Source organism: Mytilus galloprovincialis, chromosome 12 (assembly GCF_965363235.1).
Source record: "Mytilus galloprovincialis chromosome 12, xbMytGall1.hap1.1, whole genome shotgun sequence".
NCBI classification, from domain to species: domain Eukaryota; kingdom Metazoa; phylum Mollusca; class Bivalvia; order Mytilida; family Mytilidae; genus Mytilus; species Mytilus galloprovincialis.
The window spans coordinates 63,048,083-63,120,171 of NC_134849.1; the positions used below are offsets into that span (position 1 = coordinate 63,048,083).

Here is a 72,089-nt window from a genome sequence, read left to right on the forward strand (position 1 = left end):
GCATTAGTAATATATGTAAATGTTTGATCTTCATATCCAAATTTTAGAATATTACTTCTATGTGTTTTAACTAAACACAACATTTTCGATGGTTTACCCTTCTAATCCAGGAAATTTTTCAAATTTTAATTTATAAATCAAAGCTGAGCATTCGTGTTAAACTTTGTATACTCGTCTGACATTTGTCTTTTATAGATATAGAACATTGCCCATGAAAAATTTTAAAATTGTTTGTATATATATTGCACGACAAATATATGTGACGTATACAACTTTCTGACGTCAGACACGCGAATCAAGGAATATGTTTGTAGATAGTTGTTTGTGTGTTCTTTTAAATTTTTCCTCTTAAAATTGTTACACGATGATGACTGCTGTACCCATATTTTTACTATTTTATTTATTATGTCTGTTAAGTTCACGCATCATTGTAACTATAACGGAATTTGATGAGACTGTTATCAAAGTGAGAGGTTTAGCGCTTCAAAACCAGGGTTAATACACAATTTCTTACATTTAAAAATGCATGTACCAAGTCAGGAATTTGACAAGTTTTGTACATTCGTTTTTGATGTGTTTTGTCATTTGATTTTGGCATGTGATTATGGACTTTCCGATTAGATTTTCCTCTGACTTGACTTGACTTGGTCCTTGTTATGCCTTTTGGCACATAGGGCAAGAACAAGTTGCCGCCACTCCTCTCTGTTTTCTTCTTTTTTCTCAATAGTTCCCCCGGTGTAAACTCTCTCTTTCATCTCTGTTTCTATTGTTCTACGCCATGTTGTTTTTGGTCGTCCTCTCTTCCTTTTTCCCTCTGATGTCCATCTTAATGCAACTTTGGTCATATCTCCTTTTGGTTTTCTTAAGACATGACCAAGCCATCTCCATCTTTTCTGTAGCAGAGTGGTTTCGATATCTTGGCTTTTTGTTTTCTTATGAAGATCTTCATTAGTTATTTTGTTTGACCAGTATATCTTCATGATTCTACGTAGGCAGGTGTTATGGAAGCTGGATAACCTGTAAATGTCTTTTTCGGTCATTCTCCAGCATTCAGCTCCATAAAGTAAAACTGATGTTACACAGTATTTTTGTGATTTTACTTTTTCTCTATTAAGTTTTACATATTTAAGCTTGATGGTTACGTTTATCTAATTAAGAAATAATATTTGTCAAATGTCAAAACTGTAAGACGTTGAATCAACACCAGAATAAAAAGTAGATTAGGAGATGAGGTATACTTGCCAATGATGAGCCAGGGTTATGTCTATTTAAGAACGTCAACAAATTTCTTCGGAAGATACCCAGACCTGAATGATGATTAATCCGTATCAAAAGAATAAACGATGGTATTGAAGTATAGATTCTAGGTACTGACGTGGTTTACAATCTTAAATACGTGTTATAGTATTTGTTTTTGTTAATATAAATTCCAGTGTTTAGTCCATTTTTGGTTAAATCCATTTGAAGTGGCTACATACTTATATATCCTTTCATTATGTTATTTAAGGAATGACTGTAATATTTTTTCTGTCTATGAAGAAATAACATAAAAAATTTGGTGCACACTGAATAACGCGCGTAGCGGGTTATCTAACAGTGTGCACCACATTTTTTTTATGTTATTCCGAATAGACAGAAAAAATATTACAGTCATTTCTTATAATTTAATTCTAAATTCCATTTTAAACCGTAGAAAACCATGAAAAAAAAACGTTGATGAAGTCATGGTCAAATGACTAAATTATGTCTATTGGCTGATAACAAAATAACGTCAGCCAATGAGAAGACGCGTTACATCCAAAATTAAATTATTATGCTATGATAAATTTTGCATTCTTTTATTTCTGCTAATCTGATTTGGCTATATGTGTTTTTGCATCATTATTGATTTGACTTACCAAAAATGGTGGACGTAGAAAACTTGTAATCAATTAAATATAAGTTGTCATATTCAACAATACTATAAACAGCTTCTTATCTGCTAATTTATCAATAAAACTGTACCGAATTACAACAAAAACCTTATTTAAGATAATCAATTGTAAACGAAACTCTGCTTATTTTCTAGTGAGATCGCATACTGCAAAGTCTATCAATCCTTTGTTCTAATATTAGACCATTAGCTGTGTATTTATATTTATTGGTATACATTTGTAATTGGGCACAATATAAACAAATGTGATTGTCTGAACACAAGTCTTGAACGAGTAAAAGCGCGGGATTACACATTATGTTACAAAAAATATGTTGTTTTTTTTCATTTTTATCAGTGTATATATACATATCTACTAGTTTAGTGATAATGAACGCCATACTAAACTCCAAATTGTACACAAGAAACTAAAACTAAAAATAATACAAGACTTACAAAGGCCAGAGGCTCCTGATTTGGGAGAAGCGCAAAAATGCCTTAAGTTTAGTTTTTTTCAAAACAGGGGGAATTAGCTGAATATTAATCAGACTTTATTTAGATGGACGTGTCTTAAAAATTGGTACAGTAGAAAAAAGATTTTTTTATGAAATAAAAGATTGGAAAGAGAAACGTATTTTCTGTGTATTTATCATTTTTAATTTAGGTACTATAACATCTTCCTCGGTTCATCTTTCTCTAAGCATATCATCGAGGAAAAGAAATTTAAAAGCAATTACTCTAAACTCAATAACCCTGTCAGTTATGATTTTTCATACATCGATTTGAAGTCCATAATATGTCAAAGTCTTAATCGTCACTAATTAAATAACAAATGGGAATAATTTTAACACAAACGATAACAGAAATCTACCATTAAATCGCAATTTGAGAATAAGTCTAAATATAAAAAAAATCATTAATTTAAAACATGCCGAAGTAGTTTTCTCCCTTTCTTGGATTGTGGAATATCGTCAACATTTCTAAAACGTTCATGTAAATTGATGGCGTCATGTGTTAAAACAGTTATTGGCCAATCAAATCGGTATATAGGATTTAATCTGCACGGCTCGTGTGACCCTTGAGCCTGGACTCGTACGTCGTTCGGGTTAATATACTTCCTTGCTTTGTCAATAACTATATCAAATTGAAAACACTTCTCTGGCTCAGATTATTAAAATTGTTATAGTATATAAGATCTATGTCAACACAAACTCCATACATTGATATATTTGTAAAGCACGAAGGAAACAATGGAAATTCTAACGCAACAACGTTTGTAACTTTCATTTGATTGGATAACGTCACCTTTTACATGGCATCAATTGACAATTGATGCTTTGGGACGTACGCGCAGGCGCAGACTGCATATGACAGATTTTTATTACATGTTTTAACGTTGTTTTCTGACAGTTTCATTAGAATTGTAATAACAATATTGTATGTTAATCTCCGACGGCATCTCTAACGCGTCGCCAGTAAACTTAATTTGCGACCATCAAATCTCCAGTTGATGCCGTCGGAGCTTAAAATACAATACAGTTATCTCCTAAAGATAGTTCAAATTATACTACACCAGTTTATCATTTCTAAAACGTTCATAGGAAAATATGGTTCGTATAACCCAATGAAATAGTTCTGCATAATATGTTTATTGTCCAATGTTTTTGAAATACTAAGGCTTTTCCACCTCAGGCATATAATACCATAGCTGTATAGGAAATGTTGCTCCTATACTTTCTAACTCCGTATTTAGCCTTTTTAGCTTTCTTTTTCGGGCGGCACTAATGAGTCTTTTGTAGACGAAACGTGCGACTGGCGCAAATACAAAATTTCAATCATTGTATCTATGAGTTTATTTAGAAAATGTTCGTACTGTCTTACATATCAATCAACTTTATGTATTTTTCAACATGAAGATGCAGAAGAGCTCCAGTAAGATAGAAAGATAAGAAATGAATGTTTTTACAATTTATTTGGTTATACTCCCTATTATGCATATTCATGTTATGTGTAAAAATAATAAGAAAGTATCGTTCAAGTATTCAATACTTGACCGAAGTGTTCTTTGACATTTTAGTTATCATATTTCGTTCTTAATTTGATAGTTATGTTGGGTCTGATTGGTTTAGCTGTATATTTTAATCACTAGGAAATTTATACAGCAGCCAAACCTTGAAAAGTTTTATGGTATGACTGGATCTTGCAATATAATATGTAAAAGTTTTTTGTACAAAATGAAACAATGTGCTATTTCTTTGGTTTAAGTCGCTAAAGAAGTTACAATAAACTTTGTCCACGACTTATTCATATTTTCTGTTTATGATGTCATCTCGTAAATATTAGCACTGAATCCAGCTTTGTTGACGGAACCGTCCGTTGTCATGATAATAGCGATACAATTTCCGATCGATCGAACTTCTGGTGGTAGTTCCTCACCAGTAAAGCTACCTAAAAGTCTGTCCGAATTGTCACCACATTCATACACCTACAGCAAATAAAAGAATGATAATCTTATGTAATAATACTGGATGCATTTTACTCTTTGTAATAAAACATATCGCTTTCTGTCTTATAACATTTTTGAGTGTGTTTTGGCAAATAAAGCCACTACTAGGATACCTCTGTTCAATAGCCATAAATCAATTTAATTGAAACAAATCCGGATGATAAACTAATCCAAGCGAAGTGCATGAACTTTATCATGTTTATTAGGAAAACATCAGACCAACAAATACACTAAACTGCTTCAAAAACAAATGAGTATACGTTTGTATGAAAGTCTTCGATTATGTTTAGTTAAAGGTTTAGCTATTTTTTGGGAAGGAAGGCTTAGCTGATGTTTGGATGAACGTCTTAGCTTATATTGGATGAACGTCTTAGCTTATGTTTGGATGAAAATCTCATAATGTCTTGACTTTTTCGGCTGATTGTCTGTTTAACCTTGTAATGTTCACTAGGTATAAACACAAGTAACTCAAAGCGGTTCTCTTAACACTTTTCCGTAACCAAAACTTTCTACTCCTTTGAAAACATAGTTTAAGAAGCTCTAGGCTGGTGTGATAAGCTCTTGCAAAATGTTGAGTTTAGCCTTCGTGTTTGAGGTTGAGATTACAGGCAACAAATGTATGAACGACAAGTTCAATTTGAACATGATAATTATCAGCAATTTAATCATCACCAAGTATTTGGTTTTAATTAAGGACGAATTCCTTGGTTGTATCGATTTTATCACGGGACTATAACAAAAATGGCATGGAAGTTTCTTTTTGTATATTGTGTCGTAAGAAGATAAAATTGATACTGGAAATGGGGAATGTGTCGCAGAAGATGACAGCCGAACGCCACCAATAAGTCTAAAAGGCAGCAAGAAAACCTCGTACCCATAGGTGGTCCTCAGTTTGTCCCTTAATAAATTGTATACTTGTTCATGATCAGTGAAAATGGACGACACCCTTAACTCCAAAATAGGTATATAAATGAACTAAAGTAAATATAAATATCATACAAGACTAACAAAAGGCGGAGACCCTTGACTTTTGACAGGCGCAAACATCGGAAGGGGTTAAACATGTTTGGTGAGATCTCAACCCTCTACTTATACATCTAGCCAATGTAGAATAAAGAAACACACATCAATATGAACAGTAAAACTTTATAAGAAGTCATAGTCCGCTGTCAGAATAGGTCTCAAAAGAAACTAACCAAAATGACAATGGTACATTTTGCAATGACAATTTTTATTTTTATACATAAATCAACAAAGAACTGCTTGCAGTTACTAACATGTCAGCTCCAGACCACAATATAATTGATTGAAAGGTTATGTCTTCATCAAATGAAAATGAAGTACAGTTCATACAGTTAGGGATGTTAGTATCATATCATTATAAAATGTATGGGAAGAACATAACCCGTATTATGCCAACCACTGGTTTTCGAACAAATGTAGTACTAGTTTGTCGTGCCTCGCTGTTTAAGAATTTTTGAAATAGCAAGGATGTGTATAATGTTCAAGTTTGAAAGCCACTGTGTTAAAAAAGGGGGGCAAACAATACCATAGGGACACTCAAGCTCATAGATTCAGAATAAACTGATAACGCTAAAAAAAAAAAAAAAAAAAAACAAACCGACAAATAATAGTACACAAAACACAACATAGAAAACTAATGACTACTCAACATGAACCCCACCAGAAACCGGGGGGGGGGGGGGGGTATTAACAATGTTATTAAAGCTTCAGATACGGTTTTGGTTTTTTCCAGTTGTCGTATCATGTTACATTGAGTTACATCACATGCATGTTTATGTAGTTTGTTAATATATTGGCAATCATACGATATATGTTGACATGTCTATTGTTATGATATGGTTGACATCTGTAAAAGATGCGATCTTAATGAAAGTTGCTTTAAAAATGGTATTATGAAGCGTTAAAATATTCGATCCTCAAGGGAAATCTTATGTAGATGAAACGCGCGTAGGCAGGTACAAAATGTAGCTATAATAAGTTCTCATATATGACTTATTTATAAACAGCTTCCCCAGAACAATATTTATACATTCAGACACCGTTAATGTTTCAAAATTAAAGTTTATAATATTTGATTGATCAATTTTTTTGATATAACCTGTTCTTTATTACGTTTACTTATTTATCTCTCAAATTACCACCAATCTCTTATATTGAGAATTCATCGGAATTAATACTGCGCTCGAGTATCTGTAAATTATATTGGCTCAAATTTATTTGCTTTCCATCTTTAATAATAAACCGTTTTCTACGCTCTATATCATCAGCATTCAAACAATTCGTTATAAGTAAGAATAATGTGAAATAGAGAGTCAAGTTTATAATTTGATGTCGTGTTAAGCACTATTCCATCTATATACATATAATTTATAAAAAAATGCTTTGTCAATGCTGTCTGGATATAATTTTAAACTTTCTGTCTATTCAAAATAACATTAAAAAAATGACACACACTTAATAACATGCGTAGCGTGTGCACCAGATTTTTATAAATGTTATTTCGAATAGACTGAATGGACTCAAAAAAAAATAATATAAAAGTCATTCTTTATAATTCAATACTACATATTAAGCCGGAATAACATGAATAAGTCATGACAAAACGTTGATTAAGTCTTAGACTAATGACAAAATGATGTATAAAAGCTGATAAACAACATATGGTTAGCTAATAAGAAGACGCGTTACATTTAAAATCAAATAATTATCAAATAAAATAAATTTGATATCACCTTTACATAGTCACAGCAGGATTCTAAGTCGAAGTGTGTGAATCGTAAGGCGACATTATTACCAATTCCAGCTTTAATCGTCCAAGTCACGTTGAGATTGTATTCATACTTATCTGGGAAACCTGGTGAAGGTATTTTCTCCAGAAATGTTTCTAAAAGTTTATAAAATGAAGTTTAAATACTTTCTGTACATCCTTAAAAAGAAAATCTTAAAAGATGTTTTGAAATAATGATGAAGTTATTATCGGATTATCGCCACAAGTTATAGATTTTGCAAGTTGTGAAATTTTTGTTTTGGTTTCAAAGTTGCATTATCTTCATCCATGATGTAAGACATCTGCGCATGAGTGCAATCAGTGAAATTCTTTTTGAAAGTTTTGGAATTAATTTGAAATCTTTATGACTCTCCTGATGTTATCGTTGTTCTTATATTAAGTTGGTTCATGTTATTATATGAAACTCTGATTTCAAAAATAACAAAAAATAAGACTAATGTAAATGTGGGAAATACCACTCGTCTTCACTTGTCTTTTCATACTTTTGGTTCAAGTAACAAATTTGCACGAAGAAGAAAAGAATATTTGAAAAGTCATATACACTAAAAAACAACTGTTTGTGATTGATTTTATGATATGTTAAGTTTGTTTCTTTACATTATAAAAAATATTTTGAACATGGGGTGTAGAAACTGTTTACCCAACAAGAAAACAAGAACACTTGAGTTTACCTCGGCCATTTATATCGTGTTCATCAAGTGTAGTTGTTACATGAAGTGTTTGCTATGTGCTTGTTGGGTTTTGTAGACGTTTTGTCATGTTTGTGTAATTGTGGTTCTTTCAAAATTGCATATTCGGTTAATTTTCAACTAATGAGCGGTTGGTATTAAAATTAAAAACAAAAAATAAAAGGAAAGAAATTCACCCTTTCAAAAAGCAACACCAAAAGCTCCAACACATCAAACAATTCGCAAACGACTGTTGTATTACTGAATTGATGTTCCTCTGATTTTTTTCCTTGTAAGAAAATAATAAGGAGTTACCAAGATTGAGCGTGGATGCAGTTACAAGCTGTTTTTTTTATCAAATTAAAAAGGGGAAAATCAGTTTTACATGGAAATTCTATAAAATAAAAAATGCAAGAGAAACTTAAAACTCAAAAGCACGTGACCGATATGACCGGTAAAAAGTAATTAATATCGTAATGCACATTGACATACATGTGCTTGTTATATCTTGAAAATAACTTAGAACATAATTATATAGCTCTTTCCTTGAAGTAAAATCTGCTGTTTAGTTTACACTTACATGTCCAAAAAGATCATAATAAATGTTCCCTATTTATTAAAAACAATGCAGATATAAATAGATTTGGTTAGAAAAATTTCAATTATGTTAGTTTTTTATCCTTCATGCATGAATCGTGAATAATTGTTTAAAACTAGAAATGATATAAAAAAACCTAACCGTCGGATAACCTGTGCTTTAGGCAAACATGATCATTTGATTTTGACGGAATACATCTTGTTTTCTCTGAGCAAGGATTGTTTGGCCAGCAACTATCTGCCTTCTGAAAGAGATTGCAAGAGTTGGTTGAACTGAATTTCACATTTAACAAAAAATATTTATGGATATCAGCTTGTGATATAATTTTCTTATAAACATAAACGAAATCCGGATATGTTTTGTTTTTCATTTTTCCAAATCTCATTGTGTTTATAGTTAAATAGTTCCGTTACCGCAGATAGGAGCATGCCAGAAATATCAATAAGTGAATTACCTAGTCCCTGTTGCTCAACCCATATTTTATCACGAAACTTACCAAAGAGGAAATCCTGGATATTCAAATGTCTTTTCTACGTTCCTTTTGAAATTTCAAAAATTAAGACCTTGATCCTCCGTCACTATATTGAATATCTAAACTACATAAGTGTCCTTACGAACAACGGTATATTGCTGGGTCTTCCAAGTACCCCACAATACTTCTTTCTAAATTGTTCACATCTATTTTATCAGCAATCAAAGCCAGGCTTTAAAGTTATAGTGAAACTGGCTTTTCTAGTGGTGGCGTGAATCAGATATGGATACTAAATATTTCTAAAGATCCTTTTAGATCTTTTTCGAGTACATACAATCTAAGACTCTTTCATCTTGCAAAAGTATTAAAACATTTGACTATTCCACACTTTATACAAGTATTCCCCATTTCAAACTAAAAGAGTTGGAATTGCTTTGTTTCTTAAAAAAAATGGACATCATATATACAAGTATCATGTCTTAGGGAGGAATAAATCCTACTGTGTAAAGGATCACACTGATTGAAACAAAAAATCTTCTGAAACTGACATTATCAAGAGGCTTTATTTCTTGATTGACAACATATTTGTGACGTTTGGAGGATGTGTTTTTCTACAGACTGCCGGTATTCCAATGAGAACCAACTGTGCCCTTCTTCTGACTTGTTTCTTTATTATTATGAGGCTGACTTTATGTCCATGTTCTTACGATGAAAAATAAGAAATTAACAATATCCTTTAACTTTACTTTCCGCTATAAAGATGATGTTCTCTCACTAAATAATTCAAAATGTGGTGACTATAACAAACGCATCTATCCCATCGAACTAGAGATAAATAATACAACAGATACAGTTAAGTCTTTCTCATATCTTGACTTATAGAGAAATTGACAATGAGGGTCGGTTGAAAACAAACCTTTAAGACACACGAGATGATTTCAGCTTCCCAATTGTGAATTTTCCATTTCTATGTAGCAACATGCCATCAGCGCCTTCATACGCAGTATGTATCTCCCAATTGAAACGATATTCTCGCGCTTGTATTTCCTATGAAGATTTCCTTAATAGAGGGTTGTTGCTTACTAGAAAACTATTAAACAAAGAGATATAAATGGTAAAGTTGAAATCATTCATTCGTAAAATTTACGAACGCCATCACCAGTTGGTTGACGGTTATGGAATTACCGTTTCACAGATGATATCGGATATGCTCCTTACGTCGTAATTACAATCCCCATTCCCTTTGCATGAATGTGACCTACCGATTTAAACTATTTATCGAATTTGTATAACAAGAGCAACACGACGGTTGACACGTGTGGAACAGGTTCTGCTTACCCTTTTGAAACACCTGAGATCACCCCCAGATTTTTGTGGAGTTCGCGTTGCTCAGTCTTTAGTTTGACATGTTGTTTCTTGTGTACTATTATTTGTCTGTTTGTCTTTTTCATTTTTAGTCATGGCGTGGTTTGTCAGTTTATTTTCGATTTATGAGATTGACTGTTCCTCTAGTATCTTTTGCTTTTCTTAAATTAGTTCATCAAGATTTTTAAACACCATTTTGTCTATTAATAAGATAGAAAAATAATTCTAAATATAAAAGACAACATAATTAAAAGAAAAACATGAATGATACTTGCCATTTTCCAGTCTGAAATGTCCGAATAGCTATACCCTGGCGTACTAACCAACTGACTTTTTAAGTCCGAATTTGATAATAGCTCGCACTTAAGAAAATCCTTTTGAAAGTTTACACCGTTACAATTCTTTTTTCGTAAGCATTCTCGAATACACATTTTGGGACCAATATTATCGCGAGTTAAGATAATGTGGGAGTTCATTTTCTTCTTATTTTGAAAATTTCCACCGATTACAGTATCTTGGAAGCAAAGCCTAATTTTAAGACACAAAATATAAATAAAAATAAAGATTCTCATTTTAGCTGAAAACGAAGCACAGTTATGTTTCATGTATTCTAACTCGTTTTAATTTATCCTTGTCGGTTTACTCAAGTTTTAGTTGAAATCAATTAAATTAAATAGATCAAAACGAGATTGTTAATTCTTTGTTTGAATTAGGAATAAAGCATCTTTTATGCTGTCAATTATCATAACTTATGAATATTGACATGATTATAGAACAATAAAGATATCTGGTGTTATTTAAAAAGATATTAGCAACCAGAGATCAAATAAGCAACTATTAGTTTTCAAATACATGTACCTCTGATTGTTCCAATTCATATTGGCAATCAGCAAGTATAGATTTGTTTCTATATATATATATATATATGTATGACACCCTACCGAGTAATCAAATTGGCTTTCTCTTTTGCTAGACTAGAAAGAACTAAATATGAGTTTATTTATTAATTGCCATTTTTGGTCCTGCATGATATTTATACTTAAAATTTGGTCTTGCGCAAAGACGTTTTGTCTTAGACTAATAATGACGTCGTTACACATGTTACATCTAATACGTTGGAGATATACTGATTGATATGTAAGTTTCGGAGGTCATTGTTTTTTTTTCTTATTTTTAATTGGATTTTAAACTGTATTTCATTGCCTGAAAGTTATATTATATTGTTAATTGATGTTTGATTTTGAAAGTTTTTTTTTATCTTTGTTTGACGTCAATATATGGAATTTTATGCAACTGTCATACAAGTGCGAGATAAAGCTAGCTTTGCAACATGGTTTTATACACCATTTTGTACATGAGAAAACTCATGTGCCAAGACAGGAATATGACAGGAAAATGACAGTTGTTATCCGCTCCTTAGATGTGTTTGTGCTTTTGATTTTGTCATTTGATTAGGAACTTTCCGTTTTGAATATTCCTCGGAGTTCAGTTTTTTTGTTATTTTACTTTTAACACCAGAGACCAAATGATATAGAGGTAAATAACTGTTGTTCAACGTTCGGCCTTCAGCAATGAGCAAAAGCCATACCGCAAAGTCAACTATAAAAGGCCCCAAAAATGACAAATGAACTGGAAAAATAACGACCTGATTAATGTACAAATTATCAAAGATACCAGGATTATAATTTAGTACGCCAGACGCGTGTTTCGTCTACATAAGACTCGTCAGTGACGCTCTTATCAAAATATTTATAAAGACAAACAGTTACAAAATTGAAGAGCATTGAGGATAAAAAATTCCAAAAAAGTTGTGCCGAATACGGCTAAGGTAATATATGCATGGGATAAGAAAATCCTTAGTTTTTCGAAAAATTCAAAGTTTTGTAAACAGGAAATTTCGAAAATTAACCACATTATTGATATTCATGTCAACACCGAAATGTTGACTACTGGGCTGGTGATACCCTCGGGAACGAAACGTCCACCATCAGTGGCATCGACCATAAAGGAAAAAAGACAAGCATGATTAACGACAACCATTGAATTGCAGGCTCTTGACACAGGACAGTTACATACAGTATGTGGCCGGGTTATATTAATATAATCGTCTCTATAACATAATGCTTAGTTATGTGATGCCAATGGATCTAAACGAAGGCCATGAGATAAAGATAATAGTATCATTTTAATTAAGACCGTGTTATTGAGTGTATACATTTATGTAATAAACCTTTAATAGCTCAAATCAATATCCTTTTATACCAAAAGCTACTGAAAGAAGATAATCACTATCGAAGTTTGCACAATGTCGTCATGATCTTCACTTCCTGCATGTGGAGCAGGATCTGCTTACCCTCCGGAGCACCTGAGATCACCCCTAGTTTTTTGGTGGGGTTCGTGTTGTTTATTCTTTAGTTTTCTATGTTGTGTCGTGTGTGCTGTTGTTTGTTTTTCTTTTTCATTCTTAGCCATGGCGTTGTCAGTTTGTTTTAGATTTATGAGTTTGACTGTCCCTTTGGTATCTTTCGTCCCTCTTTTCCAAACTAACAGACGTACTAAACAATCTTATGATCCCTTGAAAACTAATTCAAAGGCATGTATGAAACGTAAACATTACTGAGATCTTTCCGCATGGCGGAAGCCATGAGAGATGCAAACAATGAATCAAAAGAATATTATGTAACATTTATCAATCAACAATAGGAAACTTCAGTTTACTAGATTGCTTTCATATGAAAATATTTATCATGTAGTTTCGAATAATGAGAAAATTAGCAAGCATACATGTACATCAAAGTCATCGCATTTAAGCAACTACATGGTTGCTAAACAAAAACATTCAAAATAATATTAATAACTACATAGTTCGTTCTAAAATAAAAAGCTGACAACATTTCTGTTGAAAATTTTCTTACAACAACCACTTAAGTACATGTACGTGTTCCTGCATTAGAACAGACACATAAAGAAGCAGAGTTAAAAATGTTTTCCAGCGCGTTATTTTTCAATCATATAGGACAGTGGTTTCACAACACATTGGTCAAAAGATAAACATCAAAGTCGAAGGAATTGACTCATCAAATAGAAATCAAACATCAATATAACTTTCAGACAGTGGAATACTGTTAAAAAAACTAAAAAAAAATAACTAAGAAACAATGGCCTCCACAACTTACATATCAATAAGTATATCTTCAAGGTATTAAGAGGCTGTCCATTTGAAAACCAGGCAAGGGATGCATAAATGTTGGCACATTAAATTTTCTTAAAATTAGTTTTCTTGCATTAAATGCCCTTGTTATTAGATGCAACAAATAGTGTGTATTTGTTTTTTGGATGAAAGTTTGATATAGTCTAAAAATTTGGGAGGTTTTAGTACCTTGTTTTCCCCTTTATGTCCATTGTAAAAGTGCAATTTTTAAAATTGTTTTTTTTTTGTTCCACATTTATTTGAAATGTAAAAATTGTTTAAATATTTAGATAGATGTGTAATTAATACTCTTAAGCTAAAAAAATATTGGGATCTACATTATTAGTGCTTATTTCTTTGTTTGAACCATATCATAAAACTAGTATCTGGATTACCTCCCTTTGAATACCAGTGGGAATATTTTCAATGAATATGTTATTTTGTCAATGAAATATTACAATGAATATTCTATCAATGATAATAAATTACAATATTGGGGAAAACACACAAAGACTGTGATAAAACTCTTTTTATTGAAACAATGAATTAAAAAAAATATATTTGCTGCGGATTCATTTACTGCATTTGTATACAAGAAAAATGGAGGGAACAAATGACTTCTGCAGTTTCAGCAGGTTAGGAGACTGTTCTGGCCATATCATCCATTTTCTTGACTGCCAAAAAGATGTTGTTGCCCACCTTAGATATCTCAAAGTGTGCACTACAGGTGCAAATGTAAATGAGCAGGATCTAATATTGTATCGCGCCGGCTTATTTGATGTTGATGCAGCCTGCAGGCAATTACTACTTATTTGCAAAGCCCATAGAGATTCACTTGGGACTTATTGGAAAACAAACAGTTTGAAGTGTGCCTATCCAGTCCATACAACAAAGTGTAAAGGAGATAGGGCTATTGATTTTAAAACATCGAAAGAACTATTTTTCCTTTATCAATCCTTGATACCTGTTGGAAGTGGTAAGTTACATGTAATTCAGATATCAATTCAGGTTGTGCCCTTTCCCTAATATGTGTCCATTACCGGTAGCCTGCCAAGCTTACAGAACAGGTACATGTACACATGTAGTATATATGTTAGACTCAAATCAAAGCCCAATTTAATTTTATATGTCATAATATAAAACAAGCATCCAAATCAACGTCAGATTTTTGGCTCCTCAAGGTGTCAGACCACCAATTACTCCCTCCAATTTAGAACGTATGTAAAAGTAGTCCTACTTTGACACAAAATAGTGCTTTTGATGTCATTGTTTACTTAAACTTACCAACAAATTTGCAGAAATGAAACTTTTGGTGAAAGGGAAATATATTTAGACCATTTTGAGCCAAAATTCACTTGTCTATGAATTTGCATTAAAAATTCAGGATTAATGCGCTACATAGTACACTAATTTAAGATTTCCAGAAAACCGGGAGTTATTTTGGTAGTACCTGTCTTTTCAAAATCAGAAATTTGTTACAAGACTTTAAACATTGGTTGAAAATTGGCATGTAGGAAGGTGATACATGTACAATTCAGGATATACCTGGTTTCCTTGAAGTTAAACTTAAGGTAAAATATTTAGAAAGCTGTGAAAATTGCAAAATTTGGTTGAACAGATAGGGATTTTTAATTGGTGGTCTGACACCTTTAAGGGAAATGCGGTGAAACCCCAAATTCAGAAAACAATTGATTTTTTGTACTTAACTGATCATATGAAGTGATAGTAGTCACATTTCAATCTTTTTGGGGGCAAAAAGTCACATATTGCAAATTTAGAGCCGTAGACCTGAATTTGTGCTATTTTTAGCTTTTCCCACCCTGACAATATGCTTTCACATAAAAAAATGTCCCAAATTGTTATAAATGCACAGCAAGATGTTTCTGTGGTATTAACATTAAAACATGGTTATTTTACCACCAAAAAAAGTTCTTGTCATCAAGATTTAATGAAATTATTTGATTTTTATCCCTTATATCATTGCGTCATAGCATGTATTTGGCAGATAACATAGCCTGATGTAAACATTGCAAAAACTCACAAAAATCCCATTTATTATCTCAAATGAAAGTTTTATGCCTTAAGTTGTATCAACTGATAGAAAATAAAAACAGTGAAATGACCATGACTGCACTTTTGATCATTTAATAGTCCCATTACTTACACCAGGTGTAAAAAAGGGGGGTCAATATTCCTTGACTCTTCAATACCTTGAATTTTTTACTTAACCCATTGTAAAAATTGTGGAAAGTCTTTTAAGAAGTAGAAGAAACAAGAAAAAAATCACCAAAACTGATCTTGATATTGGAAGTTTATGTTCCTGTAGTCCAAAATGTAATTTTCAAGTATTTTCTATCAAAGTCATACATTACAGTCAGTTTAAATTGAGCTGTGAAATTTGTAATATAAGTCACATTATGCTCAGATAGGATTTTTCTGACTTCAAATTGACTAAGGATTCAGAATAAAGCAAAGCAAAGATTTCTGAGCAACTTTTTTGGCTCTTTAGGTGTCAGACCACCAATTACTCCCTCCAATTTAGAACGTATGTAAAAGTAGTCCTACTTTGACACAAAATAGTGCTTTTGATGTCATTGTTTACTTAAACTTACCAACAAATTTGCAGAAATGAAACTTTTGGTGAAAGGGAAATATATTTAGACCATTTTGAGCCAAAATTCACTTGTCTATGAGTTTGCATTAAAAATTCAGGATTAATGCGCTACATAGTACACTAATTTAAGATTTCCAGAAAACCGGGAGTTATTTTGGTAGTACCTGTCTTTTCAAAATCAGAAATTTGTTACAAGACTTTAAACATTGGTTGAAAATTGGCATGTAGGAAGGTGATACATGTACAATTCAGGATATACCTGGTTTCCTTGAAGTTAAACTTAAGGTAAAATATTTAGAAAGCTGTGAAAATTGCAAAATTTGGTTGAACAGATAGGGATTTTTAATTGGTGGTCTGACACCTCAAATCGACGTCCATTTTCGAGGAACTGCTGCATGACATTTTGCAGCCAATGACTTTATTTATGGCTTTTTTGTGTCTTTCGAAATATAAATAAAATACAGAAATAATTGCAGGATAAAGACAATAACTGCTAAAAGCTCGCATACACCTAGTTTCCTAGCATCGTACAAATACAGCTGATTTTTAAAGACACTAAACAGTTATAGTCTATATATTATATGCAGTAAGGGAGCTACCATTTGATTTTTAGGGGGGGGGGGGGGTAGGTTTAGGATGAAAAATTTTGTCCTGCATTTTTGTTTAGTTGTAATCTCAGTCCTGCCTTTTTATTTTTTACTATATTTGCATTGGTCCTGCATTTTTACAAGTTTATCTTAATTTTTTTGCCGCCCAGTTGCTCATCTTGCCTTTTTTTACTCAAAACTCCTGTCCTGTCTGTTTTTACCCAGAATTCCTATCCTACGTGTACCTATAAATGTTTTTGTAGCAAATGTGCAAAGGACAAAATCGCACACAATACATATAAAATATACAAGTTTTCAATCAATAGGGCCTTTATTCCTGTTCTCCATCTTGACATTCACCCCACGGTCTTCAACATTGAAAGAATCATTGTACCCTACAAGATGGCCACTAGAATGAATAGGGTCCGCTGAAACAGTACTATTGATAAACATAACCATGTTCAGGTTCTTGCTCTTTGCCCACTGTGGCGTGCCTACTAGGATGATATGTGTGTACTGCATTTTTCAAGTCAAATGCACCAGGGATACAAGAAAAAATGCAGTGATTTTAAAAGAAATTACCCCAAAAACAAGCTTTGAAGCTACAAATGTTGGAAGCAGTCAATGAATTTCAAAACTTTTAATTACGGGCAGGTTTGCCGATGCCAAATAAAATAATGTGTGTGTTTCCTATTACATCTTTGAAAAAAATAGGGTAGGTACATGTAGGTAGTGATTCTAGGAGGGAAATCCTTACTTTTAAAAACAGCGTTATTGAAAAATGGCAAAACAAACTTTAAGGTACATGTACATGTAGGCTATTTTTAAGCTTAAATATAGGGAAGTAAAAAACACACATATTTTTTATTTGGCCTTACATTTGTACACATACATTGTATTTGTCAATTACAGTCATATATTTCCCAACAAAAGACCAATACATATAAAACGAAACAAAAATGATAGAAGGCACTTAGCACATTGACATATAATATATCAGGCGCGGATCCAGATGGGGGTTCTGGGGGTTGGAACCCCCCCTTTTTTTTGGACGATCAATGCATTTGAATGGGGACATATAGTTGGAATCCCCCCCTTTGTCCTGGGTTAGGAACCCCCCCTTTTTAAAAGGGCTGGATCCGCCCCTGCATATCATTATCTATGATGAGTTTATTATATGTAAAAAATCATAGCAGTTTTAAAATGTACGAAATGACACAAAAAAAAAAAAAAACGATGACTAGGTCAATATTTTGAAGAAATAAAAAAGATACTTAATAGTCGTAGGAGGTCAAATTTGTTTATCAAAGAAAAAATGCACAAGTTGCAGATAAATGAACTCGATCTTTTTGTCTGTTTATGATTATTCCATATTCTGATTACATGAATATCTTGACTGACTTGAAATTTCCCATCTGTCAGACCTGTTTTCTTTCCCTTAAGTAAAATTCCGAATATTTTAATCTGGATTTTACCAGGGCGTTTTTTTTTTTTATTGTATTTACTTCCGATAGAAATTTTTCCTTTGTTTATATTGGCCTTGTAAAATTTGTTTATCTTTTTTAAAAACATTTTGCAGGAATATGTAAGCCATGTAGAACTTCTCACCCTCATGTGATTTCTACAAGGAGTCAAATGTACAGGACAACTTCATGTGGGGATGATACAGAATCAATAGAACTTGCAAATTTAGGTATGATATATATAAGTTGTTGTCTACTCTATATAATTTCTGTTATCCAGTGAACATAGTAAATCTGTAAATTTATGAAAAGCTTTAAGAAAAGCTTATGGTCTACGTCATAATTTCTGTTATCCAGTGGATCTGTAAATTTATGCAATCCTACGTAAATCTTACATTCGAAATTGAAGTCAACTCGAAGTTCAAATCTAAAAGTACAAAGAGCAAAGCTGCGTTATCATCTATCTTTTCTGGTTCTTGCATCCGTCTGTCAGTTTGTCCGTCTGTCCCGGATCAGTTTGAATTATTTAGTCAAGGAAGTTTATTATGAAGTAAAAGTCACACTAACTTGAAACCTAGTCATGCTAGTACACACGTCCCTATAGCTAATGATAAGATTTTTAATCAAAATTTAAAGTTCGGACTAGAAGTTATATGTATTAACTCTACAATAAATTTGAACATTTAGATTAAATTTTGGTCACGCTTTGCTAATCATGCTAATGCAGCTTTCACTTATTTTTTTTTATTTCTGCAGCATGATACTTTTATTTTATGAATTGTTTTGGTGTTTTTTAAGAAACTTTTTTATAATTCACTTTCTTCATGAATAATTTTAATGCCAGTCTTTTTCTTGATTTTTAATTTTAAATTTAAACTAAATATATATATATATTTTTTTTTAACAGATATTTATCATAAAGATGATAAGGATGATTCATGCAATAACCATACAAGTACTCAAGATTATGAATATGCCACAGAAAAAGAGGAAAATTTCATAAGTGCCAGTCAGACTTCTGATTGTGCATGTAAGTAAATTAAGTAATACAGAAAACCAAAAAGTTTGTTTATGAGAAAGTTTGGGGACACAATGAATAAATGATTATGGTCCAAATAGCACAGTATGATACATTTACCGGAGATGAAAATTCCAAGAGACCAAACAGTCCTTTCAAGGGCTACCAAATTGTTTTAAAAAAAAAATCTGATAGTGTTATTTTTAGTCAACATTTTTTTTTAAATATCTTTCTGATTTTAAATTGTTACCTCTCTTCACTGAATTACTAACAAAAGCACTATTGAAACAATTTGTCGGAAGTATATGATAAAGAGATTAATACATGACCTTTTCCATATCAGCCTGGGTATCATCCCTTGACCCATATTGGCACTCAACTAAAGTCTCAGGGTGATATGGGGGTCACTGGATGTTACCATGGCCGTTATAGAAAAGACTATGTATTAATCTATATATAAGAGCTATTGTCCTTAAAAAAGTAAAAAAATGACATTTTCTCTAGATGTTTAGCTAATTATATAATTTGCAGTGTAAATCATAATAGATAATTAAAAACTTTTTGTTTCACTCTTGGGTAAAAAAATGTTAATGAGATTTCTAATTTTTCCAGGTACGCAATTCAGGCATTATAGAGCCTCTATTAATATTGGTGGATCCAGGGGGAGGGTTCTGGGGGTTGGAACCCCCCCTTATTTGGGGGCGATCAATGCATTTAATTGGGGACATATAGTTGGGCCCCCCCTTTGTCCTTGGTTGGGAACCCCCCTTTTTAAAATGACTGGATCTGCCCCTGATTAATATTTATTGCAGAAATAACTGGTAAAATACCCAACAGAATAAAATATTCATATACATGTATTTATTTTTCAGCTTATTTTTTTCCAACTCAAAGTACTGCCACGTTGATCAGCAGCCATGAAGAATGGGAACCTGAAATGTCTTGCTTAGAGAAAGTCAATGCTGTCATCAAACTTGTTTCTGATGGCTCTTTTCCACTATTCATGCTATTGAGGTAATGTTATTTTTTGAAAATTTTTTGGTCGTACATTGGTATCACATCGTCATAGTCGTTGTCTTCTGAAGACATTTCGTTTTCGCATTCTTACTTTTGTAAAAGAAAATAAAAATCTATGAAAAGAAAGGTTGGGATTGATTTTGGGTGTTTTGGTCCCAACAGTTTAGAAATTAGGGGCCAAAAAGGTCCCAAATAAGCAGTTTTCTTTGTTTTCGCACAATAACTTTAGTATAAGTAAACAGAAATCTATAGAATTTTAATACAAGGTCTATGACTACAAAAGGAAGGTTGGGATTGATTTTGGGAGTTTTAGTCCCAACAGTTTAGGAATTAGGGGCCAAAAACATTTCCCAAAGAAGCATTTTTCTTGTTTTTTGCACAATAAATTTAGTATAAGTATATAGAAATCAATGAAATTTTAACACAAGGTTTATGACCACAAAAGGAAGGTTTGGATTGATTTTGGGAGTTTTGGTCCCAATGAATTAGGGGTCAAAATTAAAGGGTCAAAATTAAAGGGTCAACTATTTAATCGCAATCCAAATTCAGAGCTGTATCAAGCTTAAATGTTGTGTCCATACTTGCCCCAACTGTTCAGGGTTCTCCCTCTGCAGTCGTATAAAGCTGCGCCCTGCTGAGCATCTGGTTTTACATGACTGCACTAAAAATGTATTTGTAATTTTATATTGCTATCAGTCTATCATGTTAGTGTCATTGTCAGTAGACATTTGGTTTCTAGACAATAACTTTAGTATTTATAAATGAATCTCTAGATTTAGATTTATGGCCCCTGACCTGACAATGTTAACTGTTCCTGCAGTTTTTGTCAATATTATACATGTATGCTTGAAAATAACAGAAGAATGATGTTTAAGAACAAATTTTTAAACTTTGTAGCTTAGTTCATCATCCAAGATGGCTGCTTATTTTAACTTAGGACCCTATAGGAATTACATACAAATGTCTCCTTTTAGAGAACCACTGAATGGATTAAAACAAAACATGGCATGAATGTTCCTTATGGGGTGCTGACTAAGTATTGTTTATTTTTATCCGATCCATCATCCAATATGGCTGCCAGCAGGGGACTTAGTTTAACATATAGGACCTATAGGAAATACATGCAAATTTCTTCTTTTAGAAAACCACTAAATGGAATGAAACCAAACATGGTATGATTGATCCTTATGAGATGATGACCAAGTGTTGTTACTTTGTAACTTGATTCATCATCTAAGATGGCTACCAGCGGGGGACTTAATTTAACTTAGGACCCTATAGGAAATACATACAAATGTCTTCTTTTAGAAAACCACTTTATCGATTGAAACCAAACATGACACGAGTGTTCCTAATGACTCAGTAATGAGGTGCTGACCAAGTGTTTTTACTGGGTAACTTGTACTTTTTTGTAGCCAAAGTGTGTTTTTCTAACCAAACTAATCCTTTGGCAAATAAAAAAGTTCCAATAAATAGAACCAGATGCTCCGCAGGGCGCAGCTTTATACGACCGCAGAGGTTGAACCCTGAATGGTTGGGGCAAGTATGGACACAACATTCAAGCTGGATTCAGCTCTAAATTTGGATTGTGATTATATAGTTGACACATCATAGGTTTCTGACACAGAATGAATGTGGTCTAATGAACTTAAAATATTTTTTTCATAGGCGGAACAAACTTGAAAACTGGGCCCATAATCAATAATCTAAGTACATGTTTAGATTCAGCATAACAAAGAACCCCAAGGATTCAATTTTTGTTAAAATCAAACTAAGTTTAATTTTGGACCCGTTGGACCTTAATGTAGACCAATTTGAAAATGGGACCAAAACTTAAGAATCTACATACACAGTTAGATTCAGCATATCAAAGAACCCCAATTATTCAATTTTTTATGAAATCAAACAAAGTTCAATTTTGGACCCTTTGAGCCCCTTATTCCTAAACTGTTGGACTCCTCAAATGTACATTTTACATGAATGTTGAACTAAGTAATAATATATAAGCTTTAGAAGTCCAAAGCTTGCTCAAAGATCCTTAAATTACTAAGTTAAATTTTACATGTTTAAAACTCAGTTATGTAAAATCGACTTTCTTATCTGTTATCACCTATATTAATTTTAGATAACAACATTGGAAATATGTGTTTATGATTAGTATATTTTTACAGGAAAGAAATGAAACAGGAGATGCTGAAGACAATATAGAGGAAATAAATGAGCAGAACACAGAAGAAAATGCTGCTAGTCATGACCAGATGAATGAGGTAACAGATACATACAATGTATATTCTTTAATTGTTAACATCACTATCCTTTCATCTTGCAAAAGAAATTAAGGATGGACCAATCTTTCTAGACTTTGACAATATTGTTCATAGATATAAGAAGATGTGATGTGAGTGCCAATGAGACAACTCTCCATCCAAATAACAATTTAAAAAGTAAACCATTATAGGTCAATGTACGGCCTTCAACATGAAGCCTTGGTTCACACCGAACATCAAGTTATAAAGGGCCCCAAAATTACTAGTGTAAAACCATTCAAACTGGAAAACCAAAGGTCTAATGTTTGTTTAGGTTTTATTAGTGTCCTGTGTTGTTAGTGTCTTTATACCCCAAAAAAACCAAGTTTTTAGGGATATATATAGGAATCGCCCTGTCGTCCCTCCATCTGTCTGTCCATCATGTCTCATAAGTGCAACTCTTCCTTAATATTGATGAAACTTCAAACAGTTGTAGTACACAACCAAAGGATGTGGAAAAAGGAAAATATTTCTGGATGGAACTATTTCAAGGGAGATAATTGAATTTACTTAGTTAAATATACATCTAGCAATAAATGGCAACAAGCTTGTTAGCCCAACTACTCCTAAAAAGGTTAATACTGATGAAACTTTACCCAGTTGTTGTACACAACCTGTAGATATGCACGAAGGAGGATATTTCTGGTCTGATTTTTTTCAAGGGAGATGATTGAAATTACTTAAGTTTTAATACCCACAAATTCGTTCACAGTATACATGTATGCATGATATAGTGATTCAATTCTGCTGTTTTTCACTTCTTTTATAGAAATGTAATTTTTCTTTTGCAGACTGATGACTATACTTGTGGTGAATGTGGTCTAACATTTGTTAGTCTACATGAATATAACATTCACCAGGACATTGGAAATCATAATATCAGGCACGCTGATCGAGTAAAAACTTTTTGGAGTAGTAAATGCACTAATATAAAAGAGTCAATGACAAGTGTTTTTTCAAAAGCAACTGATGATGATCAGACACCACAGACTAAAACACAATGTTCACTACATTCAGGATGGTCATTGAAAGGAAGAAGAATGAATAAGAGATTTAGCATAGCTGTAAACGACTATTTACTTAATTTATTTATGGAAGGTGAACAAACTGGCCGAAAATATACTCCAACAGAGGCTTCCAAAAAAATAAGAGCAGTCAGGGATGAAAATGGGAATAGGCTTTTTTCACCAGAAGAATGGCTGAGCTCACAACAAGTACAGGGTTTATTTTCCAGATTTGTCAATCAATCTGGAAAAATTCCTAAAGAGGAATCTGATGATGAATTAAATGATGCTATTATAGAAATTACTCGTCAGGAAAATGAACTTGAACTAATTCATTCCATTTGTCAATGATTTTTTCTTTTATGCTGGAACTAAAATATGTATTGCAATGTTTTGACCAACCTATTGTGATATTCCTTTAGATTTATATTTTGTACCTGCTTCATAATTTTTATCTAGCCATCATAGTACAAGATTAAAAAGTAGGGATGAAGTGTAAATATTCATGACACAAAATTCTAATATATATATATATATATGTATTTGCATGAATCATAGCAATGCATCAGGGTTTTAGCTGAGGTGCTACCAGACTATTGGGGATGGCAGATAGGGGTAAAGGTGTTAAAAATTGTTTTCAAGAAAATAACTCAAAAAGTTTATATCCCTGTCAAACCCTAAGAAATTCTGTTTCTTATGAAGTAAGCAAGCAATGATAGTTAGGGTAAATTTCGTCAAAAGGTCACAGGCACAAAAAATGAAATTACAAGTGGGTTTCAGACTATAAATCTCAAAAACTTTACATTTTATCAAAAGAAACTTGATGATATGGTTAAAATGTCTAGTATGTAAGAATTGTTATAATTTACACTTACTTTGCTTGTTAAAGGTCAAGGTTTCAATTACTAAACATGATAAAAATATTTCAGAAATTAGTTTTTTGAATGGAAGTTTGCTTGTGCACTATGGTACCATTTAGACTTTTATTGCTGTAAATTGAGAAACAAGAAACATGGAATAAATACTTGCACCTGACTGCAAGTTTAAGGAGGTCATGGTTAAATTCTTAGTTTATAGATTTGTAGTGCATGTACATACAATAATCATTGCTAAAGAAAATAGAATTTGTTGCGATTGGTCTTAGAAATGGGTATGCATGTGAAGTTCACCGATACTTTCCTTGCCTATTTTATTCTGTAATTTTTGCAATATTGTGTTTTTTTCAACTTATCTTGAACCTTGTTTAAATATAAGATTGATCTATGGAATAAAAATAAATCTTTGCCATCACTATTTGCTTATTTGTGAGTTTGTGTGTAATTTAAATACATGATCATCTTGTATCGTGATCTTATCCATGGAGAAATTGAGGCTGCACCCATGTTAAAATATATTAAACATGAAAAGCAGTTATTAATTTTTAAGTTACTGATACCCCTTTCATTAAGAATAATGAGATTTGACTTTATTAAAAGAAAAATATGCATGCATGTGTAAAAGTTTGATCTGGCAATAATACAGTTTGAAGCTGTTTTTTGAGCTGAGAGGGCTATGCTGTTCTGGTTTTTTTTAGCCTTACAGGAATGTGATCCCACCAAATTTTTTGTTCTTTTTATTAAAGAATATGATAATCTGTTAGCTCTATATGGTACATTTCCAATATTTACCATGGATGGAATTCCAGAAGACTTCAAAAATGGCTGATTTTGGCAAAATGAACAATTGGCATTTTGGATGTCCTTATTAGGTGTTTTTTTTCCTTTGTCAATATATTGATTATAACAAGTAATTTATGGAATAAAGACACTAAGGTGGATATTATCTTGTATCAATATAGTTAAGCTCTTAAAATTGTGATTAAGAAGAAATGTTGAATTGAAAATGTAGTAAAAATCAGTTTTTCTTGGCTGTTTCAAAGGCCAAAATGATGATGCTCGTGTTGCCATGGCAACCGTGCACAATTTTTTTCCCCGACATTTTTTTTTTTCATTTCATGTCTTTAATAGACTTCATGTAAAGTTTCATCGAAATCTGAGTCCCATGATGTGCCAACCATTGCCTGAGTTTTCCTTGGACAGCCTCTTAAATGTAACGAAGTCATTATTAGTCCAAGACAAAACGTCTTTGCGCAAGATCAAATTTTAAGTGTCATTAGATGCAGGACCATAAATGGCAATTAATAAATACAATTCATATTTAGTTATTTTTAATCTATCAACACAACAATCAAATTTAAGTACCGAAAAGGGTCTCAATTTATAGAAAAAAGTCTTTACTCGATAATTGCCAATATGGATTGGAACATATCACAGGCTTGTGAGAACAAATAGTTGCTAATTTTGTGTCTGGTTGCTAATGATTTAAATCGGAATAACACAATATCTCTTAATGGTTCTATCATTTTGATGTGATCATATCATTTTTGATAGTTGACAATATAAAGGATACAATATTAATAATTCAAACAAAGAATTGACAATCTCGTTTTTGATATAATATTATTCAATTTAATTGATTTCAATTAAAAATTCATTTCAATGACAAAGACAAATTACAACGAGTTAGAAACATAACTGCGTTTCGTTTTCATCTAAAATGGAAACCGTTTTTATTCATATTTATATCTATATTATGTGTCTTGAAATTCAAATCTGCTTCCAAGATACTGTAAACGGTGGAAATTTTCAAAATAACAAGAAAATGACCTCTCACATTATATTAAATCGCGATAATATTGGTCCTAAAATGTGCATTCGAGAATGCTTACGAATGAAGAATTGCAACGGTATAAACTTTCAAAAGGATTTTCTTAAGTGCGAGCTCTTGTCTGATTTGAACGTAACAAGTCAGTTTGTTAGTGCGCCAGGGTATAGCTATTCAGACATTTCAGACTGGAAAATGGTAAGGATCGTTCATGTTTTCTTTTATATTTAGATTAATATTTCTATCAAATAAATAGATAAAATGTTTTATAAAAATATGGATATACTAATTAAATTGTTAAAAAGAGATGGAGTTAGTTGACTATATAGTTACGTGTTTTTATCTTTTTTCATTTCTTGTCATGTGTTTTGAATGCCCTGTTAGCATTTCGAATATTAAAAGAGGAAATAATCTTACCAATGTATTTTTTGCAACCAAATGAATTCAATGTTCAATTTACGGTTTCTGTATTCAATTTCTGAAATGCAATTCAAATTCTTCTGTTATTTCAAATATCGGTTGGACAGTTTCGAACTCTTCTGTTCTTTTAAATAAGGGTTTAACAGCAGGGACTCGGTAATACACTAATTGGTATTACTGACATACCCCTTTCTGCGGTAACGGAACTATTCAACTATAAACATAATAAGAAATTAAAAAAAAAAAAGATCTCTTAGTCGCATTTGGCACATTTATTTGAAATTTTGGGTCATCAATGCTCTTCATCTTTGTTTGGCTTTCGTTTCTTTTTTTACCTGAGCATCACTGATCAGTCTTATGTAGTCGAACCAGGCATCTGGCGTATACAATTATTAGCCTGGTTCATTTTGTAACTATACGCATGTGGTAATGTTCAATTGTGCTGCCTATTCATTATTTTTCGTTGGATATCAATTTACGTGGGTTTCGAGGGTACATTTAAACCACAAATTCAAATGTTAAACGAATTATAAATTATCTATAGGCGTGTATGCAAATATTGGGAAAACCTCAAAATTAAATATCCACGAAAATTCAAATTTTATTCAATTAGCAAAAATTTATATCCTAAAAAATAAATGAATGTACAGTATTGTTTAATTGTTTAATTTCCATTCTCAATTTTATTCTCTGTAGTGTATGTTCTTTCATTTATTTGTATCGCAGTTCTGTCATGTAATGTTGTATATCTAACATAGCCATAAAATCGAGAGGTTTGGCTAGCCACAAAACCTTGGTTCAACCAACCATTTTTCTTAAAATGTCTTGTACCAAGTCAGGAAAATGGCAATCATCATATTATAGTTCGTTTCCGTGCTTGTTGCATTATCGTTTTTTTAGTTATTTTTTTTGTTTTTCGTTAGTGTTTCGATTGTTTCTTTGTTGTCCTCTTATACTTGATGTATTTCTCTCAGTTTTATTTTGTAACCCAGATTTGTTTTTTCTCAATCGATTTTCTACTTTCGAACAGCGGTATATTACTGTGGCTTTTATTCATCCGTATTGCAAAGGAACCTACAGTAATTAATATATATCACAAGCTGATATTCATAGATTTAATTTTTGTTAAATGTGAATTTCAATACAATGTCAATTAACTGTTTACAACTTTTGAATATTTGAAATTCTAAGACTCTTCTACCTCAGGAATATATAACCGTAGCTGTATTTGCCAATTGTGCTCCTTAATGCTCTTCAGCTTCGTACTTTATTTTGCCTTGTAAACGTTTTTCGATTGGAGTGTCATTGATGAGTCTTTTGTAGATGAAACGAGCGTCTGACGTAAATACAAAATGTAATCCTGGTATCCATGATGAGTTTATTTACAACCACTGGGTCGATGTCACTTCTGTTGGAATTTAAGGTTCCAGAGGGTATCACCAGCCAAGTAGTCAGCATTTCTATGCTGACATAAATTATCATCGATATGGTCATATTATTTAATTAACTGTTTACAAACTTTTGATATTTTGAAATACTAAGGCTTTTCTACCTCAGTAATAGATTACCTTAGTTGTATGTGGCAAAACATTTAGGAATGTTGGTCCTCAATGTTCTTCAACTTCGTACTTTATTTGGCTTAGAACTGTTTTGGATTCGAGCATCACTGATGAGTCTTTTGTAGACGAAACGCGCATCTGTCGTAAATACAAAATGTAATCCTGGTATCTACAATGTGCTTATTCAAACCACCTCTTGTAACCTTTTTCAGAAGGAAGATAGTTGCTGGCCAAACAATCCTTGCTCAGAGATAACAAGATGTATTCCGTCAAAATCAAATGATCATGTTTGCTTAAAGTACATTGTGTACGGTAAGTTTTTATGCCCTATTTATGGGCATTATGTTTTCTGGTCTGTGGGTTCGTCTGTTCGTTTGTTCGTCCGTTCATTCGTTCTTTCGTCCGTTTGTCCGACTGTCCCGCTACAGGTTAAAGTTTTTGGTCGAGGTAGTTTTTGATGAAGTTGAAGTCCAATCAACTTAAAACCTAGTACATATGTTACTTATGATATGATCTTTCCAATTTTAATGCAAAATTAGAGATTTTACCCCATTTTCACGGTCCGCTGAATATAAAAAATGATAATCCGTGAATTGTGGGACACATTCTTGTTTTATCAATTTGTTAATTCTGACAATTATTCACGATTCTTTCATAAATTATAAAAACAACCAACATAATTTATTTTTTTCTAATCAAATCTATTTTCATTTGTATTTTGTTCAATGTATTATGATCTTTTGGAGATGCAACTGTCAATTAAACAGGATATTTTATTTTAAGGAACAAACTATATAATTATGTACTAAGTAATTTTGGATTTCAATGCTCTTCAACTTCGTACTTTATTTGGCTTTTTAAAAACGTTTTTGGATTCGACCGTCACTGATGAGTCTTTTGTAGACGAAACGCGCGTCTGGCGTGTATATGAAATTTACTCCTGGTATCTATGATGAGTTTATTTATTTCCAGATCTTACAAGCATGTCCATGTTCATTATGATAATTATTATTTTTCACAGGTCATTTCGGTCATGTTCTTTAAGAAATAAGCTTCTCTTGCATTTCTGTTAGATAGGATTGAAAACTTTTCCAAGTTATACCCATTATCCCCTTTTTAATTTTATAAAATACTCGTGTAACTACATCCACGCTCAATCTTGGTAACTCTTAACTATTTCTTACAAGAATATGACGATAGAAAAAAGTTATCAGAGTAACATCAATTCAGGAATATGACAGTCGTTTGCGAATCGTTTGATATTTTTGAGCTTTTGGTGTTGCTTTTGATAAGGGTGGAATTTTCCTTTAATATTTGTTTAATTTTAAGTCTTACAGCTCTTTAGTTTAAAATTTTAAATCTCAATACGCAATGATAAAAGAAACACAGTTAACACTAACATGATAAAACGACTAAAAAATAAACTAAAAAGCACACAGCAAACATTACATGCAACAACCATATTTGATGAACACGAACTCTATGAAAGTGCCGGGGTAAACTTAACTTTTATTGTTTGGTAAACAGTTTCTGCTTCCCATGTTAAAAATGATTTTTATAATGTAAAGAAAACAATCTTAACATATCATGAAATCAATCACAAATTTAATTATTCTGGAACTTTGTTACTTGAACCACAAGTATGAAAAGACAATTGGTATTTCCAATATTTTCATTAGTCTTATTTTTGTTTTGTTATTTTTGAAATCTGAGTTTCACATAATAACATGAACCAACTTAATATAAGAACAACGATAACATCAGGAGAGTCATAAAGATCTCAAATCAATTCCAAAACTTTCAAAAAGAATTTCACTGATTGCACTCATGCGCAGATGTCATACATCATAGATAAAGATAATGCAACTTTCAAACCAAAAAAAAAAACAACCAAATAATTCACAACTTGCAAAATCTATAACTGTATTATTGCGATAATCCGATAAAAACTTCATCATTATTTCAAAACATTTTTATAAGATATTTTTTCAGGCTGTACAGAAAGTGTCTAAAATTCATTTCGTTTACTTTTAGAAACATTTCTGAAGAATATATCTTCACCAGGTTTCCCAAATAAGTATGAACACAAAATGAACGAAACTTGGAAGATTGAAGCTGGAATTGGTAATAAAGTCGCCTTACGGTTCACACACTTCGACTTAGAATCCTGCTGTGACTATGTAAAGGTGATATCGAATTTATTTTCATTTGATAATAATTTGATTTTGAATGTAACGCGTCTTCTTATTGGCTAACCATATGTTGTTTATCAGCTCAAAAACATCATTTTGTCATGCGACTATGACTTCATCAACGTTTTCTCATGATTTATTCCGGCTTAAAATGGAATTTTGAATTAAATTATAAGGAATGACTGTTATATATTTTTTTGTCTATTCTGTCTATCCGAAATAACATTAAACAAATCTAGTGCACACGCTACGTAGGTTATTAGGTGTGCATCATATTCTTTTTTAATGTTATTTCGAATAGACAGAAAGTCAAAACTTATATCAAGACATTATTGATAAAGCAGTTTTCGTTAATGTTCACGCATTGTAAATCATATGTATAAAGTTGAAATATTCGATAACTTGACTCCCTAATTCACATTAGTCTTACTTATATCGAACTGTTTGAACAATGATGATATGGCGCAAAGAAAACGATTATTTGTTAATTATGATGGAACGCAAATACATGTGAGCCAATATAATTGACAGATACTCGAGCGCTTTATCAATTTCGATGAATTCTTAATATAAGAGATTGGTGGAAATTTGAGATAAATTAGTTCACGTAATAAATAACAGGTTATATTTGATATATTGATCAATCAAAAATTATAAACTTTAATTTTGAAACATTAACGGTGTCTGAATGTTTAATTGTTATTCTGTGGAAGCTGTTTATAAATAAGTCATATATGAAAAATCATTATAGCTACATTTTATTCCTCACTACGCGCGTTAGGTCTACATAAATTTCCCTTGACGATCGAATCAATGGAATATGTATACGCTTAATAATACCATTTCAAAAGCAAACTTTCATTAAAATCGTTTCTTTTAAAGTTGTCAACCATATCATAATAAAAATAGACATGTCGGCATATTGTATGATTGCCAATATATAATCGAACTACCTAAACATGCATGTGATGTAACTAAAGGTAACATCATACGACAACTCAAAAAACCAAAACCGTATTTGAAGCTTTAATAACATTGTTAACATCCCCCGGTTTTTGGTGGGGTTGGTGTATCTTAGTCTTTAGTTTTCTATGTTGTGTTTTGTGTACTATGATTTGTCTGTTTGTCTTTTTTTTTTAGCCATGACGTTTTCAGTTTATTTTCGATCTATGAGCTTGACTGTCCCTCTGGTATTTTGTTGCACCCCTTTTAAACACAGTGTCTTTCAAACTTGAACATAATCTACATCCTTGTTATTAAACAGGTCAGCACGACAAACTAGTACTACATTTGCTCTTAAAACCAGTTGTTGGCATGATACGGATTATGTTCTTCCCATACGATTTATAATGGTATGATACTAATATCCCTAACTGTATGAACTGTAATTGATTTTGATTTGATGAAGACATAATATTTCAATCAGTTATATTGTGGTCTGGAGCAGACATGCTAGCAACTGCACGCAGTTCTTTGCTAATTTATGTATAAAATTAAAAATGGTCATTGTCAAATGTATCATTGTCATTATTTTTGGTTATTTTCTTTTGTTACCTATTCTGACATCGGACTAGGACTTCTTATAAACTAAGTTTTACTGTGCGTATTGATAAGTGTGTCTTTATTCTACATTGGCTAGATGTATAAGGGGAGAGTTGAGATTTCACAAAACATGTTTAACCCCATCCAATGTTTGCGCCTGTACCAAGTCAAGGGTCTCCGCCCTTTGTTAGTCTTGTATGGTATTTAAATTTATTTTAGTTCATTTATATACCTATTTTGGAGTAAAGGGTGACGTCCATTTTCACTGAACTAGTATACAATTTATTAAGGGGCCAGCTGAGGATCACCTCTGGGTACCGGGTTTTTTCCCTACCTTGAAGACTCATTGGTGGCGTTCGGCTGTCATCTGCTCTTTGGTCTGCGACACATTCCCCATTTTCAGTGTCAATTTTATCTTCTCACGACACAATATAAAAAAAAGAAACTTCCATGCCACTTAAGTTATATTCCTGTGATAAAATATGTACAACCCAGGAATTCGTCCTTAACTAAAACCAAGTACATTGCGGTGATGATTAAATTGCTGATAATTATCATGTTCAAATTGTACTTGACGTTCATACATTTGTTGCCTGTAACCTCAACCTCAACCACGAGGGCTAAACACAAAATTTTGCAAGAGCTTATCAGACCAGCCTAGAGCTCATTTAATTATGTTTTTAAAGGATTAGTATTTTTGGTTACGGAAAAAGTGTTAAGAGAAGCGCTTTGAGTTACTTGTGTTCATAACTAGTGAAAATTATAAGGTTAAACAGACAATCAGCCGAAAAAGTAAAGGCTGTCCGGTTCGAAGATTGTTATCCAATATTATGAGACTTTTATCCTAACATAAGCTTAGACCTTCAACTAAACATAAGCTAAGACTTACATACAAACATAAGCTAAGACTTTCACCAAAACATAAGCTAAGACTTTCATCAAAATATAAGCTAAGACGTTTATCCACCCATAAGCAAAGACGTTAATCCAAACATAAGCCAATACTTGCAACCAATCATAAGCTAAGACTTTCAACAACACATAATCTAAGACTACCATTCAAACATACGCAAAGAGTTACAACCAAACATAAACTAGGACCGTGTGTACCAAGTTAGGAATATGGCAGGTGTTATATAATGGTCAATTTCTATATCTGTTCGTTTGTTTTTGAAGCAGTTTAGTTTATATGTTGGTCCATTGTCTTCCCCATAAAGTTGATGTGCTTCACTTGGTTTTGTTTATCATCCAGATTTATTTCAATTAAATAGGTTTATGACTATTGAACAGCGATATACTACTAGTGGCTTTATTTGCCAAAACATACTTAAAAAATGTTATAAGACAGAAAGCGGTGTGTTTTATTATACAGAGTCAAATGCATCCAGTATTATTACATAAGATTACCAAGCTTTTATTTGTTGTAGGTCTATGAATGTGATGTTGACTCGAACAGACTTTTAGGTAGCTTTACTGGTGAGGAACTACCACTAGAAGTTCGATCGATCGGAAATTGTATAGCTATTATCATGACAACGGACGGTTCCGTCTACAAAGCCGGATTCAGTGCTAATATTTACAAGATAACATCCTAAACAGAAATAAGTCGTGGACAAAGTTTATTGTTACAACTTCTTTCGCGACATAAACCAAAGACATAGCACATTGTTTCATTTCCTTTAGCAAACTTTCACATATTATATGTCAAAGTCCTGTCATACCATAAAACTTTTCAAGGTTTGTCTGTTGTATACATTTCCTAGCTGATTGAAATATATAGCCAAACCAAATAGATCCAACATAACGTCGTTAAGAACGAAATATGATGACTAAAATGTCAAAGAACTGTTCGGTCATTTATTGAATACTTGAACAATTCTTTCTTATTATTATTGCATATACAACATGAATACGCTTAATAAGGAGTATACCCACAAATTTGTAAAAACATTAATTCCTCATCTTTCTATCTTGGTTGAGCTCCTCTGCACTCTTCATGTTGAACGATACATAAAGTTGGTTGTTATATTGGTAAGACAGCACTTACATATTCTAAGTAAACTCATCATAGATACAAATATTGAAATTTTGTATTTGCGCCAGTCTTGCGTTTCGTCTACAACGAACTTAATAATGACGCCCGAAAAAAGAACGTTAAAAAGGCCATATACGACGTTTGAGAGTATAGGACAAACATTTCCTAAACAGCTTAGCATTTCAAATTCGCCGTACAACATTGTACAATAAACATATTATGCAAAACTATTCATTGGGTTATACGAAACATATTTTCTGACGGACGTATAATCGCGCGTTTGTCGTAACACAGGTAAAAATAAAATAATTATGTCGTTCAAAGTATGACAGGATGCATAAGTACAGAGTCACGTCAAATGGTATAAACACAGACTTCACAGTAAAAGTTATGTTAACAAAGACAAATAAAAGAAAAATGTAACACGTTATTGAGATGACAACCAACGTCAGTACGCAGAATCCAGACTTCAATATTATCGTGTATCATTTGGGGTTCGTGTTGTTTATTCTTTTATTTCTATGCTGTGTCATGTGTTTTATTGTTTTGTCTGTTACATTTGTAGCCATGGGGTTGTCAGTTTATTTTCGATTTTTGAGTTTGATTGTCACTCAAGTATCATTCGTCCCTCTTTTGTAAAGTTGATACGGAATATTAATCATTAAGGTATTGGTACTTTCCGATGATCTCTTTTAGAAAAAAAAGACAGACATTCTTTGACATACCCTGGTTCAACAACTTTCTGCTTATACAGTGGTGAGAAGGAGCAGTATAGTACAGGACTCCTTAGAAAAAAGTTTGGTTATATATATAATCTCTTACTCGCCGACTCTTCACAAACATTTTGAAGTCATAAATGAATGTAAAAGTATCTTAAGTCAACTTTATTCTGCATGTACCTGTCCCAAGCCATACACCTCTAATTCAGTGGTTGTCATTTGTTGCTGTGTAACATGTTTTTTTTCGATCATTTTTGTACATTAATAAGGCGGTTGTGTCTTTCTTGAATTATTTTACATACAAACTTTGTAATTTCGGGGCCTTTCATGGATGATTATACCAGTATACAGTATTGGGTTTGGAAATTGTTGATCTATATTAAATTTGTTAATTATGGTCTATGGATGAAGATTGTTTCATTGGCAACCATACCATATGCTTCTTATTATAAGATAGACTGGATAACTTCTGCATTGGTGTGTAAAATAGCAGAACACAATAAGTATAGTTTTTTTCAAAGTGCATTGAACGTTTTCCGGCAAGAATACAATCGGTTTAGATCTTTATAGTGTACTGACAGTTTTCAGGCAAAAATACAAAAGGTTAAGATCTGTATAGTGTACTGAAAGTTTTCAGGCAATAATACAATTGGTTTAGATCTTTGGATAACTTTGAATGTTTTCAGGCAATAATACAATTGGTTTAGATCTTTGGATAACTTTGAATGTTTTCAGGCAATAATACAATCGGTTTAGATCTTTATAGTGTACTGAAAGTTTTCAGACAATATTACTATCGGTTTAGATCTTTGGATAACTTTGAATGTTTTCAGGCAATAATACAATCGGTTTAGATCTTTATATTTTGTACTGAAAGTTTTCACACAAATAAAACAATTGGTTTTGATTTTTGGATACCTTTGAATGTTTTCAGAAAGAAGTGTAATAATTCAATGTAAAGGGAGAATACTCTGATTCATTAATTGCATAAAAAAATGTACACTTAGTCTAATTTTCTTTGTACGAGGAAAACGATGAAATGAGTTTGTTTTCTTTTCTTTCTGAAAGCACATTATAAAATGTAAATACTACAAGTACTCTTAGATCTATATAAATAAAAAAAAAACAATCTGCCGCGTCATGGCGTAGTAATATGCTTTTCTGCTTTGCATTGTTCTGTTGAGTACAGCTCTTTTAAACTTGTTTTTATAGTTAATTGTTATATGGTACGGGATTTTCTCATTGTTGAAGGTCATACGCGTCCCTGCATTTGCGCACAAAAACTTCATTTAGAACATGCTTATTAGATCATTAGTTTATTCATAGGCAATAATTCCACGTTTCTTTATTTTCATATTATATTTTGTTTATCTTAAATTCGTTTATGAAAATTTCTGGAAGAATTGCATATTGCAGGATTCCCGGCGTTACTTATGTGTATTGTCTTTGAAAGAAGTTATGATAAAAATCACAATTGGACTTCATAAATTGGTATACACATATGACATGAAATAAAATACGTTGATCTATATCAATTAATACTCTCGTCCCATCTGTCCTACATATTGAATACCACACTAAGGATGGGTTTTACTACCACACATATCACGTTTTGGGTGTTTCAGGTAATGTCACAGGAAAAAGATAGCGAAAAAGATAACTTGTTCACTGCTGGCAATCTTTATTACAATAAGAACAAACAATATATGATCAATTGAGACCAAACCAATCATAAGGAAAATTAATCAAAATGCTACCGTTTTGTATTTGAATTGAATAGTTCGCATTTTACAGATGATCTATTTATATAATCAGAATCAAACTGTATTTAACATTGTAATAATGTTGCTATATATTGTGGAAAAGGACGAAAATTATTTAAGAATCGTCATTTACTTAGTTCATATTGAAAAATTCAGGAGAACTTTTTTTTTTGTAGCTGATTATTTAAACAACATACTTTATACTAATCAATACTATACTTCAGTTTTTTTATCGTTTTACTTGTCAGTGAAAGTTAAATGATGGCAAAAAAAGCTAAATGAAATACATATAAAACAAAATTAAAACCTAGTATCAATTATTCGACAATAAAATCGCTCACTGTAATGTTACTAAACAATATCGAAAATATATATATAGTAAAAAGTGTTTTTTACAACATTCAACTGATTTGGAGTTGTATCTCAGAATGAAACAAAAACATACAAATATGAAAAAGAGATAACATATGTCCGAAAATGTAAAGGGGATTAAAACTTTTAATACTATTGATATCAGCTGACTTTATTAAAGAAGAAAGCCGAAAGATAAAACAGGGTAATTCAAACTCATAAGTCGAAAAAACAACAACACCGGAAAGCGCCGCGCCGCGCTAAGAAATGAAAGGACCAGAGGGAAAACAATCGCCATTTTATAATGATCAGAGGCTGCTTGGATGCCGAAAATAAAAAAAAAGTATTAATTACCTACCGAGCTGCTGCTGATGTTTGCTCTAAATTGGCCATGTTGTTCTTACAAAAACAGAGATTTGTCATAACGTTAAATGATCAATATAGAAAGAAGTTGTGGTATGATTGCAATTAAGACAACACTCTACTATACACAAAAATGAAACAGAAATCAACAGATATACGCCGACGTACGGCAAAAAACATAGCCTGAAAATGCTCACATAACCATTACGTTAGATGCAGTAATAAAACAGATTAGTTAAACGTTAATGCGCAGCACAATAAAACTCAAACTCATCATTATATTGATATTTGTTATTCATTACGCTCAAACATACATCATACTGTGTGTTAAGAACTGTTTAATATCTTAATAAAACATAAACCAACAAAGACCTGACAAGATCTAATATTATCATTTGTCAATAAATGTGACGATACTAAATAACTAGTTCTTGGTCTGAGGCCAACCACAATGAAAGTTTTTTTTCAAAAAAGTTTCTTGTTTTGAATAGACATTAGACCGTTGGTTTTCCCTTTTGTATGGTTTTACATTAGTCTTGTAATTTTTTTGGGCCCTTTATAGCCTACCATTTGTAGACCTATAATGGTTTTTCTATTACAAATTGTGTCTTGGATGGAGAGTTTCACATGTGCCATCCGCCGTGTAGCAAATGTTAGTACACACCCTATAATTAACATTTGGATAACATGTTAACTGATGTGACCACATCACTATTCTGTCAGATACATTGTTCCAGAATTCAACAGACGTAAGGACAGATATGATAATACCACCACTTTATTAGATTTGACTTGGAAAGAATGTTACAAAAAACTACCTATTTTATAAAAAAGAAGATGTGGTATGATTGCCAATGAGACAACTGTCCACAAGACACCAAAATGACACAGACATTAACAACTATAGGTCACCGTACGGCCTTCAACAATGAGCAAAGCCCATACCGCATAGTCAGCTATAAAAGGCCCCGATATGACAATGTAAAACATTTTTTTTTATTTGTAACAGCCGTTAACACATACCTGAACTTCAAATACTTAATTTTATATACACATTAGTATTAAAATATCACTTGATAATTTTAAAGTATATGACAAACTAACATTTACAAGATTCTTAAAATTATACAAATTTTCTTTTTTCTCTTCATCTTTTGAAATCTAAAAAAGAGAGAATATGTGCATTAATTATTGTAATTATTATAATTTACATAGTATTACATAATGTTTGTACAAGTTCTCTGAAACTTGTGAATCTACTAACATGAATGTATTACTCAATTTATTTCACTTGACTGGGCGGAGTTGAACCGTTTCGCTCATAATAAACCATTCCATCTATAGATAGGTGTTTTAGGATAAACTCATCAATAAAGTGTTCAGTTATTCTTTTGTAAATTCCTTTGATGGCACTGATAGGTGATTAGAAATCAGTAATAATTATAACGGCAATCATCCTAATCACACACATCTTCAAATAGAATGTCCTTATGCAAATTAAAACGTAAGCTCAGCCCGATCAGTTGAAATGACATTGGTAATAAAATGCACGAACGAACATATTTGACAGTTTAAGGATGTTGGCTACTCTGTTTCAAAATAGCAAGGTTTTTAAAAGACTGTTATAAATTGATTGTATATAAATAAAGGAACTATAAAAGCAGAAAACTAGAGTCTCTAAAGAGCCTGTGTCGCTCACCTTGGTCAATGTGAATATCAAAGGAAGCAGATGGATTCATGACAAAATTGTGTTTTGGTGATGGTGATGTGTTTGTACATCTTACTTTACTAAACAGTCTTGCTGCTTACAATTATCTCTGTCTATAATGAACTTGGCCCAGTAGTTTCAGTGGAAAATGTTTATAAAAATTTACAAATTTTAGGAAAATTGTTAAAAATTGACTATAAAGGACAATAACTCCTTAGGGGGTCAATTGACCATTTCGGTTATGTTGACTTATTTGTAAATCTTACTTTGCTGAACATTATTGCCGTTTACAGTTTATCTCTATCTATAATAATATTCGAGATAATAACCAAAAACAGCAAAATCTTCTTAAAATTACCGATTCAGGGGCAGCAACCCAACAACGAGTTGTCCGATTCATCTGAAAATTTCAGGGCAGATAGATGTTGAACTGATGAACAATTTAACCCTGTCAGATTTGCTCTAAATGCTTTGGTTTTTGAGTTATAAGCCAAAAACTGCATTTTACCCTTATGTTCTATTTTTAGCCGTGGCGGCCATCTTGATTTGATGACCGGGTCGACGGACACATTTTTAAAACTAGATACCCCAAAGATAATTGTAGTTTCAGAGGAGAAGATTTTTGTAAAAGATAACAACGACGGACGACGACGACGAACGACGGACGACGGAGGATGGACGCAAAGTGATGGGAAAAGCTCACTTGGCCATTCGGGCCAGGTGATGTAAAAATAAGGGTCCGTATGCTTGTTAGTGCGGCTTTTTGTTTAAATGGCACTATATAGACAAAAAAAGATGATTCCGAATATCTGTCAAGAGGAGCGAACATACTTACCACATATCACTGATAGAAAGTTTATATAAGAATACTCAATCATTTTTCTAGACTTAGTATAAGTGACAAAAAAAGAAATATAGACCATTCAAGTGTCCTCATTTTAAATATAGAAAAATATTCAACGAATGACGAAACACATTAGTGCATGAGTTAAATATAAGTTGATTATTTTTTGATAGTTGAATTTTCTATCTTGTTATTTCTTTAATTAAATAGCCAATCAGGTTTTAACTGGAATTGAAGTAGAAAAATTAGGAAGTGTATCTTTTTCTACGCATTCTCAATTTGCTTCCATGTGACGTCGTCGAACACCTATTGTTGTATGACAACAGAGGAGTGAAATACACGGGTGAAATTATTGGTTTTTATTTCACAGGGAAGTCACGACAATTCTTTGCAACCAATTTAATAGAGAAGAAAATAATTGCAAAAACACTGATACATGTAACTGGTACAAATTCACATTATTGTTTTGAACAAAATTCAAACTAAGGTTTATCGAAGCTATATCTTAATTCCATCATATGTAACGAGATTCCTATGTCGCTTGTGTATTTTTCTATTGAAAACTGTCAACAATACTTGTAATAGCATATTTTAAATTTAAATCAATACCACAAACAGCAAGTCCAGTTATGATTCTTGCATGTTCTTCACAGATGAGACGAAGCAATTTTAGCATATTGAATTATTCGACTGTTATTGTTATTCCCAATAACATCTTAATTGTATTTTCTAAATAAGGAAATCTTCATAGTACACTGAAGCCCCACTTGCACTATTATTTTCGTGCTTGATGGACCATGAAATGGGGCTTAATAACTCTAATTTGGCACTACAATTGCAAAGAACATATCAAAGGTAACATGTGTATTAAGTGTCCAGTTGATTTGACTTCATGAAAAACTACCTTGTCAAAAACTTTAACCGAAAAACTTAACCCAAAACGTTTAACCTGAAGCGGGACAGACGGGTGGACGAGAGGACGAACGTACCGAACACGAACACACAGACCGAAAACATAATGCCCATAAATGAGAAATACAAAATAACCAATTAAAAATGTATGTGCAATTGTACGCGCGTATCGTCTACAAAAACTCATCATTGACGCTCGAATCATGAAATGTTAAAAAGGCCGAATAGAGTACGAAGTTGAAGAGCAATGAGGACCAAATATTTTTTTTTCTTTAAATACAGCTAAGGTAATGTATTCCTGAGGTGGAATTAGAACAGAATGAGTAACTACAGAAGTGGCTTTTGTTTATTAACATTTTTAAAATTTAAAAAAAATGGTCGATTGTACTGTTTTAATTAACACAAATACAATCAACAACTAAAAGAGAAGCGGGGTCTTGATTCTAGTGTGGCAACCGTTGATAAACTCAATATCTCATTATAAAAACAAGAAGATGTGACAAAAATCCACGAAGTATACATGAGGTGAATGGCAGCAATTATGAGCAACCATATGGCCATGAATTATAACTATTATTAGTTATAAAAAAACCGACATGAAAATTGTGAAACAATTAAAATAGCTTATGTTTTCATTTACAAAAGGCAAATATGACAGACATTAGTCAACGTCAACCATTGAACGACAGCCTTTCGACTGTCACATAAAGAATATAGTGGGGCTAATAATTTATAGTCAAATTTAATGATAAAGTAATACCAAAATGCCACTGAATGCCATGCGAAAAAAATTCAGTTGATTTAGAAAAAGAGAGAAAATTTTTGAAACCAAAAGTTTATTTATTTTTGTGAACCTTAAACAGAAAACTGAATGCCATGCGAAAAACAATTCAGTTGATTTAGAAAAAGAGGGGAAATTTAGAAACCAAAAGTTAATTTATTTTTGTGAACCTTAAACAGAAAACTGAACGCCATTCGAAAAACAATTCAATTGATTTAGAAAAAGAGGGGAAATTTTTGAAACCAAAAGTCAATTTATTTTTGTGAACCTTAAACAGAAAACTGAATGCCAAGCGAAAAACAATTCAGTTGATTTAGAAAAAAGAGAGGAAATTTTTGAAACCAAAAGTTAATTTATTTTTGTGTACCTTAAACAGAAAACCAGAAGACAAAACTACAAGCAACACTGAAAACGGAAAAGCCATAAAAACTGACAAAAATCAAACACTTTTAATCACGTGACACAACTGCCATGTTCTGTATGGTGTATAGGCATTTTCAAAGGTTAGCACAACATTCAGTGACAATGGTCTGCTGTATTTTTATGATGTTAAAATAATGACGTACCACTTACGACATCAACGACCAGGAGTCAGAATCAGATCATCAATAGCAATGTCACCTCTGAATGAATCGCCTCTGGTTACTTCTATCGTGATCTGAAAAAAAAATATCAAATAGTCTTGCGATACAAAACCACAACCTTATTCTTTACTTTTGACAAAAATATGTTTTTTTTAAATTTTAAATCTATCTTTTAATTTTTGCTTCGCTTCAAGGTTAGTTTCAGTCGACACACACGTCATCTTGAAACATTTACTCATCACATATATATTCTATTTAGTTGCTCTATGATTCGATTGAGATACAGCAACAGCTTTTGGCTTAAATGAGAAACCGAACTACAGATTGTTCTCAAGGATGTACTTAGTCGAGGTTTTGCAATTTGTGTCAAATGTTCGGGTTCCCTGGTGTTTTTCCATACAATACAAGGTAAACTATTTTGCCCAATAACACCCATTTATTTTTGTTCATATAAGACTTAATAGCTCATGAAAGGTCATTTCCAAAATATTTAGCAGATTCTTGATTTTCTTTCTTTTGTTTTGAGACCCAAATAATACCAATGCAAATATAAGGTAAAAGTCCGAGTCAACCTTTTCCCGCCATATTTTAAATTTCAAATATCTCAAAAAGGAGGTCCATGACCTATCTATATTTTTAGCTTATTTTTATCCTTAACGAATGCTTATGGTATCAATTTGAGATTGTTGATTTATTAATTTTTACATACCTTACCTAAGTACATCCTTAAATGATCAACTTATAAGTCTTGTATTTCTAGTGTCAGGATAAGATATCAAATGCCGGAAAATTTACTATATATTTTAGTTCCGAGCAACTGTCATTAATTCACATTCGTTTTATTATGCATATATTGCACACTGAAATTCAAAATTGAAATATCCAGAATCAACATGATTTTTTTTGCCTAGTTCATCTACAATATGCACGATTTATTTTACTAAACGATGTTCCCATACAATGTTTACAAAAATGCATTATCTGTATTTTATAACTTCTGCCAATCCATGCACACATCTAGAGAGGCACACCTCCATATTAGTGTCTATTTATAAATGTTTTAATTTTCAACAAGTAAAGTGAACAAAATTGATTCGTATCTGATATTCTTCCTCAGTCATAAGTAAAATGTTACTGAACAGCCAGTTTAAAAGTTCATCTTAATACTGTATATATACAAAAGTTGATATTTCAAGTCTGAGTCATCAATTTTATATATATATCAATATCTGAAGATATCACATTTCCAATATTGATCAACAACCACATGCACCAATATGATCTAAAAATATAAATCAATTGCTTTAAAAAAGCAATTGTAAACGGTATTTCCCCCCTTTGAAACATGATTGTTTGTTATGTGTGAATGTTTATTTGTTTGTTTGTTTCTGTAAGGGGTCTATATTATTCCGGGAAAGTTTCATGTTTAGTTCGGAAAGTTTTTATTTTATTTCAGGTCCAGCACGCGACTTCTCCCGCCAGATTGAGGCGACATCACGTGACGCGGGTTTATAATAACGAAAACTTAGTATTTTTATTCCTTTTCAGGTGGGGACGTTGAACAGACAACAAGTATAGAGACGGAATGTACACAATGTAATTTCTTTTGTCATTGTAGGAAATTGACATTTTGATCACAGTTCACCAGCAGTGCAGGTTTTGGATATAATTGATCCGGTGTAACTTTAATACACGTTGAATGATTATTTTCTTATAATGTACATTTTTCAGCACCAGTTTGTAACACAGAAAAGTATTTCAATCTAGGAGCGGACATTTTATTGGAGCATTTCACTGAGATTTACGGACCTAGCAAGCGATTTTTACGGCATTGCCATTTCTTTTCTCTAGGAAAATTCTTGAGAGATATCTGCACCACATTGTTTTATGAACTTTTAGTACATGTATGGCCTGCTGACTGCAAATTTTGGGGTCGATTGGACTTGTAGTTGCAGAGTACATGTGGATTATTTTTCAGAGGAGATGTAAGATCAATATTCAAAATCAATTCTTCTTGAATAATTGAGAGTTTTTTCCTTCCTTATTATTTTAAATGTACTGTAATAAATAAACTGTCATACATATTGATTGATTGATTGATTGTTGGTTGGTTGATTAATTGGTTGGTTGGTTGGTTTGTTGGTTGATCAATTAAACACGTGGGATAGGGTCCCTTGAAACAGGCGAAAAAAACCAAAATGAGACCTTGGACCCCGTATTAAACACATGAGACGCAAACATGCACTGATTGATTGATTGATTGATTGATTTATTGATTTATTGGTAGGTTAAACACGTTGATCGGTTGATCAAACACGTTGGTTGATTGGTTAAACACGTTGGATAGGTTTCTTGAAACAAGCGAGAAAGAAACAAATGAGATCTTGGACTCAATATTAAACACATGATTGATTGGTTGATTGATTGGTTGGTTGTTTGGTTAAACATGCTGATTGGTTGATTAAACACGTTGGTTGGTTGGTTAAACACATTGGATAGGGTTTCTTGAAACAAGCGAAAAAGAAACAAATGAGATATTGGACCCCATATTAAACACATGAGACGTATACATGCACTGATTGATTGATTGGTTGGTTGCTTGGTTGATTGGTTAAACATGTTGATTGGTTGATTAAACACGTTGGTTGGTTGTTGGTTGGTTGGTTGGTTAAACACGTTGGATAGGGTTTCTTGAAACAAACGAGAAAGAAACAAATGAGATCTTGGGCCCCATATTAAACACATGAGACGGAAACATGCACTGATTGATTGATTGATTGGTTGATTGATTGATTGATTGGTTAAACACGTCTTGAAACAAGCGGAAAAGAAATAAATGAGATCTTGGACCCCATATTAAACATATGAGACGGAAACATGCATGCACTGATTGATTGATTGATTGATTGATTGATTTGTTGGTTGGTTGGTTGGTTGGTTGAAATTCAAACACACATAAAACTCTTTAAATAGTGCCAAAATCACATAATTTGCCTCTTAGTACATGACCTTGACCTTTGACCTTTCGACATTCGTGAAGGTCATTGCTCCACAATGTCATTGCAAAAGACCCTATGGGTCAAGGACTTTTTGTTTAAGAGTTTTGTCTAATAATGGCTTTTTATAAACCATAAATGGGGGTTATGTCCCTTACATAATGATAAAAGCAATACAGTCATAACGTAAAAAAGTTGCCCCTTGAAGTACCAAGCATTTTTCACTACTTAAATTTTCTGTATCTATAACCATTCCAAAGTTATAGGGAAATCAAAGACAAATAAAAATCTAAAATACGACCTTGACCTTTGATCTTGACCTTATTTTCATTTTTTTTGGACCAAGGATCCCAAATCAAAAGACCCTAGGTCTCTATCACTTATGGTTTTCCAGTTTAAAATACATTTCAAAATTTCAAACACAAAAGGGGAAATAACTCTCATATGGAATCTCTGTACGGCTTCGGTCAAAATAAAACAGCACATCCTGAGGATATAAGGAGCAATTTGGAAAAATAAATTTGTCGGTTTCTTATACGATTGTGTAGATTAAGCGATAACAAGAAAAACAGTGTTCGGGAAGACAACTCTTATATGGGAAAGTATTCGGTTTCGCAGTGTCAGTTTCAAAAGCGCATAAACTGTTCGATATCATATTTCATTTATCTAAGCGACATCTTGAGAAACAAAAAAACAGCAAAGGAAAAAAATTTGGCGGAAGAAAAAAAAATAATAATTAAAAACCAATTGTTCAGAGAACCATTGATGGTCTTTCCACCAGTTAAGACCTTTTTTATATGAAAATATTAAAATTTGATTTTAAATGTCTATTTTAGAGTCAAATGACAGCTTATTGAACGCTTATTCCTAAAATATATGGTTTCTATACAAAAAGATATAAATTAGGGAGACCATTTTTTACTTCCGGTTTAAAATATGTTACTTCCGGTAATTTTTTATTGTTTACTTAGCACTGATTCCAAAAGTATATATGGTTCTATATACTTTTTCATTAATTAAGTATAAAATATAGCTACTTCCGGTTTACAAAAGGTCACTTCCGGTTGTCTTTTTCTAGATCACATTGCTTGCAACCTAATTTAAAAAGTCCCATGTCTTAAACATGTATACATATGAGGTAAAAGCAAAGGTCAAAATCTAGAACGTTACATTTACCTATGACCTTGAGCTCAATTTCGAGGTCATCAACCAAGGACCTCAAATCAAAAGACTCTAGGCTTCTACAATATATTGTTAATGAGTTGTATTACCTAACAACAAATATTAGATATAAAAGGGGTCAAAACTGGCATCAAATGTCTACGTACTCTTTCGACTAAAATTTATGTGTTACAACATGTCGCAACTAACAATTTAGTAAAAATAATTTGTCGATATCTTATAAGGTTAATGAAAATGAGTGAAAATAAGCTAAAATCAAAATTTATAATATGACCTTGACCTTTGACCTTGACCTTATTTTCATTTTTTTGAACCAAGGATCTCAAATCAAAAGACCCTAGGTCTCTATCACTTATGGTTTATCAATTAGAAATGCATATTCTTATATTAAACATAAAAGGGGGGATACCTCTCATATGGAATCTATATACGGCTTCGGTCAAAATAAAACAGAACATCCTCAGGATATAACGAGCAATTTGGAAACATAAATTCATCGGTTTCTTATACGGTTGCGAAGCCTTAGAGATAACAAGGAAAACAATGTTCGGGGAGATAACTCTTATTTGGGAAAGTATTCAGTTAAGCAGAGTTGGTTTCAAAAGCGTATAAACTGTTCGATATCATATTCCAAAAATCTAAGCGACATCTTGTGAAACAAAAAAACAGCGAAGGAAAAAAATTAGGCGGAAGAAAAAAAAAATAATCAGAAGAAATCCAATAGGTCTTTCCACGGAAAAGTGGAAAGACCTAATAATTAAAAACCAATTGTTCAGAGAACCATTGATGGTCTTTCCACCAGTTAAAACCTTTTTTATATTAAAATATTAAAATTTGGTTTAAAATGTCAATTTTAGCGCCAAATGACAGCTTATTGAACGCTTATTCAAAAAATATATGGTTTCTATAAAAAAAATATATCGAAAAGGGAGATAATCTTTTACTTCCGGTTTAAAAAGTTTACTTCCGGTATTGTTGATAGTTTACTTGACACTGATTCCAAAAATATATGGTTCTATATACTTTTACTTTGATTTAGTACAAAAAATAGCTATTTCCGGTTTACAAAAGGTCACTTCCGGTTGTGTTTTTTAAGGTCACATTGCTTACAACTTAATGCAAAAAGTCCCATGGCTTTATCATGTGTACATATGAGCTAAAAGCAAAGGTCAAAATCTAGAACGTTTAATTAGCATATGACCTTGAGCTCAATTTCAAGGTTATAAACCAAGGACCTCAAATCAAAAGACTAGTCCTCTACTTTATATTGTTAATGAGTTATATTACCATACGTATTATATTAGATATAAAAATGGGGAAAACTCGCGTCAAATGTCAACGTACCCTTTCGACTAAAATTTATGTGTTACGACATGTCGTAACTAACAATTGTGTGAAAATATTTTGTCGATATCTTGTATGATTACTGAAAATAAGAGATAACAAGCCAAAATCAAAATTTTAATCATGACCTTGACCTTTGACCTTGACCTCATTTTAATTTTTTTGGACCAAGGACCTCAAATCAAAAGAACCTAGGCCTCTACCACTTATGGTTTTCCAGTTAAAAATGCATATCACTTATATCAAATATAAAAGGGGAAATAACTCTCATATGAAGTCTCCGGATATCTTCGGTCAAAATGAATCAAATCATCCTGAGGATATAACGAGCAATTTGGTAAAATAAATTTGTCGGTTTTTTATACGGTTGCGAAGATTAAGCGATAACAAGAAAAACAGTGTTCGGGAAGATAACTCTTACATGGATAAGATTTTGGTTACGAGCTGTCAGTTTCAAAAGCGTATTAATTGTTCGATATCATATACCATATATCTAAGCGACATCTTGCGAAACAAAAAAACTGCGAAGGAAAGAAAATTAGGCGGAAGAAAAAAAATAATAATAATCAGAAGAAAACCAATAGGTCTTTTCACGGAAAAGTGGAAAGACCTAATAATAATAATCAGAACAAAAGCAATAGGTCTTTCACCCGCAAGGTTGAAAGACCTAATAATAATAATAATAAACAGAAAAAATACAGTAAGGTCTTTCCCTTTTGAAAAAGGAAAGACCTTAATAATAATAATAATAATAATAATAATTATTATAATAATAATAATAATAATAATAATAATAATAATAATAATAATTATAACAATAAACAGAAGAAATACAGTTAGGTCTTTCCCTTTTGAAAAAGGAAAAACCTTAATAATGAAATAAAAAGTCAATTGTTCATGAACAATTGAATGGTCTTTCCTTTTTTCTTTTATTAATTGCCTTCTTAGTTAAAAAATATATGGTTTCTAAGGACTTTTATGTTCATAAGTGGTTGCTTAGGGCAAAAATCATTCCTAAGGATAAATATATTAAAATAAGTTATTAAAAATGTCATATGTACTATTCATAGTATTTAAAGTTAAAAAAATAAGTGATTGCTAAGGACTTGTATGTCGTTGTTAGGGACAAAAATGTCATTTCCAGTAATAAAAATGTCATATTTATATTATTTATAGCCTTCTAAGTTCAAAACTTTATGGTTGCTTTGGTGTTTTATGTAGTTGCAAGGGACTTGACCTCTGACCTTGACCTAATTTTGCAGATCTTATTATGCTGATCATTTTTGCAATTCAAAGTTTCTTTCTATCTCTAACCGCTTTTGAGTTATAAGCAAACAATCATCATTTCGGACCCCAAAACAGTTTTGGTGCCCTAGTTCCATAACAGTTGGTCCAATGATTTTCAACCCCATAACAAATGTAGATCTCGACAAGACACATATTTTCTTCGTTACATTTTATCAGCCATCTTTTACGGTTATTTAGTAAATCCGATAACAAGCTAAGGTCAAAATCTAGGTCATGACCTTGACCTTTGACCTTAGGTCAATTTTCATGTTCATGTAAATTGATGATCATTGGTGATAATCCTAGGCGGCTACAACTTACAGTTTTTGATTTTTAGTGGCAAACCGACATTTGTTAATTTTCAAAAGGGCATAACCCTACCAATGAGTCGTTGAATCTTTTCGATTTAAAGGTAACGAAGCACCAAGGTCTGTTCCTGAACAAATTCCACCCTTTGTTTTTTTTTCTACCTATTATGGTTATGGAGTTAGAATGATAACAATTTTTTCGGTGTTAGGGGAGATAAAACCTATAAAGGAAATGTTACGGGGTCCTGCCCTCACCACAATATAGCTTTTGGTCAACCGATACTAGATACCTAATATCATTTCAACATGTCGAGTACTTTTTTGGGGAAATTTCGTTAAAGTTTGGCGGAAAGAATAATAATAATAAATATAAATCAATTGCTTTAAAAAAGCAATTGTAGGGGGTCTTTCCCCCTGTAAAATTAATTGAATTGGGGGTGTTTGTTTGTTTGTTTGTTTGTTTGTTTCTGTATGGGGTCTATATTATTGTTACCGGAGAAGTTTCATGTTTAGTTTGGAAAGTTTTTCTTTTATTTTAGGTACAGCGCGCGCCACATCACGTGACACGGGTTTATAATAACGAAAAGTCTTTTTATTTCTTTTTAGGTGGGGACGTTAAACAGACAACATCTATAGAGATGGAATGTACACAATGTAATTTCTTTTGTCATTGTAGGAAATTGACATTTTGATGACAGTTCACAAGTAGTGCATGTTTTGGATTTAATTGATCCGGTGTAACTTTAAAACACATTTATTGATTATTTTCTGATAATGTACATTTTTCAGCACCTGTTTGTAACACAGATTAGTATTTCAAACTCGGAGCGGACATTTTATTGTAGGTTTTTACTGAGATTTACGGACCTAGCAAGCTATTTTTACGGCATTGCCATTTCTTTTCTCTAGGAAAAGCTTTGAGAGATATCTGCACCAAGTTTTTTTATAAACGTTTAGTACATGTATGCCCTGCTGACTGCAAATTTTGAGGTCGATTGTACTTGTAGTTTCAGAGAACATGTGGATTTTTTTTTCAGAAGTGACGTAAGAACAATATTAAATTTCAATTTTTCTTGAATAATTGAGAGTTTGTTCCTTCAATAAACTGTCATGATTAAACAGTCATACAGATTGATTGATTGATTGATTGATTGATTGATTGATAAGTTGGTTAGTTGGTTGGTTGGTTGGTTGATTGGTTGGTTGGTTAAACACGTTGGATAGGGTCAATTGAAACACGGAAAAAGAAACAAAGAAGATCTTGGACCCTATATTAAACACATGAGACGGAATATGATTGATTGATCATGACCATGATTGATTGATTAGTTGATTGATTGATTAATTGATTAGTTGGTTGGTTGGTTGGTTAAACACGTTGGATAGGGTCAATTGAAACACGGAAAAAGAAACAAAGAAGATCTTGGACCCTATATTAAACACATGAGACGGAAACATGATTGATTGATCATGATCATGATTGATTGATTGATTGGTTGATTGATTGATTGATTGATTAATTGATTAGTTGGTTGGTTGGTTGGTTGGTTGGTTAAACACGTTGGATAGGGTCAATTGAAACACGGAAAAAGAAACAAAGAAGATCTTGGACCCTATATTAAACACATGAGACGGAAACATGATTGATTGATCATGATCATGATTGATTGATTGATTGATTGATTGATTGATTGATTGATTGATTGATTGATTAGTTGGTTGGTTGGTTGGTTGGTTGGTTAAACACATTGGATAGGGTCAATTGAAACACGGAAAAAGACACAAAGAAGATCTTGGACCCTATATTAAACACATGAGACGGAAACATGATTGATTGATTGATCATGATCATTATTGGTTGATTGATCATGATCATGATTGATTGATTGATTGATTGATTGATTGATTGGTTGGTTGGTTGGTTGGTTGGTTGGTTGGTTGGTATGTTGGTTGGTTGGTTGAAATTCAAACACACATAAAACTGTTTAAATAGTGCCAAAACCACATAATTTGATGACCTTGACCTTTGACCTTGTAACCTTCGACAAGGTCATTGCTCCACAAGGTCATTGCAAAAGACCCTATGGGTCAAGGACCTTTTGTTTAAGAGTTTTGCCTAAAAATGGCCTTTTAAAAACCATCGATGGGAGTTATGTCCCTTACATGATGGTAAAATCAATATAGTCATAATGTAAAAAAAGTTGCCCCTTGAAGTACCAAGCATTTTTCACTGCTTAATTTTTTTGTATCTATAACCGTTCAAGAGTTATAGGGAAATCAAAGACATATGAAAATCTAAAATATGACCTTGACCTTTGACCTTGACCTAATTTTCTAAGTTAGGAATCAGGGGACTCAAATAAAAACATTCCAGGGTTATACGGTTAACGGTTTATGAGTTAAAAAAACATACCGACAAATTTATTCCGAAAAGATAGATAACTCCTATAAAATTTCTTCGAATCGCTTCGATCCAAATACGCCAAAAATTACTGAGGATGTAACGAACAATTTTGTAAAATAAATTTGTCATAATCTTTAACGGTTGCGAAGGAGATGCCATAACAAGGAAAACAGTGTTTGGGGAGATAACTCCTACAAAGAAAAGTATTCGTTTACGCAGGGTAAATTTCAAAAGCGCATAAACTGTTCGATATCATATACAAAATATCTAAGCGACATATTGCGAAACAAATGTTTATCGCAAGAACAAAATTAGGCGGAAGAAAAAAAAAAGAAAAACAATAAGTCTTTCCACAGAAAAGTGGAAAGACCTAATAATAATAATCAGAAGACATACAGTAAGGTCTTTCCTTATAGAAAAAGGAAAGACCTTGATTAATTGGAATAGGGCTGCGCAGTCCATAGCTTTTTTGAAAGCTCAAACTTGTATAATATTAAAACTACAATCAAATGCATGTCCGAGACACGATGTTTTTTTTTTTAGAATTTTGATACTACTCTTATAAGAGTAATTACCGTAATTTATTATTTCATAACTACAGAGTGATTTTCATTAAACACTTGTTGCGTATTTTTTTACACATGCTTTTGTGTCGAACTCAATTACATATACAGGTAAGACTTTGGGGGAGTTGCACTACATACCAATAATTGATCAAGTAATTTTAAATATCAGGCGGATAACGTGTGTATACGCGCATTGGACAGTTAAGTTTGGTAGGTAAATAACAAATTTAGAAGGAATCCTTTACTACTGGATAATCGGAAGGTTACATAACCATTACAGTCATTTATTTCTGAAAACAACACGTTAAATGAATTCAATGCATTAGAAGCGATTTTCTGGATATACATGTACTTACATCAGGAACGCTCAAAGCCGCTGTTTGAAAGCCAAGGATGTATACGGACCGTAAACGTTGAGGGGCTATAAACAAAACAGGACCCAAAAATAGCCAAGTCCATCTAAAGCTGACTTACACGAGGGAGTCGCAACTTTGGTAACTGTTTAATTGCAAAATTTCTAAATGGGCTATTTTAAATAGTTAACTATAAAATCATGTCAGTACCGAATGATTCTATAGATATTTAATTAATTGGTTATAACATTGGGTCTTTTTTAACCCAGTTTTCAGCATCTTTGTATCCTTACAATATCCGGTGCTATTCGAGGTATTGCACGCAATGTAGTCTGCATCTGAACCCATGTCATTGTGTGGTTCACACACATGCATGTGAAAAGTAAAATACAAAAAAAAATGAACCTATAAACAGAAAGTGCCTTAGCAAAAGGCAAAATCTCATACACAACTCTGCAATTTTACGAAATTTAATCGCTTTCCAATTTTTTTTACTCAAGTACCAAGCATAATACAGTGTGTTGGCTATTTCTTGAAAATACAAACTATTGCAAAATATCAAAGAAAAGAAGGCATTAATTCCTGATGAAATAACAACATCCTTACAACAGGGTTATTGAATTGTGGTATTTCTAAAGTAACATTTTTCCATTGGTCTGGATTTGGTTGCACTCCAGATTTCTCCCAGATACTTGTCAAAGAAGATGTTTTGTCTCCAGCAAATACTTTTAATATACCCGGCAGGCCCTTCATATGATACTGGAATGACAGACAAAAACTACTTGCTGAAAAATAAATTAAATTTATACTGTAATGATTTCAAAATAGTACCTTCTTGTTTTATATATCTCGTTACGTGTGTTGTTTCACTTTAACCGATGTTTGTTACATGAAGTTATTTGGTTTTAGGTGTTCGAAATAGACAAATTTAAAAACCGCTATGGCGCTACGGACAAATAAACTTTATAAAGTGTTGTTTCTTTATTATTCAACAAGAGCATGCATACAAGCAACAGTAGTATATCGCTGTTCGAAACTCATAAATCGTTAGAGAAAAAAAAACAAATCCAGGTTACATACTAAAGCTGAAGGAATCGCATCCAATATAAGAGGATACATGTAACAACGACACAACAGAAACACAACATTAAAATGTAACACACACAGAAACAAACTATAATATACCAATGGCCATTTTCCTGACTTGGTACAGGACATTTTAAGAAAAAATTGGTGGGTTGAACATACCCGTTAAGCTAGCAGATTCTGTTGTAAGTACAGCTCTACTCCCATTCGCTATGCTTGACACCTCTGTGTACATGTAGTAACTTCCTTCAGCTGCCTTTGTTGGTCCAGTATTTGAAGAAGGTGTACCACCCTAAAAATCAAGAGTGTTATCTAAATAAATGGTAAGTTTGGTAATACTAAGCTTTGGACATCATCAACAGAAAACATTTTACGGCTCTTCCCTTTTTAAGATTGGGGTAAATCAACTTAAGATGTAAAATGAAATTAAATATTCAATCATTTCAATGTTTGTTAGCTGTATATCATGATATTTTAAAGTGTGAGGAAGAAACCAAAAAAAAAAAAAAAAAAAAAAAAATATAACCTTTATTTGTTTTATGAATTGCTTTACTGCTTAGTTTTTCTATCCAGATGGATGAAACAAAGGCAACATAACTTAACCGTTATTCAATTGTAAAAAATGATGAGGCTAAAACAATTATGGATAACATACAAAAACCGAGGGAAACACATAAAAAAAAACAAAAAACAAAAAACCAACGGAACAACATAAACATTGAACTACAGCAAAATAGAAACGGGCTATTTGACCGCGTACAGGTCATTTAACGAAAAAAATGTTGGAATGAACATTATAATGGATGACAAACCTCCCGTTTATATGGCAATGTTGAGAATAACGCAAACATGACATCGTGAAGTGACAAGAATCCAGTTTAAATAAACACAAGAACACTCAGGAAAAATAAACACGTTTGTATTTTTATATACAATGTTTTCTTCTTATACCTAATCACCCAGTTCATTTGTAAGATCTTGATTTAAAAGCAACTATATCTACACGATTTATTTGTTTTACAGTTTGATTTAAAATAAGTACCGACATCGCTTTATTATACAATTAATTATCTAATTACTCACACAATTCTATATTTATATTCTTGCTATTGTTATAAAATATATAAAAAACATAATTACATTCCTAATCTTTATTTAAATCCAATTTGTAGAAATTCACCTGTGACCTGACTTTTGAGGCGTTGATCCAGTTGTGTGGCGGACAGTTCGTACTTCTATTGTGCTGTTTTTGTGTGCTGTTCTAAATTGTCTTACGTGATCGGTTTTATTCTGAGGTTAGCATTTCAAAATGTACTATGTATTTGTTTATTTGTGTATTTCTCTGTCCTAAATATGTTCTTGTGTTTATTTGTACTGAACTCTGGGATTCTGTCATGTAATGTTATCATTTTAGTGTATTTTTAACATTCCATTAAAGCATGAGGTTTGGCTAGCAACAAATCCAGGTTTAACCCATCATTTTTTCATAAAACGTCCTGTACCTAGTCAGGAAAATGGCAATGATTATCTTATATAGATATTGGAAACTGTGGTATAGTTCGTTTCTGTTTGGGTTGCATTGTAGTTTGTTTTTTGTTGCACTTCAGAATTTCTGCTGTTTCGTTGTTTTTTTCGTATATTTGATGTGTTTCTCTCAGTTTTAGTTTGTAACCCGGATTTGTTTTCTCTCAATCGATTTATGACTTTCGAACAGAGATATACTACTGTTACCTTTATTTATATTTTAATAGGGAGTGTATAGCACTTGTTTCATGATACTTCATTTGTTAATCAAAATAAAAAAGAACCTACTTTGTATTACTTTTTATTATATGGTATGAACCGAGTTTAATCCGAACTACAGCTGGATACAGATCAAGCATTGCATGTAGTTACTAGTTAATAAAATAATGCGGCGTTTACTCGCATGCACTACATAAAAACGTTGTGGTAACTCTTTGTTAACTTGTTAGAGTAGACATCAAAAATTAAGGGATGTTTACATTCACGTTTATCTCCTCGTTAACGCGAAAAAAACGCGTCCTCTAATGTTGTTCATAGTAAACGGGCGGCGTTCACTTATTCATTAACGAGAAAAAGGCACGTCTTCTATTTTTTGTAAAAAAGTTACTGCATGGTTACTACTGCTTGGTGGGTACAGGAGACACATCTACACCCAACTGTAGCGTTAGTGTATCAATATGTTTTTTCACATCTTATATTTCAAAACGAACATCATTCAATGAATGCCACAATGCCATCAATTGTTTTCTTTATCTACATAATTAATACTATACCTCAGTATGTTTTTTCTATATGAAAAATAATGAAATAGTTTTGCTTTTTCATTCCACAGACTATTTGCCAGTCAATAGCTTCAAAGACTATTACACTGGTTAATAGTTTTATAATCATATTTTCCGTACTTTTTCATGCTTATATTTCATTGGACAATAATGACGTCATCAACTATTCTGTTTGAATTTATGTACTTGGCAACGTCAAACTCTAATATCGTGAATAGTATAATGTGTTTGTGTCGATCGTAATTCACTTACAAGAAGCAATTATAAAAGAGAAAGAAAATCTTTGCGATGCATTTTTTAAAGATCTAGAATATAGTATTTAATTATAATATGGGTCTTTCGTCGTCTTCTAAAACTGTATTGCGTTTGGTGTACTATAGCTAAAATTTATACTATGCACAGAAGTTAACACAAGTATTCCTAGTCTTTATTGCAATTAATGAAATATTTCCCAATACAACACGGACTATAAAAAATACGTATAGTTCATCTTGTGCATGACAAGTTTTGTGACATTTTTCTTTTCTTTCAGATGTATATGTACTCTTTTAGAAAGTTAGTTAGTTTGGTATAATAAAACACTGTATGATTGTGTTGTTTAGTATTATAAAACACCTAATGACTGGTTGTGTGGTTAATAGCAAGTCTGTTGTCCCTTCGAATACCAACTATTACCCTCGGCTTCGCCTCGAGCAATAGTTGGTATCTCAGGGACAACACACTTGCTATTACCCTCACACCGAGTCAATATGTGTATACTATCATATGCATAACTTTTTATAGCATAACTCCATGAACCTATGGTTTACAAAGCATTAACAATTAACGTGACAATATGTTTAAGAAATAAAATCTGAGCATTTCAACATCAAAAACATTGATGCATAACGTATTAATTATATCAATTAAGGATATCTATGATATACTCAGGTGAGGTTTAAAACATTTTTCAAACGTTTGGATTTTATTTTACGATACAGGGTAAACTCGATTGCCCCATAACAATCATTTTTTTATTTTGTTAAGGACTTCAATGGCTCATCATAAAATTTAACAAATGTTCAGCAGATTTTAGATTTATTTTCTTTTATTTGAAATTTAAATGATCCCAAAGCAAATATATTGAAAAGGCCGGAGTTAGCCTTTCTCAGCCATATTTAAAACAATTTGTGCATTTTTATTTTTGTATTTGTTATCTGTCTGTACCGTTCCTCTTTTTACATAGTGTGCCAGTGACCTCAACTAATTCGATATATATTGGGTCAGTATATTCCATATGGGGTGAGAGTAAAGTGAAGCTCGAATTTCCTTATGGAATTTACTGACCCGTATATAGCGTATCACTAGATTAATATTTAAAGAATTTATTTTACCGATTATCTTAACATGTGGTATTTAGACTAGTGACCTGTAAAAACTATCAAGACATTAATATCGTAATCAATAAGGACCTACTTCCATTGGTCGATGCTGAAACACCAATGACTTGCTAGCTTTAAGGAGGCTCGAGTGTACAAAATGTTCATGAAAATTTAAAAAAACCCCAACATTATCATTACAAATTTTAAAAATTACACTTATCTACTAGTTTTTACTTTATGATATGGTACAAAAATCAGTTCGTTTTGGTCTCAGGTGACTTTTAAAATGTGTATATCATTGAAAAAGTTCCCAATTATCTGCCTTTTGTAAAAAAAAATGCCATTGTGTTGCATTAAAATCAAAACATCTTTTTTAACTCATCGGTGACCCATATTTTTTAATATTTTTTTTAAATAAGCTGTATTTAAACTAAACTGTTCTTGAATTTAAGCGATTTCTGTAAAAGAGGGACGAAAGATACCAGAGGGACAGTCAAACTCATAGATTGAAAATAAACTGACAACGCCATTGCTAGAAATAAAAAGAAAAACAGACAAATAATAGTACAAAAGACACAACATAGAAAACAAAAGACTAAGCAACACGAACCCCACCAAAAAATTGGGGTGATCTCAGGTGCTCCAGAAGGGTAAGCAGATCCTGCTCCACATGTTACGACCGACGTGTTGCTTATATTATTACAAATACGGTAAATAGTCTATTTCGGTAGATCACATCCGTGAAAAGGAAATGGTATTGTAGTTACGACATGAGGAACATATTCGATATCATCTGTGAAACGGTTATTCCATAACGGTCAACCAACTCGTGATGGCGTCCTTTAAATTTACGAAGGGATGATTTCAACTTCATAATTTGGAACTCTGGGTTTAATAGCTTTCTTGTGAGCAGCAATCTGCTATCAAGGAAATCAAGATTGAAAATACAAGCCCAGGAATAACGTATCAATTGGGAGATATATATAATCTGTATGCAGGCGCTGCTGGAATGTTGCTACATAGAAATGAAAAGTTCACAATTCGGAAGCTGAAATCATCCCTTTTGTCGTAAAGTTTTGTTTTCAAGAGACCCGCTTTGTCCATTTCTAGATGTAATTCAAGATATGAGGCAGACTTAATTGTATCTGTAGTATACTTTATCTCTAGTTCGTTGGGATAAATTCGTTGAATATAGTCACCATTTTTTTTATTTAGCGAGAGAACATTATCTATATAGTGAAATGTAAAGTTAAAAGATATTGCTAACTTCTTAACTTCTTTCCTAAAAAGTTCCTGTATGAAGTCAGCCTCATAATAATTACGAAACTAGTCGGCAAGAAGAGGGACACAATTGGTTCCCATTGGAATTTCGACAGTCTGTTGAAAAACAAATCCTTTAAACCTAACAAATATGTTGTCTATCAAGAAATCAAGCATCTTGACAATGTCAGTTTCAGAGAATTTTTTGTTTGAATCAGAGAGATTCTTCACAAAGTAGGACTGATCCTTCCCCAATACTATATACCAATATCTACGTTCGCCATTCTTTTTAATGAAACAAAGTAATACCAACTCTTTCCATTTGTCTTATAGTTTGAAATTGGGAATACTTCTGTAAAGTGTAGAAAAGTCAAATGTTTTAATACTTTTGCAAGATGAGAGAGTCTTAGATAGTATGTACTCTAAAAGATATTTGGAATTTTTTAGTCTCCACATCTCATTTTACGCCACCTTTAGAACAGTCAGTTTTGCAATAATTGGAGCCCGGCTTTTTTAAGATTTTTTAATTTCGATATTACCTGTTTTTTTCTCTTATTAGTCCAATAGAAAAAAAGTACCGTAACAAAAATGCACGCTTCTTTCGATGGCAGATTGTGAGCTTAAATGAACGGTGACCCCATATTTTTATTTTATTTTTCCATTAAGTGTAGGATAATGTTTATTTATAGAAACAAAATAGCGAAATCCTATATTTATTTTTTTTGGGGAATTATACCCGCGAGCCCCCTTTTTATTAAGGGACATAACACTGTGTATTAAAATAAGCCCCACCTACTGACTTATACGGAATATATATGGTCTCCACGCGGTTGTTCTTCACCGATCATATTCCCATTATAGGAGGTAAGATAAAACTGCATTGGCTTTATGAGAATAAAGAAGATGAGTATCAATTTTAAATTCTACATTTTTTTTAATTTCACCAAAGTACTTTTTTAAATGACACATAGGACACGAATAGATACGTGAGCTTTAAAAATTAAATAAAAATGTTTTTGACGCAAAATTTCCAAATCTATAATTTGGTATAAACACAGTCCACAAATAGTTAAATAAAAAGGATCAGTTAGCGCAAAATAAAACCAGACTTAGTTTTGCAAAAAGCTAAGCGGCATACGCATGTGAATATCAGTCTTTAATTATAAACCAATTCTACATGTTTTAATGGGTCGTATATATATATATATATATAATTATATATATATAACTAAGTCGAACAAATTGTAATGACACCCAACCAATTGTTTTAACTTACAGAATGACGTGTCCAGTCAAAATTATCCTGTAATGAATTCTTGAAAATACATGTACATGATGCATCACTCTCAAATCCACAACTGTAGCGACAGTCTGTCAAAATATAAAACTAATTTGATTTAAAGGGCTATTAAATTTTGAATTAAGTACATGTGTAATATGCATCAGTTTTTTTACAATGTTCAAATTCAGCGACTGTAGTTTAACGGTATCTTACTATCGTTAATCAATTAAACAGAACATCAAGGTACGGAACTAAATATGATGTAATCGAATTAACTCTAATTAAGAGAGATCAGATTCACAGGTAGTGTCCACTAATGCATTTATCACAAGCAACTCAGACCAATATTGCTGAAATCCCTTTAAGTGTGATCATAACAATTTTAATAATCAAATTGAGAAAATTTGCGCAAGATGACACAGAAGGTATATTTCTGCAGAACGAAAATAAATTGGTCAACTTGTAAAGTGAAAAAACTAAAATGACAAACATTCTATACTCCAAAAAATCTGAACGGAATATCCCTAAGAAAATGGCAAAACCAAAAGCTTAAAACACACCAAACAAATGAATTACAAACATCATATTAATATCAGTCTTTAATCAAAAACAAATTCTGCATTTGTTAATGGGTTGTAATTATATATATAACTTAGTCGAACAAATTCTAAAGAAACCCTTGGTTATGGCAAATCCTTGTTTAAATACGACGAATTAAAGATGGTTATAGCCAGCTAAGATTCTCCCTTACATGACAGTCGAAAAAACTTCCGTTATATTGACAATGATTTGTGAACAAAACAAACAGACATATGAGGTGAAAATGTCAAAAATACGAAACAATCATTTTGTCATATATTTCAGTTCGAAGTTGTCCCTGTATGACCCTTTAGGCAAAATAAATCAATATATTAAGCAGACCATTCTATTTTTAGTAATGTCGTTAATATGAATGTCAGGAGATTTAAGCAATGATTGAAATGTGGGTTATAAAGAGTCAATACTTCTATGAAATATTATCATATGGAACGACTTACTGACTGATTGACTAAAATATCTATGACAAACATGAGGAATATAACTTTTTGTACGGCCGACTTCCCTTTATTCTCAGTTGGATGGGATTTACATATGTCAGATAATACGTTTCACGTGTTTAACTTGTGTTCAGATTGGATGGATGTTGTCATCAATGTTTTCTTATATGTTGTTATTCAAAACTGCCCCAATTATGTTATGAAGAAGAAAGACTGAAATATTAAAAAAAAAAGCATAACTGTCAACGTTTACAAACGGCTAATCGATAGGATATGTCGGTGACGTAACTTACTAGTGACGTGTTTTCGCAGTCTGAGAAGTTTAAACACCAGCTGTATATTCATGTGATCTTTCATTCTGCCAATTTTGACTTTTTTATGATTGTAAAATTTTGACTATTTTATGATTGTAAAAATTCGACATTATCAAGATTCGCATGTTGGGTGATGCATGCATAGCATGTGAAGTTTTCCCTTCAAACTTATTTGAAGTTATGCTTGACCTATTATTGAATGATTTAAATTCTAGCATTGATAAAACCATGTACGCTATATCGAATTTGTAATTATCTTTACGGAAAAATAAGTTATTGATTTGATAAGAAAAAATTCTTCTACAATTCTCTCGACTTCATTGATGATGTATGTCTTACACAAATTTTCTTTTCTGAAAAATTAAAAATGAAAAGTCAGATAAACTCACCATATGATAGGCAGACATAACCGTTACTTTTCGACAGAGCACACTTTGTATCTTCAGGACAGGGATTGGGCCAACAGCTATCGGAATTCTGTTAATGAAATTTAGTGATGCTGTAAATTATGAAATTATTGCGTACATTATTATCGCGATTTTGTCATTTTAGGCTAAAATACGATTTTAATTTTTGCGATATTGAGAAAAATCCTGTTTAACTCAAATTGAAAACAAATGCGAGTTTAAATTGTTGCGATTATGAACCCTGTCGCCCTTTTCGCAAAAATAAAAGCATAGCATACATTTCTGAATTAACTGTAATAAAATTGTAAGAAATTTAAAAAAATGTTTGATATGAATGTGAATTAATTCAGATGTGTGGCTTTCATCAGTGAGACAGCAACCGAACGACTAAAAAATCAACAATGATCCGATTCAAATCTGCTGCGTCAATCATAGATTACATGCATTGCATCTCGTTTTCCTTTGTTTTTTTTTATAACAAATACTAGTAAAAAGTATCTTTGTTTTCTTCTTTTGAATTACATATATCCGACTGTTGAACTATTTAGGATTAAAGAGAAATGTAATCTGTCCTACGCAACCACGTGTACTGGGTTTGTATTAATAGTAGCAACACTATGGGTGCTCCATGTAGAGCAGGATCTGCTAACACTTCCGGGGCACCTGAGATCATTTACATGTTTTTGTGGGGTTCGTATTGTTTAGTCTTAAGTTTTTCTATGCTGTGTTTTTATGTACTAATGTTTAAGTGTCTGTTTTGTTCTTTTTTATACATTTCGTTTATTCTCGACTGAGTTGGAATGCCAATCTGGTATTTTTATCCCCTCCTTTATCTTTCCCCTGGCTTGGTGTGAAACTATGGCTGATTCATAAGTCCCTGTGCAGTGTTTTTGTGGACTGTTGTTGTCTTTATCACATTTATCACATGTTTTATGATTCAACTCCTAAAAAGTGTGACTGCAATATATGTAGCGTTTAATATCCAGATATTATTTTACAAAAAGTGTTGGACAAAGAATAATAGGACTATCAGATAGTCTATGCCGATTTATCCAACAGCTCTATATATTTATGTCCAAAACAAATTTATGTCCAAAACAAATTTATGTTTTTATTATACGTATTTCTATTTGTGTCCATCTGATGAGTTAAGCCTTTTAAATCTAATTTTGATAGTTCGTTCTTATGTTGCACTGTTACACCACTGACCCAGTTTAGGGGTAGGGAATGGTTGACGTTTACGTGTTAAATCCCGCCACATTCTGTATGTATGTACCCGTCCCAATTCAGGATCCTGTTATTCGGTGGTTGTCATTTGTTGATGTGTTTTTTTTTTGTTCTTTTTTTTGTACCTTCATTAGGCCGTTAGTTTCATTTGAATGGTTTTCATTTGTGATTTTGGGACCTTGTATAGCTGACTATGTGGCATGGACTTTTCTTATTGTTGAAAGCCGTACTTACCTATAGCTGATAACTTCTATGTCATTTGGTGTCTTGTGAAGAGTTGGCTCTTTGGCAATCATACCACATCTTCTTTTTAAATGTGATAACTTACCATCGTCCAGCTATCGATATCTGTATATACATGTCCTGGACTATCAATAAGCTGGTCATATAATGAAACAATCAAGTTAGATATGCTTTGATCCCACGACAAAAGTTTACACTGAAGCTTGTCATGCCAATAGTTAACACCAGTACATGATTTGTATCGCATAGCTTCTCTTATACACATTCGTAAACCTATATTGTCTACTGAAAAAAAAGTGTCTGCAACCATTCTTTTGTTTTTATGGAAAGTGCCACCGGTTATAGTGACCGCATCGCATAATCGAATTCCAACATGAAAACAACATATAAAAAGACAATATTGAAATGTTGCTATATTGCACATTTTACATGTAGTTTTCTACGAATGGTTGATTGCTTATAAATTCTTGTCCATAAAATCAAAAACACAACACAATGAATAGGTAAAATAAACGATATAGCACGACTATCGAACTATATGTGAATTCTAAAGCAGGAAGTACATGATTAGACAAAACTGTAACAACCAATGAAACGAGTGCCAATCATATTCCTGACTTGCAATTGCTTATAATGTATTCTAGTTTATTGATCTCGACTAAGGGTTTAATTATGATCTAACGAATAAACCCATGACCTCAATTTTCGTCTTTTAATTTATTGATGATCTGCAAAGTTTTGAAAGCTTTGCAATAAAAGATAAAGTTCCATTTGTTTAGATCTCAGGTCCAATGGCTTTTGTGAATGTCATACTTGTTAAAAAACGCGTTATTAATCATGTGCATTGAAGGTTTCTTATAATCATAATTAGACTAACTTGACAGTGTTTCTATTACATTTATGTACATATTTTGTTATACAAGATGAAATTTTGGAAGTATTTGGTGGGGTCCGCGTTATTTATTCTTTAGTTTTCTATGTTGTGTCATGTGTACTATTGTTTGTCTGTTTGTCTTTTTCATTTTTAGCCATGGCGTTGTTGGTATGTTTTCGATTTATGAGTTTGACTGTCCCTCTGGTATCTTTCGTCCCTCTTTTAAGTGAAGACAAATTCGATGTTTAGAATTCCCATGACGAATATTTCTAGCGGGTAGAGATTACTCGGCAACCGGCCTTGCTATCATAATTATACTTGACATACTGTAAAGACATTTATCCAATTTTAAAATCGCATATTGCCCGCAAGAAATCTTTTATTTCGGCATTTTATTTGTGTTTTGTTAGTCTTCAATTTACTGACTATACCAAAAACCTTTCTATTCATTCGGTTAAGGGTTATTCCAGTCTCCCTCACTTCAGCAAAACATCCTTCGGTTTATTTACATCTTTTATGGTGCCAGAATCATATCAGTTCAGTTGATTTAAATACAATAGGTTGAATTTAAAACTTATTATATAGACACAAAGAAGTAAATAGTTGTGATAAATGTACAAGTTAAAAAGGAACAGGATATTCAATCTTAAAATCGCATATTGACCGCAAGAATTGTTTTTTGTGTATTTTATTTGTGTTTTGTTAGTCTTCAATTTAATGATGTATCCCAAAATTTGTCTATTTATTCGATTAAGGATTATTCCAGTCTCCCTCACTTTAGCAAAACATCCTTCGGTTTATTTACATCTTTTATGGTTCCAGAAAAATATCAGTTCTGTTGAGTAATATACAATAGAATGATTAAAAATCTTATCATATAGGCACAAAGAAGTAAATAATGTGATTAATGTACAAGTTATGGGAGTTCGCTTCTCAGTTTAAAAACAAATAACTTTTCAAAACTATAGTTTATATTTATAGGGGATTAATAAAGGAATCCACAAAAAATATATAGGTCAGTGTGCTTGTTTACGAGATATTAGCCATAGGAATTTTAGCGGGAAAATATTCTCTCTTGACTTTTCATAGATTTATCATTGACAAGTTTAAGTTCTAAATAACTATTAAAAAATATTTAAAAAATTTATAAAACTTTTACAGATGGCTTAGCATTATACATGTAAAAGATTTATAAAAGAAAACTGGGGGTCAATGGGCAATTTTTTTTAAGGCATTTAAATGGACAAAACTAGAGGATTCCAAAAATCTGACAAAAATCCAAAAACATGACAAGCGAACTTCCTTAAAAAGGAACAGGATACCAAACACAGAGTTAAAACAAACACTAACAGAAAAAGATTTTATAAATCGAAATTAGACGAACTTTGAGCAACACGATGGGTAGCACATGGCAACTCTGAAATACCTTGGATCACCCGTGGACACGTAGATTGGCTTGTATAGCTGACTCTGCGGTATGGGCTTTGCTCATTGTTGAAGGCCGTACTGTGACCTATAATTGTTAATTCATTGTCATTTTGGTCTTTTGTGGAGAATTGTCTCGTACGCAATCATACCACATCTTCTTTTTTATATTGTATTGTTCAGTCATTAATTCTTTTTTGAAGTTTTCTTTTAATTTTATCGTTATGTTTTGATTTTTAATTTATAGTTTTCTTCTAGAGTGATGCGCTTTGATTATACTTTTTTTCTTCTGTCATGATTTCAGAGAAAGGCTGATAACCCATCTGTCAAAAGAAATACTATAGATGAAACGGCAAGTCTAAATATCAAAGCACTTCAATGACATTTTATTGTATTTTACTTTGCAAATAAAAAAACAAAACAATACAAACCAGTGTTTAAAGTAATTATATATTTATCGCAATTTTATACATGTTATGTACACAAATATCTTTTTTTTAGCTTACCTAAAAGATATTGTATTCCTCAAATATTGAGTTAAAAAAATACAAACACAATAGATTAGCAGCATATTTATGTGTATAAAAGTTACAAAACATTTTCCGAATATCATCATGATTGAAAACTTCTTTGTCGAAAAAGAGGGACGAAAGATACCTGAGGGACAGTCAAACTCATAAATTTAAAATAAACTGACAACTCCATGGCTAAAAAATAAAAAGACAAACAGACAAATAATAGCAAAGAAGACACAACATAGAAAACTAGAGACTAAGCAACACGAATCCCACCAAAAAACTGGGAGTAAGATATGTTGTAGTAATTTCCGAAAAAACGTTTAAGTTTTTCCTTCAAATATTTTTATTGTGATTCATATAATTATTTTGTGTAATACAATTCAGCTGTATTAGTATACATGGTCATTTAAGAGTTCAAAAATTTGTTCAAAAGTTAGCAAAACTACCAGGATTATAATTTAATACGCCAGACGCGCGTTTCGTCTAAATAAGACTCATCAGTGACGCTCAGTTAAAAATAGTTATAAAGCCAACTAAGTACAAAGTTGAAAAGCATAGAGGACCCGACATTCCAAAAGGTTGTGCCAAATACGGATAAAGTAATCTATTCCTTGTATAAATGTATTACTTATTAGAGACTTATATACATTTTGTTTGATAGTTATACTAATTACATGTATGAGTAAACCTTGGTTTTCGTCTAAAATAAGTGAATTTTCGACTGAAAGATGGCTGTCCACTTCTTTGATATTGATTTCCTGACAGAATTTGGTTGAGGCATCCAGTTTTATTCTTTTTTTTATTATTCAAAATAATATCATCTGAAACGAAGCCTTTTTCATCTATAAAATCATTTACATGAATTAAATCGCTTTTAACTATTTTAAATTATACATTTATTTTCATGAACAAAAAATCCATAACTGTATAATATTTGTTTTTCATATGTATTTGTAAATTTTATCTTCTTTTTTAATTTGATAAAATCAGGCATTTTTTATGACTTTCCAAAATTACTATCCGCACTATCTTTCAGAGCCAGTTTGATAAAATAAAATATTGTTTAAATAATTCTTTCACAACCACTGACTATATTGTAACCAATATAGCTTTCAAAACAATGAAATAACTAAACCTCAACCAATATTTTTAGAATATGACCTACCGAATAAGATGATACCAGGTTTGTACTTTTTAAATGTGTTTTTATAGACTTTTGTTGTCTTTTGTTCGTTCTTCTTATTTGTTAAGACATTTTTAATACGTTTTCGACTTTTGACTTTTACTTAGTGATAGGTTTAGCTAGCTTTAAAACCAGGTTTAATCCACCATTTGTTATTTATTCGTTTGATGTGTATGAGCCTTTGATTTTGCCATTTGATGAGGGACTTTCCTTCTTGAATTTTTCTCGGAGTTTTTTTTTTATTCTACCTTTTACTATCCTTTTTTATCTTCTTCTTTACAAAGTGAGACGTGGAAGTGGCATCGATTGTTTATCTTGAAAGTGCTACCAATAGTTGAAAAAGCATTGCAATGCCAATTTGCAACACCTATTTTACAAATGATATATATACTAGTATATAAAGAATCATAGTTGGTGATCTTGAATGCATTCTTCATTTTCATCTTTTAAAATTGTCAGTTGTAACATACATGCAGATTCTACCATGAATGTTGTAAATTTGTAGAAACAACCTATGTCCAAAACGTCCTTACATAGTTTACACTATGGTACAAAGTATCAGTAATACTTCCAATGTTGAATATAGATGTGTGATGATAATCTACTTAATTACTGTCAAGTAAAGTTTCATTATGAAATAGAGAATACCCAGTTGACGTTTAGTAATAGTTTTGAAATTGACAGCTAATCATTTTAGATGCTTTTCTTTATAACTATTATGATATTTGAATCATTTGGGTTTTGCAGTTATAATTACTTCTTTTATATTATGCTTGTTCGCATAACCACACACTTATTATGTGGACTGAAGCTTGACTGTGATGTTTTTTAGTACATACGTGCTTAAAAAAGGCAACAGTAGTATACCGTTATTCAAAGTCGTTATCCGATTAATAGAATCAATATCGGGTTACAACAAAAAACCGAGGGGGAAAAATCAACTATAAGAGGAAAAGAACAGAACAACATAATTAATGAACTACAACAACACAAATAAAAAACGCCAACATGCATTGAAACGGACTATGATAACAGCAGCGTAATCCTGACTTAGTACAGGCATTATAAAACAGTGGTTGAACCTGATTGTATTTCTCATCAAACATCCACTTGTATGGCAATGTTAAACAAAACCGCTAAAAACACTGCGTGTATAGGAATACAGTACTAACAAACGTAAAAACCCTCAACATGAGTAAATAAGAAAATAGTGCATTATAACAACAAACATTTTATCATACGCAGTGCGCAGAAGACCGTTGACGCAAATGTCTACCAAGACCACAGCGGCCGAGTATGAGAGGAATTATCTCTATACAGGTATGTTTACCTTTTCTATTCATAAAAAAATGATGGTGCACACATACATTGTTAATTCGGCATTATCATCATCGAATTTGATATAATCTAAAAGACTTATTACCCAGTTGTGCATTAACATAAGCAACATGACGGTTACAATTGTGGAGTAGTATCTGCAAATCTGGTGTCTTCACAGGTTGATATCAAGGTTCGCGTTGCTCTGATGGTAATAATTGTATAGACTTTGGGTTGACCTACTGTTTTTTCTTTGTGGTCTTGACTATTTTTCCTTTTTGCCATGTCATAACATTTGATCATCAACTTAGGAGATTGAATATTGTATCTGTTTTTACTATCGAATATAAAAACAAAATACATTACCGCTTGAAATTTTATCTTTTGCGTGGGTATTATATAAGTATGTAACAATTAACCAGTGAGTAACATAAGCGTAGCCATCAAAATGACGATATTATTCAAACATTAACTTATCCTGATTGGTCGTTTTACGTGCTTGGTATGACGTAACTTCACTACTAACCGTGTATGAGATAAGCCCCGCCTCCCTACTAACCTAATATCAAATATACACGGTTTGCACGCGGACGCTTTTAACCAATCACATTTCTGGAAATGTATAGGAGGTAAGATAATTATAATTACACGACTCTTCGTGTGCTGTTGTATAGAATAAGACAAATGACAGCTGTTTTCTATTCGTGACGTTGGTTGGTAAAGGTTAACGTCTGATTTTATCATTTTTTATGATTTTCACCTTTTTAATGATTTGTTTTTATTTAAGGAATGACTGTAATATTTTTTCTGTCTATGAAGAAATAACATAAAAAATTAGGTGCACGCTGAATAACGCGCGTAGCGGGTTATTTAACAGTGTGCACCACATGTTTTATGTTATTTCGAATAGACAGAAAAAAATATTACAGTCATTTCTTATAATTTAATTCTAAATTCCATTTTAAACCGTAGAAAACCATGAGCAAACGTTGAGGACGTCTCTTTCACATGACTACATTATGTCTATGGGCTGATAACAAAATAACGTCAGCCAATCAGAAGACGCGTTACATCCAAAATTAAATTATTCATATATATTTGGAATTTATTCCTACTTGTATGTCAACGTTTCCTGAAGGATGTGAAACAAAGATGACATTTATTTTTTTTGCTATTTACTAAGGTCTCATTTGGTTATATAGCTCCTCAACTGTTGAGGTTTTTATACAATCTTTGCTTTTAAATATTTGGATTAGCGCGTTCCCGAAGAAAGTCATTTCTGAAATGCGGATTCGAACGCCTGATTTCGAAACCTTTTATTTTTTTTTTCATTTTTTCAAACTCAATCTGTCAAAATTCAAAGCTGAAATATCGTAATGCGTAAAAGTGTCTTCATTACAATTTCATTATCAAGTCTATGTCATCAATTTCAGGTCAATACTTGAGAAAAGTTTAATGCCTATGCGATAGACCCGTTTCATACAACTGGCATTCAAAATTGCGTTCACACATATATCGGGCATTGGCATTTATCTTTTTCTTAAGTGTTGCACTGAGAAGATCATATCAAAGATTTATGACATTTGTTTAAAAGATAAACAAATGTTTAGTCTTTAGTTTTCTATGTTGTGTCTAGTGTACTAATATTTGTCTGTTTGTCTTTTCTATTTTTAACCATGACATTTTCATTTTATTTTCGATCTATGAATTTGACTGTCCCTCTGCTTTTTTTTTTTGCCCCTCTTTTTTAAACACCAAATATTTGCAATCAATCTTAAACATTATTCGAATATAATCATACGATTGATATATCGTTCGGGACATACAGATATGGGTTTACAATCTTCTTTCTTATTTGACTCACTAACCGATTTAAAACTCTATGATTAAAACAAATTACCCGTATATACATATATATTATCCTAACTTTGCCTTTCTCTATGACTGTAGCAAGTTACTGGTGTGTGTTAACCGGTACACATTCAACTGCACTATTAGTTATTGGAGAGATCTAAATTGAAGTCTCTTAATTGAATATGGACGATAGGATAAAATGTCTAATGAACCTGAACTTTCCTATGTATTCATTTTATATCCTTAATGTGGTATTACAACACTACATTAATCAAACATCAACATGTAAATTGGTGTGAAGTACTTTAATTTATGTTTAATGTTGAAATCCCTATTTGCTAATTGAATAGAAAACAATTTACATGCTTGCGAAAACCAATAATTACTAATTCAATTTCTGACTGATAGTGATCTCATTGACAATCACACCACCTCTCTTTATTAATAAATCGCTTAAATGTAATCATATCAATTTTCATTATGCATCATGGCTGAAAGCATAGAATTAATAACAATTCCTTCATAAAATAAATTTGATCAATGTAAACAAAAATTGACATTCTCTTTTTTTACATATTAAATGTCATCGAATTCAATCAAAATTTAATTACTTCGACAATGATAATTAAAACGATTTAGAAAACATGAAATATAACTGCCCTTCGATTTCAGCTAGTTCTGTGTCTTAGATTCAAGATTTGACTCCAAGAGACTGTAAACGGTAGACATTTCCAACAAAACAAGAACATGGACACTCGTTAAATCTTAACTCGCGTCAATGTTGGTGCCAAAACTTGCATTAGAGAAGTTGGACGGATGAATAAATGAAACAGTATAATTTGCACAAAAAGTTTCTCAACTGCGAGCTATTTTTAGTTTAGAACCCATAAAGTTATTTAAGCAGCAGGTTAGTGTACTGTTACTCAAATACTACTTATACTTAGACCTGTATTTTGACAAAAATGGCCGTCGCATTACCTGATTATATGACGACCGAGACGATCTTAATTTTGTGATTATAAATTTCCGATTTTTAATTCTTTAATTAATGAGCAGCAATATAAAACAACTTCACCTGAATATAGGATGATAACTATTGAACTATTTGCCAACACATTGCAACTAATAATCATATCTTATAAGATGTCACCAGTGTCTGAGCAGAATAATGTAAAATCAGGGTTATCCCAAAGACCGTCTGGTCCTTTTTCTTAAAACGTTCATCGGAATATACCAAGAAAAATATTCCATATCAAATTCACGCATAATGCATGATGGTTTCAAAGTATGGATTGCATTTAATTACGTTGTTAACACCGTTTAGAACACATGGAATTCAGGTTGTGACTCCAAGGTAGTGTAAATGGTAGACATTTCCAACAAAACAACATGGACTCTCGTAATATTTTAATTCGCATCAATGTAGTATTTGAATAACAGTACCCTGGTACTTTAATAACTATTTACACCATTGGGTCGATACACTGATGGTGGACCTTTCGTCCCCAAGGTTATTACCAGCCTAGAAGTCAGGTGTGTTTGGCAAAACTTTTTGAAAGTTTGTGTCCTTAATGCTTTTTAACTTTATATTTGTTTGGCTTTATAACTATTTTGATCTGAGCGTCACTGATGAGTCTTATGAAGACGAAACGCGCGTCTAGCGTATTGAAATATAATCCTGGTACCTTTCTTTATTATAATCCTTTAGAATACATGTTATAGTATAAAAAAAGAAAATGTGTTGTGTTGCCAACGAGAGAACTCTTCAGCAGAGACAAATGACACAGAAATTAACAACTTTAGGTCATGTGGCTAGTTACTTGTAACAAGTTTATAATGTTCTTAAGTTAGCCTTTAATTTGTATATGAATATCTATTTCTTATATTGTGTAGTCAATTTGGTAATATCTTATGACTTGATTCGTTTTTTAAACATCCCGCCATTGC

The 72,089-nt window shown here is 32.1% G+C and overlaps 1 protein-coding gene and 1 long non-coding RNA gene across 2 annotated transcripts; both read left to right on the top strand.

Annotated features, from left to right (window-relative positions):
* Positions 1-14,077: 14,077 nt before the first annotated feature.
* On the top strand, positions 14,078-24,825 carry LOC143053728 (uncharacterized). The gene is made up of 6 exons (XM_076226512.1): positions 14,078-14,499; positions 18,304-18,417; positions 19,095-19,217; positions 20,078-20,219; positions 22,381-22,489; positions 23,320-24,825. The coding sequence occupies exons 1-6, from the start codon at positions 14,124-14,126 to the stop codon at positions 23,881-23,883; spliced, it is 1,428 nt and encodes a 475-aa protein (XP_076082627.1). The 5' UTR covers positions 14,078-14,123; the 3' UTR covers positions 23,884-24,825.
* A 1,303-nt stretch (positions 24,826-26,128) lies between these two features.
* On the top strand, positions 26,129-33,976 carry LOC143055690 (uncharacterized). The gene is made up of 4 exons (XR_012972136.1): positions 26,129-26,433; positions 28,427-28,526; positions 30,249-30,400; positions 33,376-33,976. It is a non-coding gene; the product is annotated as an uncharacterized LOC143055690 (long non-coding RNA).
* The last annotated feature ends 38,113 nt before the right edge of the window (positions 33,977-72,089 follow it).

Excerpts from the sequence above, each read along its gene's own strand:
- LOC143053728 (XM_076226512.1), top strand. The coding sequence starts at position 14,124 with ATGGAGGGAACAAATGACTTCTGCAGTTTCAGCAGGTTAGGAGACTGT. Across the intron at positions 19,218-20,077 it reads TCAGACTTCTGATTGTGCAT|CTTATTTTTTTCCAACTCAA; the intron begins GTAAGTAAATTA and ends TTTATTTTTCAG. Across the intron at positions 20,220-22,380 it reads CCACTATTCATGCTATTGAG|TATATTTTTACAGGAAAGAA; the intron begins GTAATGTTATTT and ends GTTTATGATTAG.